At 31.5% G+C, this 63,270-nt stretch overlaps 8 protein-coding genes and 2 pseudogenes across 9 annotated transcripts; 6 read left to right on the forward strand and 4 right to left on the reverse strand.

The window, feature by feature from the left end:
* Positions 1 to 24,374: 24,374 nt before the first annotated feature.
* Positions 24,375 to 26,143, reverse strand: LOC126553198 (piggyBac transposable element-derived protein 3-like). Its single transcript, XM_050208359.1, has 4 exons — positions 25,870 to 26,143; positions 24,935 to 25,317; positions 24,729 to 24,880; positions 24,375 to 24,651 (listed from the first exon to the last, which is right to left on the reverse strand). Exons 1-4 carry the CDS (start codon positions 26,141 to 26,143, stop codon positions 24,375 to 24,377), a joined length of 1,086 nt encoding a protein of 361 aa, XP_050064316.1.
* Positions 26,144 to 27,115: 972 nt separating this feature from the next.
* Positions 27,116 to 28,314, forward strand: LOC126553205 (uncharacterized; annotated as a pseudogene).
* A 2,219-nt stretch (positions 28,315 to 30,533) lies between these two features.
* On the forward strand, positions 30,534 to 31,835 carry LOC126553199 (putative nuclease HARBI1). The gene is made up of 3 exons (XM_050208361.1): positions 30,534 to 30,703; positions 30,845 to 31,006; positions 31,124 to 31,835. The coding sequence occupies exons 1-3, from the start codon at positions 30,534 to 30,536 to the stop codon at positions 31,833 to 31,835; spliced, it is 1,044 nt and encodes a 347-aa protein (XP_050064318.1).
* A 2,178-nt stretch (positions 31,836 to 34,013) lies between these two features.
* LOC126553200 (uncharacterized) lies at positions 34,014 to 35,881 on the reverse strand (annotated as a pseudogene).
* Positions 35,882 to 40,271: 4,390 nt separating this feature from the next.
* LOC126553201 (uncharacterized) lies at positions 40,272 to 43,467 on the forward strand. The gene is made up of 3 exons (XM_050208362.1): positions 40,272 to 40,772; positions 41,057 to 41,504; positions 41,654 to 43,467. The coding sequence occupies exons 1-3, from the start codon at positions 40,272 to 40,274 to the stop codon at positions 43,465 to 43,467; spliced, it is 2,763 nt and encodes a 920-aa protein (XP_050064319.1).
* A 298-nt stretch (positions 43,468 to 43,765) lies between these two features.
* On the forward strand, positions 43,766 to 45,379 carry LOC126553206 (uncharacterized). Its single transcript, XM_050208366.1, has 3 exons — positions 43,766 to 44,038; positions 44,136 to 44,287; positions 44,357 to 45,379. Exons 1-3 carry the CDS (start codon positions 43,790 to 43,792, stop codon positions 44,394 to 44,396), a joined length of 441 nt encoding a protein of 146 aa, XP_050064323.1. The 5' UTR covers positions 43,766 to 43,789; the 3' UTR covers positions 44,397 to 45,379.
* On the forward strand, positions 45,002 to 45,460 carry LOC126553202 (piggyBac transposable element-derived protein 4-like). Its single transcript, XM_050208363.1, has one exon. The coding sequence runs from the start codon at positions 45,002 to 45,004 to the stop codon at positions 45,458 to 45,460; it is 459 nt and encodes a 152-aa protein (XP_050064320.1).
* A 528-nt stretch (positions 45,461 to 45,988) lies between these two features.
* Positions 45,989 to 49,382, reverse strand: LOC114121250 (E3 SUMO-protein ligase ZBED1-like). 2 transcript variants are annotated; one of them, XM_027983493.2, is made up of 2 exons: positions 48,677 to 49,382; positions 45,989 to 47,825 (listed from the first exon to the last, which is right to left on the reverse strand). In XM_027983493.2, the coding sequence occupies exons 1-2, from the start codon at positions 48,913 to 48,915 to the stop codon at positions 46,136 to 46,138; spliced, it is 1,929 nt and encodes a 642-aa protein (XP_027839294.2). In that variant the 5' UTR covers positions 48,916 to 49,382; the 3' UTR covers positions 45,989 to 46,135. The 2 variants fall into 2 exon arrangements, with proteins under 2 accessions (XP_027839294.2, XP_027839296.2); XM_027983495.2 differs by having other exon boundaries at positions 45,991 to 47,813.
* A 4,421-nt stretch (positions 49,383 to 53,803) lies between these two features.
* LOC114132162 (zinc finger MYM-type protein 1-like) lies at positions 53,804 to 55,312 on the forward strand. Its single transcript, XM_050208364.1, has one exon. The coding sequence runs from the start codon at positions 53,804 to 53,806 to the stop codon at positions 55,310 to 55,312; it is 1,509 nt and encodes a 502-aa protein (XP_050064321.1).
* Positions 55,313 to 62,117: 6,805 nt separating this feature from the next.
* LOC126553204 (uncharacterized) lies at positions 62,118 to 63,169 on the reverse strand (the record flags this gene model as incomplete). The annotated part of the gene is made up of 1 exon (XM_050208365.1): positions 62,118 to 63,169. A coding segment is annotated over one exon (1,052 nt), but the record flags the coding sequence as incomplete, so codon positions are not given.
* Between the last annotated feature and the right edge of the window lie 101 nt (positions 63,170 to 63,270).

The following is a 63,270-nucleotide window of genomic DNA, read 5'->3' on the forward strand; positions in this document are numbered from 1 at the left end:
ATTTCTCCGGTTCCCGGTCTATTCCTCCACCGTCCACGACGTGACCTAGGAATTTGATCTGTGCCACCCCGAATGTACATTTTTTGGGTTGGAAAGTTAGACCGTAAGACTGGAGTCGCTCCAAGACTCTCTGCAAGTGGTTTAGATGTTGATCGGGACTCTCGGAGTATACCACAATATCATCCAAATAAACCAGCACAAATTTACTAACTAACCCACGGAAGACTTTGCTTACAAAGCTACAGAAAGTGGCGGGGGCGTTTTTAAGTCCAAAAGGCATTACCCTAAACTGGAATAATCCTTTTTGGGTCCTAAACGCCGTCAGTGGACGTGTCTCTGCGGAGAGACCCACTTGCAAATATCCTGATTTCAAATCCATAGTGCTGTAAATCTTCGCTCCGCCCATTCCTCGGACCATGTCATGGAGGTCCGGCATTGAGTGAGCATCCGACTCCGTTTGCATGTTGAGTCGGCGATAGTCCACACAGAACCTGCGTGAGCCATCCTTTTTCTTAACAAGTACTACCGGTGCAGCCCATTAAGATAAGCTTGGTTCAACAAACCCCTGTTTCTCTATGTCTCTCACCATTTCGGCAATTAACTCGTTTTTCTCTCGGGAGTACCCGTAAGTGTTCAGAGCCACCGGATTTGGATCCTTGAGACGGATCTGGTGCTCTATCACCCGAGTTCTGCCTACCTCTCCGGAGAAAACCTCCGGATATTGGCATAGGACTTCTTTGACCCGTATACCGTACTCTCCTTCGGGTAAACCTGCGGTCGTTAAGTCCACTCTTACGGTGACCGGAGTTACTGGATTTCTCCAACTCACGGAAACACGTCTTTCTTTCCCCAGGTGGATTATGCAACCCTTATAGTCCCAAGCCACTTGTTGCTCCATGAGGAAATCATGGCCCAGGAAGACATCTCCAATGAGGTCGTCGAACACTGCTGCCCTGAAGCTTACCTCCAGATCCACTATCCGGGCCCGAAATTCCGAGAACTCCGTAATTTCTCGGGTCTGACAGTCCGCCATCCAAACAATCTCCTGTTTTTCGGTAAAACTTTGACCAAACTTCTTTGCAACCCACGGTTTGATATAAGTCCTCGCCTCCTGGGAGTCCAGTAGCGCTATTACTGCCCCGAGTGCAAACTCAAGTTCTATGGCCTGGATCGGAACATCCGATACCTTAGTTTTTCTTGTGGACACCGTTGCAATGTCTGGTGATCCGCAGATCCAAAAAGCGTTGCCGCAACTCAAACTTTGAGTCCATATCTGAGTCTCTTCTTTTGAAAATTGTCCGTGGATAAGTAAGTATTTCTTAGGGAAAATCTTCGGATGTGACCGGACAAATTAACAACTGCTGTGTTAACTCATCTTGTTCCACATCACTCGAAGTACTGTCCGGGACATTTTCCTCGGAAAATTCACACACCACAGTGAGATCTTCACTTTTGTCCTGAAAATTTTCGATTCTACTCGATTTTCCATACTTCTTGTCCGGGTGGTTAGACCACTTCTCCGTTGATTTGCCATTTGCCCGACTCATTGCCACGAATTGTGGTTCCTTTTCCGGAACATCGCTTTCAATAAATTTTCTCGGGTGGCTACGGCGTTTTCTCCGGTGTTTTTCCGGAGGCTCGGCGGTTTTCATCGGACAACCCTTCACTCCAGACGTCCACTTCGGGTAATCGAAGTTTTCCTCCGGAAGATTTCCGTTCTTACCGGTTTTCTCCGGTCCAGAACTCTTTTGGTCCGATTTCTTCGGGTTCTTTCTCGAGTCTCCGGTCCGTGACGCTCCCAAGTTCCATTTCTTCGGGTCAGTTTTGGTATTTTGTGATTCCTGTACCAGAACGTTACCAACTGCCAAAGTAGAACTTCGTTGCTTACCACTCTTCGGACGACTCGTGACTTTTCCGCTAGTTACTTCCTGGCCGGCCGGGAGTCGGCGGTCCCGCCGGTCGTTTTGGCGTTTCCCGACTCTGACTTCCTCTTTGGACATGCCGCATGCCAGTGGTCATGACTACAACATACTCTGCATCCTGCACCCGAAGATAGTCGTTACTTCGGATTAGGCACTTGGAATTTCTCTGCACTCTCAGCTTTTCTTTTATCCAACTATTTTAATTTTGGTGGTCCGCTCGTGCTCACTCCCGCCCTATCCGATATTATGGCTTTGCTGCCATCCAGAACATGTGCAAACGCTCGTAATTCGCTGAACGATTTCAGTCGCTGTATGCGTGCATGAATTCTAAATTCATCACGCATGAGTCCAACCACTGTCATTACCACCGCTTCTTCGGTCAGACCAAGGTTTAACCTTCAATATAACTGGTACTTGTGAAGGACATACCCTCCCAGTGTCTAGGCCATGGTCTGAGCGGTACTTGATAGTTCCGATTGTAGGCTCGACTGTAATTCGTCCCTGTTGAATTTTTCCAAAAGCTCATACTTGAACTCTTGCTATGGCAAGTCCAACGCCTTCATGGTTCCCCACCATGTACCTACCTGTGCCTTTAGCTGAGGGGTCAACAGGGTCACCCATCGAGCTATGTGGATACCAGTTTCTTCAAGTATTGCTTCGGCCTGAAGAAAAACCCGCACCGGGTCTTCCTCCCTCTTGCCAGCAAACTCTGGTATCGACGCACTTGCCATATTCAACTCATTTTGAGGAATGAGCAGGCTGTCCGCTAAGTGAACACGTTTTCCACCGGAGAGGTTAACCAATATTTTAATTTTGTTCATATTATATTTATCTCTATATATAATATTAATATTGAAGTGTAGGTGCTCTATGTAGTCACGCTCGTCGTTCACTCACTCTAGACTTTTCTCGACTGACCCCCGACCACCGACCGGCACGTCGCAACGGTCCGTCCGGGGCCTTCGGAATGTGCTGACCCAGCCATTTCGGTCATGTAGCCCATAGAACCGAAATGGTCACACACTCTTTTACCATGAGTCAACACATTTGCGAGTTTATATGTAAGCCTCCAGTACATACTATATATACATACATACATACACAGTACATACATACATACATACATGCACACTACATACTCACCCATATACAACAATATTTATATTATACCTATTGTATTATCTGTTGTTGTATTATATGTATGAATATTTTATAAGAGATGTTAGTACGTAAGAAATAAGTTAAGAAAAACTATAGATAATAAGTAAAACAGTAAAATTACTAAAATTCAATAAGTTAAGCAATAGTTAATTATTCACACAAATAGGTTAAAATAACAATTGTGCAATTCAGTGCCAGTAAACTTTATATTACAGTTAGCATAGTAAGCAAGATATAATAATAAGAAATGTAAATAAATTTGTTTAATAATTTACTAATCGGGTTAAAATAACAATTACACAATAATCATAGTGTCTATAATTGTAAATTTAACGTAGTAATAGAAAAATGTAGAACAATCGATAGTAATTCGATTGTAAGTGTATTATATAAGTGAGATGGCTAGGACAGCAAAGGGAGTCAGTGGTGGTGATCGTGTGACTCGATCACCACCGGACGTCGTGTTCAAACTTCAAATAAAGTATTTTGCGTTATTTTGTGTTTAACTTTATTTTGGTATACGTCCGAGTAATCGGCGTATACGACACTATATAAAATATGTTTTTATTTATCTATTATAATTTGTTCAATGGCAATAAAGCAAGCCAATGTTTTATGGAAATAATTTCAAATAAAACGTTTTTATTGATTAGACACTTACATTTATTTAATTCATATAATTTACACAACCATATAATAGTTTAGGAGGAGGTACATTCTTACAATAAATATAACACGTGCTTTTATAGTTTATAATATCAAAAATAAATTTAGGCGGTGGGGGGAGGTATGCTGCAAATAAAAAATAGTTATTGTTACTATATATTATAGCTGAAATAAATATAAATTTCCTAGAAAAGTAACTATAATTTTAGTTGATATATAAAAAAAAAAATAGTAGATATTCCTATAATTTAAATATATTATAGTCAAAACAAACAAATATTTTAGTTGGCCCTACCAATTATGATAACAGATTTAACTATTTATTTTAGTAGAAATGGCTGTTATTTTGTGGATAGTTTTGTAATTTAACTATAATACACATTGCTATTTCAACTATAATTGTTTAACTTGTTTTACTAAATCGTATTAGTAAAGTGTAATTTTTTATAGTTGAAATAAATATAATTATGGTTGACTTAACTAAATATTTTTTTCCATGCATTGGCACAGTAGGTGTCCACATCGTCCGTCCAGGCCGGAAAACGGTAGGGGAGTCGACGGGGACTAGTCCCCCCCATCGACTAACCACCTTCCCCTCACCCATCAACACACATATTCGGTAGTACACACGGAAAAAATAATCGTAATCGAAAAGTGCGTAGTATGGAGTTTCTACACACGGAACAGCCTACTACGAAATTTTTTTCCGTCACAACACCTATCGACACCCGTTCACAGACCCTCAACCTACACCACCCCACCATCGATCACACTCACCTCACCGGTGACATGTGTTTACAATAACAACCGGCTCATGGGGTAGTCGCAGGTGTAGGGACAAAGACAACAGAGACACGGGTGTTCACCTACACAGGTGACGGGGAAGTGAACACATACCACGCATGCCCCCGCATTAGGTCAGTCTACGCACGTAAAAACACAGGCGGGCACAGAGGCCGTCAGTGTGATCATGGCGGTTAACACCGACGATCAAACAGCTCCTGTCGCGGTTCAGAACCAATTGCTCCGCTCGGCCAATGGTAATACGACTAATAAAGGTACACGAACACGCCCGGACAGAATTCCGACCCCAGCGGTCTAACTCGAATTTCCGTCAGGCTTCGTAACAGCCCTATTAGACTCGCAGGCGCAAAAATCGTACGTAAACCCGATAATAGCCCGTAAATACAGCAAATCAACCCCCCCACGGACCACCGAACAAAGTCCGAATGGCGGACGGTCACACTGCAACCGCCAGTGGCACCACCTCATTCGAAGATAGAATAGTTGTACTCGAGATACAATTCGAATTAACTGTTCTAGAAAATTTGTATTGCGACGCGTTACTAGGACACGACTTCCTTGTCAACAATGAAGTCTCTTGGGATTACGCTGCGTGTACAATACATATGGGTAGGCAAATTCGTACGTCGGCATACTGGAAAGGGAAGGTTCAACCACCCGCCACTAGCCACTAGATATGTCACAATTAGAATTTGGAAATTCGTGCGAAACTCACCAAAATATTAAATAAATATGCGGTAGTATTCAGTGAAAAAGTAGGACGTACCAAATTAATTGAACACGAATTTTTGCTCAAAGACCCATCAACTATCGTGCTAAAGCCATACACTTATCCACAGCAAAAACAAATTGCAATCGACGATATGGTGCGCGATATGGAAACCCAGGGCCTCGTAGAACCAAGCACCTCACCGTGGGCCGCACCAGTAGTATTGGCAAAGAAAAAAGACGGAACATTTCGTCTCTGTGTCGACTACAGGCGGCTTAACGACGTAACGGAATCCGACACGTACCCCATAGATCTTAATAAAATGATTAGGCAGATGCGGAGCGCGAACATTTTCAGCATTTTCGACCTGAGGTCGGGGTACTGGCATGTGCCACTACACGAAAATGCGCGAAAATACATGGCTTTCCGAACACGTAAAGGTCTATTTCAGTTCAGAGTCCTCCCTTTCGGTCTGAAAAATAGTCCTATGACTTTCGTGAGACTCATGAACGAGGTCATGAGGGGTTACCAGGATGATTTCGTACAAGTTTACCTAGACGATATTGTAGTATTTTCAAGGGACGAGTACGAACACCAAGCTCACTTAGACAAAGTTCTCGAGCATCTCAAGAGATTCGAACTAACGTGAAACACAAAAAAGTGTAAAATCGGTCTTCGCGAAATTGCATTTTTAGGGCAAATTGTAGATTTGGAGCGCATAGCAAAACAACCGGAAAAGTTGATATGCATTGACAAATTTCTGGTACCAAAAAGGGTTAGGAACGTACTTAAATTTTTGGGCGTGTGCAATTCGTAGAAAATTACGTGGATACCATAGCACCACTCACTAATTTATTAAAAAAGGGGGTACGGTGGAAGTGGACAGGTGTAGAACAACGCGCGTTCGAATCAATAAAAAACGCGCTAGTAACATCCCGAAATTGTCACCACCCGATTATAGCAAACCGTTTTTTCTGCAAATCGATGCAAGCGAAATAGGAGCCGGTGCGGTACTTTTCCAACGGGGTGACTGACCGTTGGAAAGGCGCATAGTGTCCTACGCAAGCAAAAAGTTTAGCGAAACTAAAAAAAGTACGCCGTGGTTGAACGTGAGTGCCTAGCAATAATCTGGTCGACAGACCAATTTCGTCCATGTCTAGAGACCCGACGTTACGAACTCCTAACCGACAATTCAGCACTAACATGGTTACACAGGGCTAAAGACAGAAATTCAAAATTAACACGTTGGTCACTACAACTAGCTAATTTAGATTTCAGTACGGCACACGTCCCGGGAATACAAAACGAAGCTCCCGATTTGTTCTCCCGCGATCCGGTACTAGGCCCAACCATAGACGAAGACCGAATCGAGGAAAAATTGGTAGGGGCACCAACAACGCCAACAACCGACATTGACCTTGAGTCCGATCGTATCTTCTCCATGGGAAATAACCACGATAGTGATAATACGTCCCTCATCGTGACAACGCTCGAAAAGTGGCAGTCCGAGGACGCTGCAATTCGCGACGTAATCGCCAGTCAACAGTGGGACAACCCAACGCGGAACGCTAGGAACGCAAAAGCGGGGTCCGGAAATTATATTTTCTCCGACGGCCTCTTACGCGTAACAGTAGGGCCCCACACACCCGTGTAGTAATGCGGCATATTACACTACTATTTAATTACATCATTCCTGTTACCCTGAGCTGATATTAGTTGTTTAGATTTAGAATACTGAATATTAATATATTATATTTAATAATAGATAATTAGATAATTAGATTACGAACATGGTTTTAATAATCGTTTATATAGATTTTTAGGATTAAAATTATGTATTTAAATAATTGGTCATAGTAAACATGAAATAGAAACTTATAGTCGAATTTCCTGTTTACCATGATACGTACGTATATTTTGGGGACTACGCCCAAATAGCTTAATATAAAAGGGGTTGTGGTATTATAAAGAATTAGACATAGTTAAGCCTCAATCACGCATAGACCGATAACGTTGTTCTATACTTAACAACACATCGGGCTAGCTTTTATTATATACATTGTCTCAGTGAATAAATAACTTTTAATTCAAACGAGTTGTTTATTAACTTCAAACTTCCTACACTCTCTGAAGAAGACATACGACAAAGTGGACTTCGTCGTTAAATCGTGCTGAGCCATCTTCACCAAGACCGGCTCACTACACCCGTCGTGATACCGAAAACCAAAATACAGCACGTAATTTGGAGGTGTCACGATCATGTCTTGTCCAATCACCCGGGTTGGAAAGAGACGTACCGGGCGGGTCGACAACGGTACTCTTGGAAAGGTCAAAAGAACGAAGTCAGGTCATATGTCGGTGCGTGCCACGTTTGCGCGTGCATGAAACCACTTAAGTCGCGTCCAAACGATCCGATACAACCTAGAACTCCCCGACAACCGTGGGAAGTTATCAGTATTGATTTGATGGGACCATACCCACATTCCAGTAAGGGAAAATCATACATACTGGTAGCAACCGACTGTTTTAGTAGGTTGACCGAGGCTTACCCCCTAGGAACAGCAACCTCTAAAACAATGATCAAAACACTAGAACGCGAGTTCTTCTCACGTTTCGGTTACCCTCACGTGTGTCTCAGCGATAACGGCCCTCAATTCGTATCGAACGAAATGTTAAACGCGTTAGAACGTTGGGGAACACAGGGTTGGACAACTCCGATTTACCATCCGAGGGCTAATCCAGTCGAACGCCGAAATCAAGATTTGAAAAAAGGGTTGCGTGCCCAGCTGGTTGTCGGCAACCACAAATCTTGAGACACAAAACTACCCGCAATTCTATTTTCAATACGGAACAGGTGTAACGAACAGACATGCTACCTACCCGCGGTCCTCGTTCTCGGCAGGGAATGTAAGAGACCCGGAGATTGGGTGCTGTCAAGTTCAACACCGGTCAGTATCGGAAAATCGTAGGAAGAGAGGGTAGTGCGGGAGCAACAAGTTTTGGGCAAAAAGGTAGGGGTACAACCGAGCGCGAACACCGGGACACCGGTGAAGATCGGCAAGGGTGATGTAGTATACTACAAAGTACACCATCTATCAAAGGCGCACAAAGATTTCCACACCGGATTCATACCAAAGTGGTGGGGACCGGTAAAGTTGGAGAGGCAGGTCGGGAAAGGTGTTTTCCTCACCGACCAGCAACCACCACGGAAAATACATGTGTCCTTCCTAAAACGCGCACCTCATAACGAAATTGCCAAATAACAAAATACACGTTAAACATTTTTTTTTCTGTTATAAAAATGTATAGATTAACACGTTTAGTATAACCACTCAAAAAAAAAAATATATATATATATATGTGTGTTGTACCTAGCCGCCGTTTTACAGATTCCTCAGAGTATGAGTGATGAGTATGAGTGGCTGACAATCCACGGGTCCATGGCAGCCGGTAGCAGATCTGATCCGTCGGTTGGGGCTGATCGACGAGGGCGATGCACCGCAGACGGCAGCGCAGGTGGCGAGAATGTCCACCGCACAGCTGCTACAAGACCCGGTGCGGTCGGCGATCTACCGCCGAGGTTGGGAGGACAGGGCGGCCAGCATCCAGAGGACGCTACATCAACCTCCACAGCCAACCTTCGACCACAACGGACTCCACCACCAGCCCAGTCACAAAGGCCGAGCCCCCGACACTCGCCGGCAAGACGGCCGCAAATCAGGCGGTCGCTGGTACGACGAGTCGACCGAGCTTCGCGATACCAAGAGCGCCGGCTTCGGCGCCCAAGGTGTCCGGAGCGACCCCTCCCCCACTGGTGACAACGAAGACGGAAGCACAGCAGGCGAGGAACCGTAAGAAGTTCCAACAGCTGAGGGAGAAGAGGAGGGCCAGGGAGCTTTATCCACGAGTATATAATATATTAAATTCATTATCTTTGCACCTGCAGTTTTATAGCTATCTATGTGTGTATTGTACATACTATTATTCTCTAAATCTTAGTTATCTCAGGCTAATAGGCAACACGCTATGCAAGATACCTATGCATATTAGGCCCGTTTTACATGGACGCGTATCATACGTGACGTATCGTACGCGCGCGTTTTTACTTTTTAGTTTACATTGATTAATAGTTCATATATATGTGCCATTCCGAAGGTCGTGCGTTTTGCTCACCGAAATGGCGCGTATGAACATAATCAATGTAAACTAAAAACGCGCGCATACCTATTATGATACGTCACGTATACTCTATGGATCATACATTATACCACGGTCTTAGATTAATATAATAATTTATATAATAATATATAATATATATTGATATATTCAATGTAAATAATACCTAAAGCTCACAGCAATAATAATTATAGTATAATAGTATATAGCTATAAATAACAAAAAAACAACTGTACAATTGTCCCTGATCAGGGTCGGACTGGCCCGGACCGCAGGACCGCAATCGCGGACTGGGCCCCTGGCTAGTTGGGCCCACAGACTTAATTTTCATATTTTAAAATTAAATATAATGCCTTTGTTTTAGTAACTGTATTCAAACATTTTTTAAGGTTTCTTATTGATTTTATATTCATAAAGTAAATTAATATTAGGTCTCGATAAGGTTAAGTAAAGTGTTTTTATTATGAATATATATATAATGATATTAAAAATAATATAATTTAATACATTGTTTACCAATTTGAGTCTAGGATTCATTCGCAACAGATGAACGGCCAAATATTTCATTAACTGCAGATAGGTTTAAAATTAAAACTTTTAATTATACACCTATCTACTTGATATTTGTGCAAATAGCTTAGATTAACGACTTATAAGTAATTCAAAATTACTTAGTGATTGCATTTGTTTAGGTCCAAAAAATTTTAGTTCTTTATAAAAAGTGAAGTACCTGCAAACGCATTACGAGAATTTTCACTTCTAACAACTATTGATAGACTAGGTAGCATATGAAATACAACAATTCGCTTTACAGTTTAATTCTATTACTAAAACATGAAAATTACATAAGCTTTTATTGATATTAGATTTATTGAGCATTTGTCATTTTCTAGATAATATTCTTACCTTTAAATTTGATCATAGGTAAATTTACTCTAATATTAAAGCTAACGTTTTACAAATTATGTTTTGCTGAATGCAAATTTGTTATGATATAGGCATGTTAATAAGACAGAGACAACACATGTGGGTTTGGCGTCCTCTTATAAATACAAAAATTAATAAGTTAAAAGTAGAGCTAACAATTTTTAGTATAATCTAAGGGCCCCTTAATCAGATTGCAGACTGGGCCTTTAGACGCCAGTCCGACCCTGTCCCTGATAAGAATATATAAGATTTTTAGAATTTATAAATTTAATGATAATAGATATTAAAAAATATTATTAATTACCCTAACCTATCATAATTCATAATAATAATCACGAACGATAATAATAAATAATGTTAAGTTTAGATTAATCTGGCTTAGAGCATGTTTAGTATTTGGCATTTGCATTTGACTATACTTTGTGTTTTGATGTTTATTCTCCGAATTTGAGTACCTAGCCTAATTGTTTATTATTTATGTTGCATCTGTGACATTATACATGCAGGTATAATAAAAAAATATTGAATAGCAGTAATTATACCTACCTAATCAGCTAAGATGAGTAATTCCACAAAAAAACGGCGTTTATTAGAAGAACTTAATGAGATTGAAGACATTTATAATGTTAATTATGTCAGTACTCAGAAATTACATGTTCCACTAGAAAAAAATATCAATGTAGTTAATCCACCAATTGGTCAATATAAATCTTCTTATGATGGACCTAAAAATACTGTATTTGATGAAATGGCATCAGATCAAGTTAATGAAAAGTGTAGTACTAGTGATTGTAAGTATAGTTATTAAAAAAAGTGTTTTTATTTACCATATTTAATCTTTTTATTATTATATAAGGTAATTTTAATTTTAAAAATACTGGTGAAGAAAATACAGATGGAATAGTATCTGACCACAATGAATATGTATATTCCTGGGAAACATCATCTTCAAGTGACAGCTACGATATGAATGTGAAAGTAAATGATCCACCATTACATTCAATTAATGATCAACTCGCTAATTGGGCAGTTGATCATAATGTAAGTCATTCAGCTGTCAATGATTTATTAAATGTTTTAAAAACACATAATTGTTTCAATAATGTTTTACCAAAAGACTCCAGAACACTTTTACAAACATCAATATCATCCAAAAAGATAATAATTAAAAATGTAAATCCTGGGAGTTATTACCACTTTAGTATTGAATCTGGTATTCGTCACTTTTATTCTAATAATGATGACAGTAATAATATAAAACTTGTGTTTGGAATTGATGGGCTACCAATTAGTCAAAGTTCTGGAAGTTGTTTTTGGCCCATACTGTGCTATATAAGACTCAATAAAGATATTGTATTTCCAGTTGGAATAAATTGGGGCTATAAATAACCAATTGATAGCAATGAGTATTTGTAAGACTTCTATGAAGAAATGAAAATGCTCCTCCAAAACGGTATAGATTTAGAAATAGAAGAAAAAAATGTACATAAAACTGTAATTTTAGATGCCATTATATGTGATGCTCCGGCGAAATCATTTTTTTAAAAATAAAAGGGCATTCCAGCTTTTTTTCTTGCACCAGGTGTGAAAACTCAGGAATATACAAGAAAATTAGACTTTGTTTTCCTGAAATTGGTGCGACAAAGAGGACACATGAATCATTTGTGAATAAAATGCAAGAAAAACATAATTTAATAAATACTGAAATGTCTGTATTAACCAATTTACCAAATATAGATATAATGAAAGTATTTTGTTTGGATTATATGCATATTTGTAATTTAGGAATAACCCGAAAACTTCTTCATTTGTGGTTAGGTAAAGGTCCAAAAACTGTAAGAATTAAAAGTAATCAAGTAAAAAAATTAAATACTGATAATTTAAGCTTAAAAAATTGTGTGACAAGTGACTTTCCAAGAAAACCAAGAACCTTAGAAGAAATAAACCACTGGAAAGCAACTGAGTTTCGACAATTTTTACCATATACAGGTCCAGTGGTATCAAAATCTATTTTAAATGAAAAAAATTACTTTAATTTTCTTTGTATTCATATTTCTTTTACAATATTGCTTTCACCAAATTTAAGTAAAATGTTAAATTATTGTGATCAGCTTTTAAAATTCTTTATCAATGATTTTTGTGCCATATATAGTACAGAATAGGCATCGCATAACATCCATGCTTTACAACACATAACAGAAGATTACCATAACTTTGGCCCTCTAGACAACGCTAGTGCATACCCATTTGAAAATCATATGAAAATATTGAAAAAAGCAGTTAAGAAAGGATCTCAGCCTTTACAGCAAGCTGTCAAGAGATACAAAGAGAAATTTCAATATGATAAATCATACTCAGCTACAACTATTAAACTTGATATTTGTTTAAAAAAACAACATCAAAATGGACCATTGTGCAAACATTTAGTTGGCACACAATATGAAATTTTAATTATTAGGAATTTTAAAATTAACATTCATTCAAAGTCTGATAGTTTTATAATAACAAAGAATGAAGAAATTATAAAAGTTCTTAATATACGTTTAACAAAAACTGGTCATAATGTAATTGTTGGTAAATCGTTTTTAAATAAAATTCCATTTTATGAAAAACCAGTAAGTAGCTCAATACTTTCAATATATGTGGTTGATAACCTTTCTGTTTGAGCCGGGAACGGACAATAATAGGCCGTGTGCCCGGTTATCAAAATACTTCGCGCTTAACAAGTATTATACTAACACACCGACCGACCTTTGTAAATTTGTGTTAATTGTATATAGCTCAACTAGAATTGGTTGGGTTCGCCGCGCAAATGCTAGTGAGCTATGTAGTGCAGTGGTGTGTAAGTGTGTGTATATGTCTGTGTGTGTACTTAAATCTAAGACGAATAGGTAACTCTATAGTAAATAATGGTAACTCAAATTCAAATATGGTATAAAATATGATATAATAATAAAATAAACAAATTACGGCCCTTTTGGCCCAACAAGTAGAAAATGTATATAATAAACCAAAATGCCGCTTCGGCAAATCCAGGTATCAAGGGTGTATATAACAATGAAAAAAAGCGCAGATATATAAAAAAAAAATCACACTAAAAGGTATAAAAAACAAACGTGACAACCATATGGTCCTTATGACCGAATAGAACAAAATATTAGTATACAGGTATATGATAAATAATAAAGGGTAGTTAAGGCCCTTCTGGCTCAATAACACAATATTATAATATATAAAGGCAGCTATTAGAGCTGAAAGCTCGGGTAATTGATATAAAAAATATATATATAGCCCTTTTGGCTCAACAAAATAGATGTTACAATACTTAATAATATAATAATAATAAATAATATAACAATAAAAATAAATAACTCACGGCTGGTCGGTGCACTGCTGGCCAGCTGCTACCTAGACCTATATACACTAAATAAAACTCACACTCAATAAATATAATATAATTACAATGAAATTAATGACTAGTAATGTAGTACACGTATATAATATAAAGTAAAATATATGGCGATTACGCGTATATAAATTCACGCAACAAATGCAAAAGATATAATAATATGACAAAAAATAATTATAAGTTAATAACAAAACTAGCAATTCGTGCATAACATAGAATATATTATTCGCGACGGTCTAGCTCACGACGACGGACGGAGACAGACAAGAAAAATTGCGGCGGCCGTGTTGAGCTGCACGCACCGGCGAGGCGGCGGCAGTAGATAACGCGCCGATACTATAGTCCGGCTCACGAAAAGTGAACGTTCAAGGTCGATGGGTGGTGTCCAAATGTTGTTGAATCCAGGGGTTCTCCGTTTTGTACTATGTACCTATCGCTGGCCGTCTCATGATCCATGATTCGTTTAACACGAACGGGTTTAGTAATCACTTGTTGAAAACGGCCACGGGGATCGCTGATATCAACGTTCACTTTTCGTGAGCTGGACTGTAGATTCGCATAATATTATATAATTCACAAGACACAAAATATAATTAAAACAAAAATAACTATAAAAATAACGGCTGGTGCGCGCGAGTGATTGTGTGTGTGTGTGTGTGTGTGTGTGTGTGTGTGTGTGTGTGTATGTCGATCGGCGGCAGCGGCGCAAACACTTTCTGTGGATAATAAATATTACAATGTCAATGAAATTAAATGTAAATGCATGGTTCTTACAATTAACAATAAAATAATTACATTTCCAGTTCTTCATACATCATTAAATCAATAGTTACACTTAATACAAATGTATATATATATATATATATATTGTGTCTGATATTAAAATGGTGTTTTACATAATAAAGTGTTTTTATAAAAATTGTTTTGTTTACTTTTTTAAATAAACAGCATAACAGGGCAGTAGGTTTAATTTTAATTCAAGAACATTTTATTAACATTTATTTTATTAAAGCGGATGCCAGTACATATCAATGATAATTAAAATTATTAAAATTTATAAAGCAACAAAGTGGCGGTTTTGAGTGTGAGGCGGCGTCTCACATAAAATGTTATAGTAAATAGTACTCAAAGAGAATACTTTTTGGCTCACCGGTTGTACAGATTTCGCTATTTTTTTTTTTAAATTCTTTACAAAGTTTAATAGTATAAATTATGAATTATTTAAATTATTTATTATTATTATGTGTTTATTATCAAAATAGTGTTGAACAGATAAGAAAAGCACGAAATAATTATTACGCTACGTCGCTACAAACTCCAGTATATCACCCTGCGGTAATGTTCCAATAACGTATTTACGTCAAAGAGGCATCGTTTAACATCGCCTCTAAGTTTGTACTTGTGTACATAAATTTACACACACGCGCGTATGTAGTATGTACGTTAAATAAGTAGAATTGCGCATGCGCAATGATAATCGTGAGTCTCGATTTTCATCACCTCTGTGTACTAAAAATAGAATTAGTGGTAATTTTGTCAGCCCGCAGCATTGCTGTCACGTGGGTTGGGTACGCTACGCGGGGTCGACTTGTGTCTTGTTTACTTTTCTGTCATATGACATAAAGTGTCATGGCATCATAAACATTATGTGCAGGTTACTGCAAATTACTTGTTAAATACCATGATTAACTATTGTTACTTATAACCTATAATACGTCGATTGTAATTCGTGTACTCACTACTCCGGGTAGTCTACTCGCATTGTTAAAATAAAATTGTTAATTGTTGTAAAAGTGCGTGTTGTCTGTAATTTGAAATTGAATGCATTTAATTTTATTAACCGTTGAATGGTACATTTAATTTTGCATACAATTATATTGAATATGACGTGGTCGGTAATTCATTTCTTGAAGGACAATGCTGTAGATGTAGTGCCTAGCTCATGGTTTAAAGATAATACATGTGCTTGGCCTAAGACCCATGTGAAACAGTATATTAAAAACGAATGTATACCAAATACTAGAGACTAGAGAGTTCGTCTGGTTTAAAGCTAGGTCATTGTCTACAAATAATGGTAAGTCTATATTTTTTTTACAAAATAACAACTAAAATGTATTCTAATTCTAATAATATTATTATAACTCTGCTGCTATTAAACTGCCTACTAAATCATCCGAAATCATCTTTATAATACTTAAAATACACCTATAATTGTAATGTTGTGTAGGTACATTTTAAAATCATTTCTTATTGCTCAAACTAAATGCAAGATAGCATTAACTACTTCAGATTTGTCATCAACTGAAGATGACAATTCAAAAACTAAAAAAATGGGGAAAAAATAAAACATAAAAAAACATCAGAATCTGTTAATAATCGTTATAACAAAGAAACTGAATATGGCGCTGACAAATCAAGTAAGATTACCTATATTTTATATTATAACTTATAGTATAAATACCTACTTTAACAATTTATTTTATGTTAAGCAAAAATATTTTATTGTTAATAGTAGTTAACAATAATTAATTTACGTTAATAAAATGAATTATTTTAATTTTATTTTTTTAGACATAGAATCTGATAGCGATGTTGACAATATTTATGATTTACCGGTTTATGATTCTGGTATGTATAAATATATTTATAATTATAATATTATACCTACCTAGAATTAATTTACTAAACTGTTTAAAATCTTTATTATACAGATGATAATAATTCTACTACAAATAAAATTAATTCTCCGTGTAAGAAATGTAAGTTTTCAATGATTAATTAATAGAAAATACAGTAAATTATATTTAATTTATGTTCTCTATATTCATTTCTAATGATTTATTTTTTTTAACAGCTTGTGATGATATTATTCCCATTACCCCATCAAAAAATATTCGCACATTTGTCAAATCGCCATCAAAAACTCCAGTTTTAAAATCTAGTATGTATCTATCTATATATTACTATTTTACTATAATCATGTTTTTGTGGAATATAATATTATAATATAACTGTGAAATATTATAATTACCTACTTGAATAATTTTATTAATATAGTTGCCTAAACATGTTTAATTGTTATATTTTTGTTTACAGTTGATAATTCCTGCAGCATTATGAAAAATATGTCATCTAATAGAAAAAATAAACATGTTGAACAAACACTTTCTCCTATTCATTTGGCAAGAGCAGAAAATAACAAAAAAAGAAATTTGTCTGAATCTCCTAGAAAATTCTATCCATCTCCTGAATCTCGTCAACCATGTATGTATATTGTATACCTATTAATTTGTTCTTTAAACACTATTTTCTATTTTATGAAAAAATAAAAATGTTTGTGTTTTAGATTATACTCAAATAAAACCTGAGAAAAAAATTAAATCCTCACCTCTAATAAAGACGACTAAATACCATTGTTAGTAGGTATATCATAATACATATAATTTTAAGACTAATGTATAACACGCTAATATAGTCTTAAAAATGTTATACTTATTGAATTTTCTTAATTATGTTGCACTATTTGATAATAAACAAAAAACGCCTCCAAAACCAAATAAATCAAAAAATTCTTCTGGTATGTAAAAATAATTACCTAAATATACCTTCTATGATGTTATATTTTTAAATATTTTAAATATGATATTACTCATAGGAACTCATTTTACACAATCTTTTAGTATTAAAACACAGCATTAAAAACATAAATGAAAAATTGACATTGGTTATTGAAAGACAGTTTACACATAATTATAATGTTGAAAAATCTAACGATCTTACATTGGACTATTCCAATTTGAACTACTTATTACCAATTGATGAAGAAGACACATTAAACAACATAGAAGAGCAGTTAGCTACAGATAAAAAATACTATACATCATTGGTAAGTAATTTCGTTGAACACAATTTTGTATAAAATATATTTTAAAAAATATAGACTATTTTTTAAATTAAATTAATGGTTTTTGAAACAATAATTCAAGTACGATTATTTTGACTAAGTCAATCACAAATTTAGTTTGATGTTTACAAAATGTATAACAACTATAATATATATTATTCATATTTTCATCATACATTCATGCCTAGTTTTAAATATGATAAATAATTTGTACCTATATGTAATTAAATACTTGTTAAATAAAATCTGTACCACCGAAGTCAAATTATGTAAGTCACAAAAAGCACATTTTACAGGAGAGAAAAAACAAAAAATATTTTTTGCAATGGACTTAATTGTATATATACTATATAGGTACTGCAAAATATTATTTTGTATTACTTTTCTTATGTGTCACACTGGACATACATTTCTATACTCCTATCATAGTTTAGGACTTAAGTTAGGTAGTATATACTTCTTACTATTGTAGTAAACCGACATAGTCACTTTACTAGCGCATAATCGTTTTACTATTTATGATAGTTTAACACGTAGTACTATAATTTATTGGCTTGTTATTTATGCATGTAGAAATATGGAATAGATGAACCAGTTTACAATTCTACGAAATTAATAGTAAACCAATTATCCGTGTAAAGTAATAGTACAACAGTAAATCACAATTTTGACAAGTTACTATCCCAATATAATTTCGGCTTCCTTGATCCACTTCCATTCTTTACCGTGCAATCGTCCAGCGGAGATTTAGTATATATACAGGTCTCTACACGCTGTACGATTAGAATTAGTTTACTATCCCAGATCACCGGACTTGGCTTAGTCGTTGGGCCGCGCTTTAATATCGCCGCTTTCTAAGTCCATTCCCAGTATTATCTTCAGGCTTAGATACAGGTTGTTGGGCCGCGCCCTAACATCGCCGCGACGCCGCTTGTACACTAAATCTAGATCCCAGTTTTAAATTAACTATTTCTCGGGCAGAGTCATTTATACTCTGTCCTCAAATTTATTTAATAGTATTAAATAATAAGTACAATTATATTTTTCTTAACATAATAAACGATACATTATACTAAATTGTTGTGTTCTACTCATTACTTATCCGACCTCCATCTACTGACGTATGACCGACAAGCGTCCAGAGAATATTTATATATAATTGTGTGACAAGTGCAGAACCTACCGCACCTGGGGTCACTGCCAGTTCACTACACTATCTATGAATTTATTGTTAATTGGAATTACGTTAAAATATCATTAAAAAAATCACAAAAAGGATTAAAGAACTATAACACAATATTTGAAAAAATGGACTTGCGTTAGGTACTTATTTAACTTGTGTGGTACAAAAATATATATACCTATAGCTTTTATTATTATTAAATAATTTTAAAGGTTATTTAAATAAAAAAAAAAATACTGATGAATAAAATGTCTCAACTTAGAATGAAGCTAGTTAATATTTTATATTTTAATTCAGCTTTAAACTTGAGTTTTTGAAATTTATATCCCTAATAATATATACCATTAAATGCAATGATTAATTTTTGTTTTTATTAATATTATTTGTTATTTTTGTCTAGGTGCTGTTAAATCAATAAAACGCTTAAATAATGAATCATCGACTGATGAAATTGAAAAATACATTAAGTACCATCTCATCCAAGCGCCATTCAACATTGAAAAAAAAGAAAAAAGAAATGTTTTAGTTGATTAATATCTTTTAGAATTGTAATTATATTATTTACATGATATATATATATATATATAAGGTTTTTTAAACCTTTAAGTATATATATTTATTTCATATTGAGTTTCATTTCATTTCACATTTGTACAATGTTAAATTAACATTAATTTAGTTGATGTCCAATTGATTGGCAATACTTATTCAGGGTTAAACCTTAACTTGTCTACATTGATTTAATGTTTTTTTAATACTTGCATGCTATGTGGATATTAACTAATGACATTTAAAAAAAAACATAAGGTTTTAATGGTTTTATTGTTTTTTACGTATTATACCACATAAAATGTATAATACGTTACGTATAATACGTTAACGCGTATAAAACTTTTATACACAAATTTGCCCAACCCTGCTAATGACTAATGAGTAATGACCAATCAGTAAACATATTAATATTTTGTTATATTTATTTACAATAATAAACTATGGACGACCGGCTGTCACCACCGCTGCCGATAATAAGTTATTATGCTATAATAACAATGCGCGACGCCTTTATGTTCATGTGGATAATAATAGATTTTCCTACATTATAAAAAGTTTTAAGAAAATAGGAATATAAATAGAGTATAATGCTAGTTGCTTTGAAATAAGTACTTAAGTCTAAAATACTAAAATGTTATCAATTTAGTATTAATACTGGTTATTTATAATTTGTTCATTGAAAGCTAAAAATAGCTTAATAATAATTAGTAAATATTATTATCTAAAAACAAAAATTAAATATAAAATGAACATCGGAATATTCGGAATTCGGTCACTCATCCTTCGTCAGTCGTATGTATTTTATGTTGTGCTCATTGCTTATGATATTATTCCAATACGCGGAGTTAATTAAATTGCGCATTTACAATTTAAATAATTATGAAGAAACAACAAACTTTAAACAGTATTAACTAATACACTTAGAAAACGAAATTCTGATGATGCCGATGATGGTTCCATTATTTCTACACCTCCAAAAATAAGACACGTGGATGGTTTGGAAATTTCCGAGGAAATTGCTGAACGTCCAATACAACATCTAAATGATATTGGTTTATTTATAAATTGTGATTTAAAAGATGCTGATAAAAATCTTGTAAGTAAATTATTATATTTATTTATTTTTTATACATTTTTATATGAATAAATAAGTAGTATTATTACTTTTAATTATTTATGGGGGTTTTTTTTTTTGTTAATTAACTAATACAGATTTTAACTAATGTATAGGTCCGGCAGAATCATATAAATTCCCATTAATTGAAAAAAATAAAATTAGAAATCTTAGATTTCAAAATTGGTGGTTACAATTACATAAGTGGTTAGCATATTCAGAAGTTAAACGGGGTGGTTTTTGTAAAGTATGTGTGGTTTTTTCAAAAATTGGTGGACTTAGTGGTCAAAAGCTGTGTGTACTTGTTGTGAAACCAATGGGCAGCTTTTAAAAAGCTTTAGAAGTAAGTATTAAGATGTATTTTTCACATACCTATTTTTAAAATACAACAAAATAATTATATTATTCTTCATCTTTATAATTATAAGACTTTAAACAATCATGCTAATCATGAATATCACAAATTAGCAATACTAAAAGCTGATAGATTTTTGAACATTTGTATGCAAAAGGAACCAGAGATTATAAATAGCTTAAATGAAGAAAGGCAAGTTTGAAATTGAAATAATAATACTTAATTTAAATATATGATTGAAAATGTATGTTATTTAGGAATAAACAAGTAATTGAAAATCAAAAACGCTTAACTTGTATTATTGAATGTATAATGTAATGTGGTTGCCAAGAATTTGCGTTAAGAGACCATCGAGATTTTGGTTCAATTTCATTTGATGGTTAGTTGAATTGTAATAAATATGACTTTATTTCAGCTTCCTATAAGTGTATGCTTTGTAACGAGAAATCGTTATGTCATACACGATAATGATATGACTACCACTACCCGTGGCTTACGGCCGTACTAAGAACTACGCTGCGCTCTTCCCCACGTTACCTTACGCGCGCAACAGATAGCGCTATCGCGCTAGTACATTTACTCAACTGGCGTGGACGTCATTTTTACCATAGTTAAAGGCCGTCCACCGACCAATAGTCATTGGAAACATCGTCAGAGTCTACTAGCAAATGCTTAACACATATCCACGGTATCAGGAGTTGCAGATAAATAAACGGAACACAACAAAACATCGTATTGAATTCCTGAACAACTGCCGCCGGAAAAGCCACGTGACTAGGCATAAATACGGCTCGTCGATCACCGAATAATAAGTTCTTTTCCCTTCCGATTAACTAGTTATAGTATGACGGAGATGGTACAGAGGAGTACAATATATTTGTACTAACGCCCTGTATCGTGGTCTCCGAAATACTATAACTACTAATCAACACCGTGAGTTATTGTCCGCCGACCAGGACCCAGCTCAACAGCGATCCAGTCACCGACACGCCGACGCTGTCGATAATCCCCGACCTCCTACCGTCCTATCTTTGTATACGGACTACGGTAGTACCGTAGTAGTATACCTATACAAAGATAGACGTGTTTTCCCTTCCGCACTCCCACTGGTAATATTGTGTACGGACTACGGCAGTACCGTAGTAGTATACCTACACAATATTATCCAGACCAACTATTCACATCATCTTATCGCACCACTTGGACACCGTGAGTTGACTATTATATACCTGTTTTATTGTATCACATGTTATTTGTATTGATCATTTTTATTATACGCTCGAAGGAGCGACAAAATATGCAATAAAATGTTGTAATTCATAAATAAATGTTACCACTATTATGTTTTATTAAAATAAAGTACACGTAATTGACATATTAAAGAAAATAAATAGTATAAGTCATTTTCGTTACAGCTTATATAAAAATCATTTGTTATAAAATAAGAGTGTTTGAAGATATAAATTATTTAATTACAGAACAATGTAATGTGAATGAAGGAAACTTCCATGAAATATTAAAATATAAAGCTAAAGATATAGATTACATGAACAACTTTCTTTTATCGGACTATCGAAACAAATATACAAGTCCTTTTATATAAAATGAAATATAAACTATTGTGGAGATATAATTTTAGAAAAATTTGTGAAAGAAATTAATGAATCAGGCTATTTCAGTGTATTAGGTGATGAAACTACGGATGTATCTGTTAAGGAGCAACTTACTATTTGTGTTAGATACTTAGTTGGTACTGGAAAAGATATAAATATTCATGAGAGTTTTTTGAAATTTACTGAAATTACTAGTTTAACAGGAAAAGATTTAGCTTCATCAATATTAAATGGTAATTTATAATACAACATTACAATAAGTATTTATTCTTATTTCTTCTAAACATAATTTTATCAATATTGTTGTAGGTCTCAACTCGTGTGGAATCAATTGTGATAATATTTGTGGACAGGGATATGATGGAGCATCTAATATGTCTGGGCACATAGAAGGAGTTCAAACCATAATTAGAGCACAATACCCCAAAGCCTTATATGTCCATTGTGTGGCACACACTTTAAATTTAGCTGTATCTTCTGCTTGCAATATCCAACCAATTAGAAACTACTTAGGGACAATTCAAAAAATGTATTGTTTTTTCAATTTTCCTAAACGTCAGAATGTAATTTTAACAGCAATTGATGAAAGTGATTTGGAACCAAAAATCAAAATTTTAAAACGTTTATGTGCCACACGGTGGGTCCAACGATACGATGCAATAAATGATTTTGTAGAACTATTTTCATATGTAGTCATCTCGTTAGAAACTATAACTGAGTGGTCTGATTCATCTTCTGCTAACTTATTGTTGAAGTTGATGGATTCCACATTTTTAATATCTTTACAAGTCATAAAAGTAAATATATCTGATAATATGTGTTTAGTATTAGTTATACCTATAAATTGCCATAATGATATTAAATACATTTATGTAATTATTATTATTATTTTTCATTTAAATCTATTAAAGTATTTATTTTTATTTTAGGTTTTATTCTCATATGGACAACCGACAACCTTTTTGTAAACAACTTCAACAAATAGAAATTATCTTTTATCTAAACACCGCTATCTAAATTTACTTTACCTTACCCGATCTTCGAGTATGTGCGTAATATAGAAGCATTTTCCAGGACGTGTATAAATATCGATAAGTTCATGTGTTATAGCTATGTAATGCCTATTATTATTTCTATTACAATATGTATTTTTAATTAACTATTACATATTCTAACTATTTTACCCTCGTGTTACCTACTACTTGCGGTTTTTTAGTATTTTATTCTAAGTAAATAATTATGATTATACAGTTATACCTATAAGCTATGAGATAACATAGGTACACGATAAAATAGAAAGGAAAGTATTTTATACATATTTCCTTTGTTTTCGAAAATTGTCAGGTTAAATATTAATTCATAAGCATTTAGTAATAAGTAGTAATTATTAACTAATATTTTATATTGCATACCGAGTTATAATTATTGAGTTCGTATCTATTTACTAAGTATTTAGTATGAACTATAATGGACTATTATCCTTATTCCTTAGTAGTTAAAAGAGAATAACTCCGGAAATTTTCGTTCAAATTTCGATTGCAATACGTCAAAATTTTCAGAAAAATTAGCTGATTCACATTTTGCTTTAAAACATGTATGGTCTCGTTTGAAAAACCAAAGTTAGTATCGCCACAGAATACTCCTTAAATGTTGTGAAAAATCTAAGTACTTTAAAATATTGTCTTTAATTACATTTAAAAATTCCAAAAATCAGAATTTGAATATATGCATAATTTAAGCATAAAAATGGGGTGAGCATGCTTAAAAAATCACCCTGTACATTTAATAGTATTATTATTATATTTAAAAAAAATGTAAGTTTAAAAAAAATGTATTACGTAGTTATTGAAACATGAACAATAAATATTTGAAACTTTTTTTACTTTTCATGGAATTCTTGAAAACAATCTGGATGTAGAAAAACATTGCACTTTATACATAAATAAATTGTTTGTGATTGACAATTGCGACATCTTCTTCTTACATTTTTTCGAATAATGAGATGACCAATATCGTACTTTCTTATAGCTGTAGGTAGAGCATTTTTCGAAGGTTGACCCAAATTTGTGTTGGTAATGGATACTGCAGACTCATTGATAGTTACTTCATTTGATTTATCAGATGATGATTTTAACAAACTCAAAACAAGTTTTGATCTGTAGTTAAATTGTGAACTTTTTTCACCATTTACCAAATTATAAAACTTCCATGAATTGACCACTGCACTGTTTACTGCGTTGCTAAAAAATGGCCACCACCATTTTTCCCTTTGACTCTAATCCTGTAATTTTCTATAGCATTATCATGCAGATTAACGCCACCCATGTTTTTATTGTAATCCTGAATTACGTTGGGTTGCTGGACATTGACAGTTTTTTTTCTTTTCTATTATAACGTTTTGTTTACTAATGGATTAATTGTAACAAAGTTAGTCAATACCGTCACAACTGAATTGTCATTCCAACGAACTGCGCAAATTTCATTTTTTATTTTAAAAGCAAAGTCAAATATTCCTTTACATTCTTTTCCCAACAGTTTGACAGATTTTAATTTACAATTACCAATGCGATTTTCTCTCACAGTGCCTGTCGCAAAGAATCCTTTTTCTTTTAGCATAGCCGTTAGAGAATAACTAGTAAAAAAAATGTCGAAAAATACTTTATGCAAGTTTGGATTTTCAACAGACTCCAAAAGATTGAATACAACTTCTGAGCCTAATGGCGAACCTTCTATTCGTTTGGTACCTACTAGCACCACCATAAGGTGAAAACTGAAATAAGTAACCATTTTACAAGAATGCCGACCAAAGTATGGGACCATTTCTTCGTTTAATGACAAATTATGAGCAAAAATACCAAACTTTTTTTTTTAAAACAAATTTTTGATGCAATAAATCGAAAAAAGGACGCAACTTAGAAAATTTATCTAAGGAGTCGAGATTATGATTATCAGCTAAATGCAAAATTTTTTTATTAAACGAAATTTATTTCTCGACATTGTATTTTTTACTAAAGTTACTTCTTTATCTTCGTTTTACTCCAGTAGCAGTCCATTTGAGGCAAAGTATGGTATCCTGTTAGTATCATAATACCTAGGACTTTTAAAAGTTCAGTCTTTTCAATAAAAAAATCGTGTCTATCTTTCGCGTATTTCATACTGAAATCAATAATTAATTGCAAGACTGTGTCATCGAAAAATAAAGAAAAACATTTGAGTGGATCAATTCCTTTATAAGTTTCAATTAGGTTTTTTATATTTTCTTTTTCAACATTTTCGGGAAATGATGAATATACTAGATTTGCTTTAGATTTCCATATTGGCGTATCATTTTGTTTTATATTACCTATTTTTTTTTTTTTTTTTTTTTTTTTTACTAGGATTTTCTGGCGGTTGTGAGTCTACATTTGAAGTTCCAGCTATTTCAAAATTATGATTTAAAATTTCAAATGTATCACATATGTCACTACTGAGTACATTTGTATCGTCATTTATTACAATTGCATTATCGTCTACATTTTCTTCATCAGTGAGACAATCAACATCTGGGAGAATTATAATGATATTAGTGGGTTCATCATCACTCACGTCTACATTATCTAAAAACTCCAGTATCTCTTCCGATGTTTTTACCCTTTTGAACTCACTCATTTCTATAATAATAAATACTAAAATGTAAATAAACATACCTTACAATGAATAATTAAAAAAAAATAAAACTTACTTAGGGCCGTTCTTACAATGTCCGGTTAAGTGTCGGTTAGTGTTAAGGCGCGTTTCCGCTATACACGTATGCGTGTACGTGCATTTAATGACAAAAAATTTTGGCTTCGAACGGTCTTCAATAAGTTAGAACTGGTTACTTTAGTAACTATGGTTATATTATACACGGTTTTTGATAATTATTGATAACGATGTACAAAGGATATCTCGCCTTTTTTCTTATTGTGATTAATTTGATTTGTATTTTGTGCTAATATTTTATTCTTATATTTTACAAAGTTTTGTTGCATACTACATATTTGTTTTTATTTTATCGTAAACTGCTTAAATTGTTAAATTTTAAAATATAATGGAAAATCAAGAACTTCAATGGTATAATTATTTTAATGAGATTCATCAAAGAAAAGTGTTACTTGTATATTTAGCCATTTCACACACAAAAAAAAGAAAGATCAGAGGTAATATAATTTTTTATTTATACACCTATGTATTGTTCTTTAATGTTAAGTTATGATTTACTAGATAAAAATCCAAATGGCATGTTCAACCATTTTTAACAGAAAGAAGAGTACACGGACATTATCATAGTTTAACTTGTGGACTTCATCTGACAAATTTTGAACAACACCGAAACTTTATTAGAATGTCTGCCAATACATTTGAGGAGTTGGTGTGCCTAGTCGGACCCAAAATAAAGTGTTTCCCAAGTCGACCTGATATAATATCAGTTGGAGAAATCCTAACTGCAACTTTGCGGTAATATAACATAATAATAATTCATTACTTTCTATTTATTTAGTTTATTAAGTATAGTAGTTTGTGATTATTATAATAATATAACCTGTATATAGGTATCTTGCATCTGGTGAATCGATGATGTCGATTACATATGGTTTTCGTATAGGAAAAGCTACTGTATCAAAATTAATTTTACAATGTTGTAAAGTTTTAGGGGATACATTAAATCAAAAAGTATGTTGTGTTCTGGTTATACTATGTACATGATCATTATATATAGTGAATTACAGCCATTATTTTTATAACTTCCAATGATAGGTATTAGCTGTACCAGATACTGTTAAATAGGCACAATTAGCTGTTGATTTTGAGAACTTATGGCAAGTGCCAAATTGTATAGGCAGTATTGACGGTAAACATATTATACACCAGGTAATAATAATTATTAACTTTTTAAATAGTATATTTTATTTGAATAAATAAAAATTACATTTTTAATAATTGTATAGGCATTTACTAACAGTGGATCTAAACACTTTAACTACAAAGGGTCCCATAGTATTATACTGTTAGCAATGTGTGATGCCAGTTATAATTTTACATTAGTCGACATTGGTGCAGCTGGGAGATGCAGTGATGGTGGAGTTTTTTCAAACTCTGAAATGGGCAAGGGTTTCATGCATAATGATTTAAGTTTTCCGGCTGCCAAAGAAATACATAGAGACAGTGGTCCAATTCCATATTATGCTCTTGGTGATGAAGCGTTTCCATTACTTCCAAATCTTATGCTCCCTTACCCAGGAAGAAGTAAACGAAAACTACCATTAAAGGAATCCATTTTTAATATAGGTTTGTCTTATGAATTAAATAATTTTAAAATATTCTAATGATTGTAACCTAAACATTTTTTCTACATAGGCTTTCCAGAGGTAGGTGGACTATTGAAAACACTTTTGTATTAATGGCCTCTAAATGGCGGATTTTTAGAAAACCTATATTTGCTGGAGAAAAAACTGTAAATGCAATTACAAAAGCTGTAGTTGTACTGCATAATTTTATAAAACTATATGAAAACAATGCTGGTACTTATAAAAAATACTCAGTACTATTTGATTATTTTTTGACATGAATTTATCATCATAGGTGTACGAAATTATAGTGGAACTTTGGACACAGAACAAAGCAAATAACAGGAAATGGGAGCTTTAGGACCAGTCAATCGATTAGGAACTAATACATATACAGCAGATGCTAAAATAATACGAGACAAACTTAAAGATTATTTTTCAGCTGAAGGTGCGACTTCATTCCAATATGAAAAATTATTTAATTTATAACTATTTGAAACATTTATTATAAAATCATAAACATAAACATAAACATAAAAATTACAAAATTGAATTTGTAGAATTATTAAAAAACAAATAATAATGATACACTCTGGTAATACTTAAATAAAGCACAATTAATAAAATATTATAAAATAAAAACAGAACTACAAAATTGAATTTGTAGAATTATTAAAAAACAAATAATAATGATACAGTCTCTTTCTGGTAATACTTAAATATAGCACAATTAATAAAATAAAAACAAAAATACAAAGTTGAATTTGTTAAACTTCTCAGTACAATATAAATTATATAAAAAATAATAATAATAAATACCTAGTAGGTATAGACATTAAACAAAATGTTAAGTGTTCAGTCTTCCAAACTATTCATTACCTGGCAAATAAAATTTGATTGCAAAGTTAATTTTTTTTTTTTTTTTGAATGTCCTTCATCAGTGAGGCTAAATATTTACTGAAATGTAGGTCGCCGTTTTCTTCGGCAGAGTAATTGGTAGATGGAGTAACAGGTCTAGACTCACGTAATTCCCTCAAAATCGAATCTTCAAAAGTATCGTTCTTTGATCCTAAACACAAAAACACAAATATTAATCAGAACTACATAAAATAATAAAATAAGTTGACAATTTAAGATTTAAAATTTAAAATTCATTACATAAATTCATAGTTAGTAATTGTTATACATTTATCTGGCAGATGATGATCCCATAATGGATTACGTTCATATATTGCACTAATGAGATTTGTATAAAATTAATTATCATCGTCATCAATGTTTTCTGAGATGCTTGTATTGCTGTGTTCTTCTTGTTCAATTTCAGTCATAAAGCCAGATATTATACATGGTTTTGAAGATATTGTATTTGATGATTTACTTGCATCTTTGGTCTGAATTTTTTGGAATGTATATTTTTTAGGCTGAGTTAAAAAAATATAATATTAATTGGTATAAAATACTCTATTTAAATTGAAAAAATGCTAAACCGTCATTATATATATATTTATAATTTTAAGTTACTTTCTGAACATTTGTGATTTTTGTCATTCAAACCCATCAATGATTGCACTTTCTGCATAGAATTCCCTATAACATTCAACATTGCACTTAGTCAAATTCCTGGGATCAATAATATTGTTGATTATCGAGGTTTCATGAATTAACATATCAATTTTTCTAAGTCATATTTAATGCTAGATGACATGGAAATCCATTTCAAGATACCATTAAGATTAAGTATGAAAAGTTTTATTTTGCATTGTTTTGTATTGTATCATAAATGAAATTGTGTGTACCTAATGCCTATGTAGTATATTGTATTGAGTGGACAACAAAATAGTAATAATTGATTAAAATAAGTAAATATTTTAAGGTACTTACTAATATTTTAGACGATTCCATTGTGAATTGTGATTTATTTATTTATTGTGATCAAATACTGTAAATGATTTACATTTACATTTATTTTTTTATCATTTACAGTATTGGTTGTGACTCCACAGATTTATTTATATTTTATATTGATCTGATATTTAATAATAATGTACCGTGTACACGAAAAATGTTAAAATAAATCTAACAATACGGTAACATGGTTATTCGTGTGGTAAGAACGTATAAACTTTCTGGTATACCAAAAGCTCACCATATATACCAACCAATCACAGCAAAGTATTTTTATGCACGTACACGCGTACGTGTATAGTGGAAACGCGCCTTTATGTTTAACCGACAGTCGGTTCTTACCAACCCCGGTTAAGTGATATGTCTCCGTAAAGTGTCCGTAAACTAACTATTTTACGGTCGGATTTCTAACCGGCTGAATTCTGTCGGTAATCGTTCCGTTAAACCCCACCAATCTTCCGTTTATGTTTTTTTATCAATACAATTACAAACAATGATAATGTTGATCAATATTATCAATATTTATGTTATAAATTATAATATATTATTATAATATTATAATTAACCAAATTGTATATATCGTACATAGTATTTGTTATAAGTTTATAACATATCCGTGTTATTATTTTATTTTGTTTTTGTGCAATGCAGCTCTAACGAGTAACGATCCGCGAATTATGTGAAGTATTTTGTGTTGTATAATTATTATTTACTATTATTTATAATAGTATAATTTTTACTTTCTGGTGCTCATAATAATAGCCTGAACTGTTCATAATACGTTATTAATTACCGAAGATAGCGATTCATCCGATTTTGAAGAAAAAATGTCAGCGTTTAATGTATGTGTTCGTAAAATTAAAACACTTAACCCACGCATTGATTATTTTAACTTGTTGGATGAAAATGAATTTGTTAGACGATTTCGTTTAAAAAAATCAACTGTTGATAAAATTTTAAACGAAATAGTGGATCAACTAAAAAATTCAACTGACAGGTACGTTGACCAACCTATTTACTTCCCTAATCAAGATATTACTTTTTAACTGTACATTATTGTTGCATAAGTAGGTGTTAGCAAACAAGTTCTCATTTATCTCAATTGTATTTTACAATAAGTTATTATTTTTTTTTTCAGAAATAACTCTATTGATCCAATAACACAGTTGCTCGTCACATTAAGGTTTTATGCTACTGGGAACTTTTTAATCACAGTTGGTGACTTTGGTGGTATTAGTGTAGCATCTGCTGGAAAAATTGTTAAACGAGTCAGTTATGCACTAGCTTTTTTAAGTAGAAGGTAAGTTATGTTAAATATAGGTAACACTAGCAAAATTTTAGGCTTTAGCAACACCTGCTATAACAGTCTGGCCATAACTATGGTAATAATATGTATATTTACCATTTGTTTCTATAGGTATATCAGATTACCAGAAACGCCTGAAGAGAAAATAGAGCTGAAGGTACAATTTTATGGTTTGGCTCGGTTTCCAAAAGTTATAGGGGCAATAGATTGCACCTACATAAAATTACAGTCTCCATCAAGAGAGTATGGTGAACTATACCGTAATAGAAAAGGATATTTTTTGCTTAACGTCCAAGCATTGGTCAATGCCAATCTAGAATTTATGGATGTAGTTGTTTGTTGGCCAGGTTCAGCACACGATAGCAATATTTTTGCAAATAGTAGGCTAAAGACACGAATGGAGCTTCCAGAGTTCTCCGACTGCATAATTCTGAGAGACTCAGGCTATGCACTTTCACATTATTTGCTAACTCTTTTAGCACGTCCGATCACAAATGCAGAAAGGTTATATAATGAGTCACAAATTAGGTCTCGTAATGTGGTAGAGCACTCATTTGGAGTCTGGAAACGCAGGTTTCCAGTACTGTTTTTTGGACTTTGTTTAAAAATGGAGACAACGATGGCAGTTATTCAGGCATGTGCAATATTGCATAATATTGCACGATTACAAAGAGATCCACAACCACCAGATGACATTGAGAATATTAAACAAGTATTAAGTGCTGAAATATTAGAAATAGAAGCAGCAACACAACCCCAAATTAACAGTCCAGCACAAGTTTTAAGAACTGCACTTATAATAGAACATTTTTCTGTTTTGTGATGTATATTATTCTGTAATTTTGTTATATACCTAATATGGAGAAAATGTAAAAAAATAAAATATAATAACACTGTATAATTAACATTGTTCATTTATTAATATAAATTACAATACTTTACAATATCTATCACTTTACACTTCCATATTTTATTCATTATTAACATTATTTCTACTTCTTCTTTTATTCTTTTGATCCTGCATAATTTACACAAATGCAGTATTAAATAAAAGATAACTATTAACATAATAATCCTTAGGTACCAGAAACAAGGATATTTTACACATTGTTTAATGAGATATATATATATATATATACATAGATCAAGATAATACAATAATAAACAATACTTAACCATAATATTTACAAATATGCATATTATGATATAATTTTATTAATTTAAAGCCCAAAATACAGTTATGGATTAAATGAGTTACAGAGTAGAAAATAAAAATAAAAGAAAATCATTAAGTTAGGGTTTTTAGATGAGTTTTTGGTGTTAATAAGTATTTCATTTTATGGTATTTAACAAGTAGGTACAGTTTTACTTAACATTATTTGTTGAAGCCAAATAGTATCGGCATAATATTTTAATACGTATTAAATCGTATATACGCGCGCTCCGGTTACGAGCCGCCGCCGATTGAACCACACACACACACACTCACGCACACGTAATTATTGTTATCTGTTTATTTATTTATTTTTGTATGTTTAATTGTCGCGTGAATTATATAACTAGTATTACGTAAATTACGACGACGTATTATCCGTCGCCGTAATATTAGTCAGTCCAATTCCAGTGTGTGAGCAATAATCACAATAGTTTTTTTGTATTCTACGCGCGCCAAATCGCCGTAAAAATATTACATATTTGTGTGGGCCACATTTTCTCGCAATATTTATATTATTGTAACGGCGCGAATCGCCTTTCTTTTATTTTATTGTAACGGCGCGAATCGTCTTTATTTTATATTATTGTAACGGCGCGATCGCCTTTCTTTTTATTATTTTGTGCTGCGCTAATCGCCACGTATCATTGTAGTTATATTATAATTGTATATTCATATTGTCTTGCGCTAATCGCCTCATATTTTATTATATTTATTTTAGTGTTTGCAAGTGTTGTGTGAAATATTATTTATAGGTAGCGGCTGGCCAGCAGTACTCCACGAATTGTGAGTTATTGTTATTATTTGAATTATTATTCACCGTTGAATTATTATACAATATAGTTTATTTGTTAGCTGTATAATATTATATTTTTATTGGTTGTGCCGAGCCGGCAAATATTATATTATTATATTTTACGTCTTTTTTATTTGTTGGGCCAAAAGGGCCGTAATTTATTATTGATAATTGTTTTATTAGGTATATTATACATATATTTTTACCAGATCTCCGCTTCGTTACCAATTATTTATTATAGAGTTACCTTATTGCTTAGTATTAAGTTTTACACACACACAATAATACACACCTACACACACCACCACACACACTAGCACTCTTTGGTCTTGCTCGGCGACCCCGTCCACTTCCTTAGAGTCGCTATACACGTATACACATTTACACAGGTCGGTCGGTGTGTGCGTGCGCTACGAAGTAGTCGGTGTCCGGTGCGCGCGTATTACAGCCTTACGCTCCCGGCCCAAACATTATTAACTTGATATAATATGAAAATACAATGTAATATAGTACATATTACATAACAATATTAATATACAATATAATAATTAGGAGTCAAAGGTTCGTTCACTTTTTTAATAATATATTATACAAGATGTCTAGATTATATTAATAATAATATTGGTTTTAATGAAAAAGTATTCACGGTAATTCAAATATCCCAAAATACCAAAAATCATTATTGGTACCAAAGTGTGTTATTATTTATATCCTGTGGATAAACTGTGTTCAAGTAGTTAATAAAAGTGTTTGATTATTAATAAAAATTAAAGCTGTCCCCCCCTGGATTTTCATCTGCGGGCGCTCTTGATTAGAGATATAAATATATATATCCCTCCTTGAACTTATTAAAAGGTGGAGAGTCAAACACTTGCTAAGGTCACTATAGTGAATGCAAAATAGCTAAGTTTGAGACAAAGACAACACATGTAGGTGTGTAAGAGCATTTTTTAAATGCTAATAAATTTTTAATTCATATTAAAATATAAATTATATTTACTTTTCTTAAGGTCATTGATTTCAAGCCGTAATTTTTCAATCACCAGTTCATTTTTAATTTTCTGCAACATTTGCTTTTCTTTAGCTTGTAATTGCTCAGCATCATGTTTTTCTTGAGCTCTCCTATCTTCATTTCGGAAGTATATTTTTTGTTCCTTAATTAACTCTAGCTTTTCTGAAGAATACTTTTTTACACTTTCTCCAAGTGTAGTTTTTATATTTTTTTTTTTTGATGAAAGAGGTGTTAGCAACTCAGTACTTTTTTGTTGTGACAGTAGTTCAGGATTCCACTTGGTCCACAAAGGTTGAACTGGTAAATCTTTCACAGGTACTGCAACATTTGGCATATTCATTTCATCATCCGATCCCTAGTTAAAACGTGCAAAAATAAATAAATAATAAAATTGTAAAACAGCTACATTCTTATAAGGTTGTTCTAAATTAGATGTAATTTATTTTTATTGGTTTACTTATAAAATACTATAACATAAACTAACCACATGCACTTGTATATATTCCATGTTGTTACTCATGTCCAACTCCATTTCACCACCTAAATCTCTGACTACTACAAAATTATCCACATCATCAATGTTTCCTATCATTAATTAATGGTTTCCCTTAAATAAACTCCAATTTTATTAGAATATAATTAGTGTACAAAAAACTAGATAATATAACATATTATTTAGATATTGTAACAAAAAACATATAGAGGTTACCTGGTTTATCGCCGTCAAAAGGATTGTGTAACCCTACAGCTGACACCCCTAAAACTCCAAGCATCATATGATGCATAGCTGAGGGCTCGACAGAGCAACATGTACTTGCTCCACCTCCTGCTTGAAAGATATTTTTCTTTTTATCCGACTCAATTTTTTTGGTTTTTCTTTTTAAATTTTCATATTTATCTATCAGATTTTGTAACTATTTTATAATAAAAAATTAAAAAAATTAAAAAAACAAAAATAATAATAAATTTAAATTGTATTCATGGTATAACACTAGTAATTACATACTACATAATTGTCAATAATACATAGATCAGACCATTTTTGAATGATATTTTTATGTCTAAATGGACACATAGTGAAGTCCAATCAACATCCAGTAGAGTAAGATTTTACTTACTTTGTCCATTAGAACAAATAATGTAAAAATGTTTAGTTTTAGGAGAAATGGTATAAAGTAGTTTAATGTTTTTATATTGTTGTTTAACATTTTTTCAATGGAATATATACTAATATAATGTAGTACTTAAGTATCTAGTTTATTTGTTAGCTTTTATGCATAGGAAATGTGAAACATAATTAAGTTTAAATTATCTATATATTTATTATATTTATAAAAACTAAATTATATGCTTTTATTAATTATGATTTCAAAGCCTTAGCACTACACAATACACTCAATAAGCATTTCATTCTTAATTAGACCATAATTTGTATTAATATACCTATAGTTTACAATTTATTATTTTTACCTTAAGAACCTTAAGAATAAAGGTACCTACCTAAATATTTTGAAAATGTAATCATAATTTTTTGCAATAAATATTTTAACCTTGTTTTTAATGGAGGGAAGTGGAGTGGACACACAGTGGTTATTCACTAAAAAAATGGCCTGTAATGTATAATATAATTAATTAATTCCTACTTACGTCTCTAACATTGCCTATTGAGGCAATAAACTGTTTCTGGATTTGACTCCATGCCGCGGTTTTGGCTTCCCAAACATCGTGATCAGATTTTTTGGATTCCAAAACGCTCGCGTGCTTAACAGCCAACGCCACCAACGTTTTCTCTTCGCCGGGAGAAAAATTAGTACAACCCGGTCGTTTAGATGTCATAGTTTTCGGCATTTTTAAAATAAGAAAAGGAGTAACCGCCAACAGAAGACAGAAATAACAAAGAATACAAATTTTATTACCTTGTTATTTACGTTAAAATATAAAATTAATAAAATAAATAAAATTGATAATCATATTGTGATAACACAAAAATTCGATGTTTACGCATGCGCAGGACAGTTAAATTCAATTATTAGTGGTGGTTTTGGGAATCACTTACGGTAAAACTGGGCGTTAGTTATACATTGCTTAACCAGAGGTGGTAAGAACAGATTTCGATAACCGGGACATAACCGAAAATATTGCCGTTAAGTTACCGACACTTTAACCAACACTTAACCGGACATTGTGAAAACTCTCACTGGGGGGGCGACACTGTCGTTGTCACCAACGGTGTGATATTCGTCTCCCGGGAGAGTAATCAGTTGTAGTTTTTTTTTTGTGTGTGACCTACGCCTTAGCGAGTTGCGTAGGCCTTCACGTCTTCATATACAATGTTAAGTGCGTATTATTCAATATAAAATCTAGAGAGACTAACTAGTGTATTTATTTCTCCTGACAGTTTACAATTGTAAGAATGGCCCTTAGGCAGACTTATAGCGATTGACCAAACCAATTATTGTAGAAACAAAACAGGTATAGAAAATAGAATTACAAAAATAAGTTGCAATGAACAAACAGATTTCCGAACAAACGCGATAACGTCGTCAACTAAATCGTGTCTATAATCTCAATTACTCGGTATTAGATATTGGTATATTTATAAATTCCTAGAAATATTATTCGTTTATATTTTACAGTCTGATCTAATACAAACGACAAGAGGTGACCATCAGTGTAAATATGCTCTGCAAAAACTCTGGTGTAATATTAACATACTGCGATGAAGTTATTACATGAATGGAGATATTGAACTTATTCCTATTATGCCTATGTGTACGAACTTGTGGGTGTTGAAGTGAATAGTATTGCTGGTGGTATCGATGGCACATATATTTAAATCTTCTTGTATAAATCCATGTTGTCTGCTATTGAACCAGCCATTATAACATTCTTTATAATAAAAATGAAAATAATATATATATATGTGTGAGTGTGTTTCATTGGACATAACTTAGAAATTAGTCGGGGTTAACAATACAAGTGGATTTCTATGTATGTCTTTCTCATGGAAGTACACATGTTTCATAATTATTCTTGTTGAATAACATAACATTAATATTTATTAGAGTTATCGATATAAAAGGATTTACACATATATGCACACGTGTCGGGACATAATACACATAGGAGGTGGGGTCATTTCTTCCAAATTCATATTTAGTGATAACAGCATTTTTTATTCATTGTGGCCAACTTAGATAAATAAAAATCCCACTAATCCTATTTCAATAGTGATACCAACAACAAAAATATTTAATTTAATATTATTTGCATTATAATCATAATATATTTGATTTTTGATTTTGGATTTTTTAATGGGGAGGGCTAAACACTTTTAACTTTAGTTATTGTACATCAAAAATTAATAAACACTTTTAATAATCCTATTTTTAATTCAAATATTCTATTATAAAACTAATAACAAGAAATATATTAGTCAAATTTGTAAGACAATTTCCATATTTAAATTTACATATTTCAAAACAATATAAAAAATACAGCCAATGGAGGAGGCTATAGCCCCTTTAGCCCCTCCTTGGCTACTTCACTGATACATAATATTTAAAATAAAAAAGGGCGGTGAAGTGGGTACCGTTCTACAAAATAATATGCAAATATTCATGATTTTTACGAATTTTTTTCAATATTTGAATTTCAAAGTTCAAACCCTAATAATACAATTTGTGCCTATGTATATTTTCAAGTATCTACGACTTATATTTTTTTTATATAATACTTTAATTTTAAATTCAAACGCCAACATTACTCCTATAATGACACTTAGAGTTTTCTCTGTAGCTATTTTAAGGAAATCTTATGGAAAACATAGTGTTGAATATTTTAACCTTAGATATAAGTACAAAAAATACAATGAATTTTCAACTACAAAAGTACTTTGATTTTTAATTTTTTTTTTTTTTTTTAACTACAATATAAACAAGTAATAACTTATAAGAAACCTTGTATTGAATTTTTGAGCAACCAAAAATATATAATAGTTTAATATGTATGGTTTAACACCAATTAAGATTACACTGTCCCAATTACTATTGAGTATTTTCAACATAAAGTTGTATACCTGTTCATAATTTTTACCTCCAATTAGTAGGACACAATGTGGGACTTTTTTCTCTATAAATGTTCTAATCATATATGTATTGTGATGGGAATTTTTAGGACCTACTATTATTATATGTATAGATTTAACACCAATTAAGATTACACTACCCCAATTACTGTTGAGTATGTTCAATAATCATCACAAAGTTGTATACCAGTGACCAGTCCATACTTTCCATATTTTTTCATACCCAGTACCTTTTTATAATTTTATTATTAATTTTTTTTTGAAAAAAAAAATGGAAAGTTGCAACGAAGATGTGTTGAATGACCACACATATGCAAATATTGGTCAAATTGCAGTAGATCAACAGTTAGTCGATCATAATTATTATATACCAAGTAAATGAATTACACTTTTTATTTCCAAATACTAAAAATGTAATTTAATTAATTAGTATTTTTATATAATATATTATAACAGATCAATGTTTTTACAATACAGTAAATAATTATTTGTATGTTTGTATAGAATGAGTGCCTTTATTGTTTATATATATTATATTTTAATTTTTTCGTCGAAGTTAGTTCTGATTCTGAGTTGGATGACTGTAAGTATCAAATAAAATTGTACTTACCACAATATACTTTAAATATATAATATATTTTAGCAATTGAAGAAAATGATGAAATGACGATAATGAAGAATCAATAATTGATTACGAGGCCGGTAATTTGTATTTTCTTTTTTTTATATAAATAATTATTATTTATTTAGTCACTGAGATATAGTTTTAATTAATTTTTTTATTTTAGAAAACTTACAACGTAATCGAACATATAGGATTATACCAGGCGTTCACAACAAATCAAGTGTATACACATACATAGACAATTTATATTATAAATATTATAAAAAAGTGTTGTAAAAATAAAATGTTAGTATATTAAACTGTTACTTAATATTTTTTATGTTTTAATAGTAAAAAAAAAAAATAAAAATACTAATAAAAAATATACTTTCATTATGTTCATAAGGTACTTGATTTGTGAAAAGCAAAGGAACAAAAAGTGGAGCAATATTGTCCAGCTACAGCTATTATTAATATAGAAACTGAAGGAAATTATTTAGACCTTCAGCCTGGAGGACACAACCATGGAGCAGTTCAATTAGACATGGATATGCCATTCTTGAGACAAGCAGTAGGAAAAGATCAACCGCAATAGGCGCCATGTCTCTGCCAATTAGACGAATCTACAATAAGAATCATTAGGTAATAAACTTATAGAATAGTCACTATTAGAAGATAAATTACCTTATACTGTACCTTATAATGTCCTCTTCATAATTTTTAGTCATCCTCGAGGAAGTTGGTCATATACTTTCCAACAAGCACAGTTGAGATGCAAAAAAATGCGGAACCGTCGAAGACCAAAAATTCCCGAAACAATTCAGGAATTGGTCAATTTTTTAAATATGCCAGAGCACGCAGAATATTCTACAACAATTCAAGAACCACCATCAACATTTTTTCAACAGGCATTAATATTAGAAGGAGTATTTGTAGGAGTCATTTTTGCCAATACTGAATTCATACGTCGGTTCATCAATGAACTCCTAACCGTCAAGTCTGCAGGATGTGATGGCACATTTAAGACAGTTCCAAAATCACCAAAACATCTAAAAAAGGGATCATTTATAAGTTACAACAATGAATGAAATAAAATTCTTATATATAAAAATGAATCGCAAAATGTGTTGATATTCGCATAACTAAACAACCCCTGGACCGATTTGGCTGATTTTTTTCTTCAACTGTTCGGAATTGCCAGGAGAAGGTTCTTACGGACGAAAAATTTGAAAAAGTTATCAGGTTTGAGAAATATGACGAGATGGTGATGAAATTACAGAGGCGCCATCTGTCCAGCAAATAGTAAACTAAATTATTTTTGGTAGTCAATGGCAACCATTTAATAAAATAAATAATTTATTTAAAATGTTATAGCAAGGTTTTGATTTGAACCCGATACCGTCAAAATATAAAAAATAATTAAAACTAAATATTTTTGTGTTGCCATGGAAATATTATAGATAATATTTATTCAATTTAATTGTTTGAATAAAATATAATAAAAAATTCCTGGGAAGACCTTAAAAACATAATAATTTATATTTGATATGCCTCCTATACGACGGAGCAATCTAGGTAGAATAACCCGAAATGCTACCAACCAAGCTAATTACCGATCTAACCAAAGTCCTCAAGAACGTGACGACCGAAATGAACGTGAAAGAATTCGGATATCACAAACGCGTGAAGCGCGAACGCGAAATTCAACTAATAATAGCGCAAGTTTGAATCGAGCTGCTTTCAGTTACGATGTGTCAATTGACTACAGTAACTACCAATGTGTTGTTATTGGTTCTATGAACTCGGTTTGCTCACACTGTAAGGCATTAAAATACAAAAACGAAGCCAATGGATTGTGTTGCGCAAATGGTAAAGTGAAATTGATACCATTGGATCCTCCACCAGAACCATTGTACTCATTGGTTTCAGGAATAGGAAAAGATTCTATACACTTTTTGACAAATATCCAACAATATAACAATTGCTTACAAATGACTTCATTTGGGGCAACAAATGTAGTTCGGGAAAATTTTATGCCAACTTTCAAGGTATGTATTATAGCAGTTACTCATAATTATTAGCGAACAAAATTTTCTGTCACCAAAGTTAAGATGTGTCACTAATCTTCAATTTCTTAATCATTACGAAATATATCACTTAGTCATCATATTATATGGTGTTTCAGTTTCAGTGACACTTTTATTATATTTTATATTTGATAGATATTAGTTAAAACTAAATATATACTTTTTAAGATCAAATATTATTTAAGTTTGATCACCGACAATCCATTAATTTATAACACACCATAATATTTTTTTTTTATTTACAGGTACAAGGGCAAATATATCACAGAGCAGGTTCACTGTTACCAGTGTCAGATAGCGACAACAAATTCCTGCAAATTTATTTTATTGGCAATTCACCACAAGAAATTTATCTGCGTTGTGCACATAACAATTTAGTAAAGAGGTCTATTGTAGAACAATTACAAACTTTATTTCATCAACACAATCAATTGATTATATTGTTTAAAACTGCCCTGGATCTGATGCCATCCGATAATCACAAAATTGTAATCAGAGCTGATAAAACACCTGCAGGTCAACATACAAGACGTTTTAATGCACCAACTATTGATGAAGTTGCTATCGTTGTAGTTGGAGAAAACTTGGAATCCCGTGATATTGTTTTACGTCGTCGGAATGATCAATTACAACGTTTAAAGGAAACACACCGCTCATATGATGCACTGCAATATCCCATTATATTTTGGCAAGGTGAAATGGCTACGATTTCTCAATAAAAATGATAAATCCCATTGCAGGTAACTAAAATATTAGTTTAGCTATGGCGATAATATCTCAGTCATTATATTATGTATTTTAATTTTATATTTGAATGTTATTAAAACAAAATCTATTTACAGGTTCTGAAACCAACAAAAAAGTCAGTTCAATGAACTATTATTCATACCGCCTAATGATTCGGGAAAATGAAGATAATCACATATTGAAATGTCGGCGATTATATCACAAATATGTTGTTGACATGTATGTTAAAATTGAAACGGAGAGATTAACATTCATCAGGTTGAATCAAACCAAACTCCGATCTGAAGAGTATATTCACCTTCGAGATGCGATTAATACTGATGGAAATGCACAGAATGTCGGTCGGATGACTATTCTTCCAGCAACATACATCGGAAGCCCTCGGCAGGTTAGGTATGCTCAAGATGCCATGTCGTATGTTCGTCACTATGGTACAGCAGATTTGTTCATCACATTTACATGCAATCCGCAATGGATAGAAATCAATCAGGAGTTATTCTCTGGGCAATCACCCATTGATCGTCATGATATTACAGCCAGAGTCTTTAGACAAAAGTTGAAATCTTTAATGGATTTCATCGTAAAACATAATGTGTTTGGCGAGACACGCTGCTGGATGTATTCTGTGGAGTGGCAGAAACGAGGATTGCCACATGCACACATTTTGATTTGGTTGGTTGAAAATATAAGGCCAAATGAAGTTGGTGCAGTGATATCAGCTGAAATCCCTAATGTACAAGTAGATCCTGGATTGCATGAGGTAGTTATCAAAAACATGACACATGGTCCCTGTGGAACTCTTAATCAAAATTCACCGTGTATGATGGATGGTAAATGTTCAAAACGATATCCACGGACATTAATATCGGAAACAATTACTGGTAATGACGGTTATCCATTGTATCGTCGCAGATCGACAGCAGACAATGGAAAATCAACAATTGTCAAATTAAATCAACAAGATATTGAAATAGATAATCGTTGGATTGTTCCATATTCACCCATTTTATCAAAGACATTCAAAGCACACATCAACGTTGAATCTTGCCATTCAGTGAAATCTATTAAATACATTTGCAAATATGTAACCAAAGGGAGTGATATGGCTGTGATTGGAATTGGTGCAGAGAATTCCAATGATGAAGTTACCCAATACCAAATGGGCCGCTATGTCAGTAGTAATGAAGCAGTTTGGCGAATATTTTCTTTTCCTATTCATGAGAGACACCCTTCTGTTGTTCACTTAGCTGTGCATTTAGAAAATGGACAAAGAGTGTATTTTACAGCACAGAACGCAGTACAAAGAGCTGCTCAGCCACCATCTACTACATTAACCAGTTTTTTTGAGACATGCCAAAACGATGATTTCGCACAAACATTGCTATATTCTGAAATGCCAAAATATTATACCTGGAATCAATCCTCAAGGAGATTTATACGACGGAAACAAGGAAAACCAGTTCCAGGATATACAGATGTATATTCCACCGATGCGATTGGCCGGATTTATTCAGTACATCCAAGCAATGATGAATGTTTTTACTTACGACTGCTATTAGTCAATGTACGTGGCCCAACATCATTCCAACAGTTACGAACTGTTGATGGTGAATTGTGTGTATCCTACAGAGAAGCCTGTCAACGTTTGCAATTGCTTGAAAATGACGCTCATTGGGATCAAACTCTCAATGATGCTGTAATATCATCACACGCTCATCAAATACGAACATTGTTTTCTATAATCATATCTACATGCTTCCCATCAAACCCAATTGATTTGTGGATCAAGTACAAAGATTATATGTGTGATGATATTTTGTATCAAATACAGAATAGAATGGGAAATCCAAATATACAAATCAGTGAAGAAATTTACAATGAAGCATTGATTTCAATTGAGGACATGTGAATAAAAAATAATTAAATAAAACTATAACTACTTACTTTTAAATCATTATATATGTTTTATTTAATTATTTTTTATTCACAACGCCCTATCACCAGGGTGACGGTTCTGTTCAGGAGAATTTTTTAAAATACGTAGGCACAAAAACTGTCACATAACAAATCTTTCGTCGTGAATTCGACGTAATATTAGCACTATCAATAAGATTAAATTAAAAATTAACACACGGCATACGAAAATGCAAAAAAAGAAAGTAACACACGGGAAACGCCGTGTCGGGTCAGCTAGTAAACATATATAATTGAGCTAGAATAGTTTTGTATAAATGTATAAATTCAATTTGTACATAATTATAATTTCATTATGTATCCATTTTTTTTTTATCATAGATACAGAATTAGATAACTATCAAAATAATACAGCACATATTTTACCATGTAGTACAGCATCTTCTAAACAGCAAAGAATTCTTCCTTCAAAACAATGTAGACCAGTATCAAAAGAACAAATAAATCCGAAATGGAAAAAGCGTGGAGTGTTTGTACCTAAGGTTCACCATTTTGATACATCTAAGGTATAATAATAATTTTATAAATAATAAATAAATAAGTACATAACTGTATGTAATTCAAAACATATTAGTATTCTACAGTTTTTGATTAATTTTTTAGAGTGGAATTCAAAAAGCAGAATTTGAGCTATCAGAAGAGTCAACTGTGTTAGACTTTTTTGAAGCTTTTGTGTCGCCCAATTTATTGGGAGAAATAAGTTTTGAAACTAACCAGTATTGCCACAAATATAATATTCAAACACCATATTCCAGGTATAAACTAAATAATAATGAAATAAACCATTTTATATTTGTATATTTTTTTTTATAAAATGTTTTTAGAGTTACTCGTTGGACAGACACCCAATTTGAAGAACTATAATATGTGTTTTGGCTTTGACTATGCTAATGGCACGGAATAAAAAATTGGAAATATCTGATTATTGGTCCACTGATCCACTTCTATATCAACCCATTTTTGGTCAGCATATTAGTCGTGACCGTTATTTGTTGTTACTTAGAATGCTCCACTTTAGCAACAACGATGAGCAAATACCTGGAGATCGACTTTCTAAGATTCGAATGCCATTACAAGATATAACTAAAAATTTTAAAGATGCCATGATACCATTTGAAAATCTAGCAATAGATGAAAGTCTTGTTCTGTGGAAGGGTCGTCTTTCATTTAAACAATTTATTAAAACAAAGCGACACCGATTTGGAATAAAAAATTTTTGTTATTTGTGATGTAGAAACTGATTTCATTCTAAATATTCTAATATATACTGGAAGCACAACAGAATATAAAAAAACAGACCCAAGCCTCGGTATATCTGGGGCTATGGTAAATACATTGATGAAGCCATACTTGAAAAAAGGTCACAAGCTATTCATTGATAATTGGTATACTTCACCTTCATTAGCCATGTTTCTTTACAAAAAAAAAAAACAAATGTTACTGGAACTATTAGGAAAAATCGTAAAGGAATGCCTAAACTAACATCGAAACTTGAAGTTGGTCAAACAGAAAGTCAACACACAACAACTATGCTAGCTACAAGGTGGAAAGATAGAAGAGATGTTTACATGTTGACAACACAATTTGAAAATAAAATGATTGCTATTGGTAAAAAAGATCATCATGGAAACCAAGTAAATAAACCTCTATCTGTGTTGAAATATAATGAAAATATGGGTGCTATAGACAAAACAGATATGTTGTTGAGCTCAATTGAATGTGTGAGAAAAACCATAAAATGGTATAAGAAACTGTTTTTCCACCTGGTAGATCTATCCTTACTAAATGCATATAGTTCATACAATACTGTTACTGGAAAACATTTACCATTGGCAAGCTATCAGTTTCAACTAGAGGTCTCTATTTCACGTGTATTTAAAAACACGGATACCCGTGTTTTTAACAAAATGGTGTTAAAGCCCGTGTAATTAAAATACACGTGTACACGTGTATTTAGAGTCCATGTACCCGTGTACCCGTGTATTATAGAATCCGTGTTCTCGTAGCCCGTGTTTTTAATGTCCGTCTACCCTGATCCAAAGAAGATCCAAAAGGGGGAGCCCAGAAGTTCGTGCCTACATTACCCCCCCCCCCCATTTTATCATACAAATATTTAAGTTAGACATTTATATACCATTTATTTTTAAAGTCAAAAATTTGAAGATAATTTTCTTTTTTATGAACCTGAAAATTGTTATACATAAATATTTAAAAAAAAAAAAGAAAAACATAAATGGAATTATCTTAAGACATTTTGTATAATATATTATGATTATAGGAACACCCCGTATATAATATGATAATTAAAGTATTATATTTAACATTTAATACTTAATAGTTTAATACAAACATATTATTATAATATACGAGTATAATACGACAAAACAATAACAATATTCTTTTTAATTATAACAAAATATGAACAATGAACATTTTCTTCAAATGCAAATTACAAAACAATAACAAAAATAATTTTTTAAACTATAAATACAATAATTGAGAATAAATTTCAGAGGTTTTTTATCAGTAAATAATACATTTACAAAGAAAAAAGTCACAAGATAACTGTCAAAAAAAAATACTTACCTATTTTATTGAAAGTGTTATAACATAAGTTGACGATTTTGATATAAAAATACTAACATATTGACATTTTCTGGTGCCAAACTGTTTCTTTTGGGTGTAACCACATTCCCGGCAGTTGAAAAACATCTTTCTGAGCTTACCGATGTGGCTGGTATTGACAAAAATTTCTTTGCTGCCTTTGCTACTAGAGGATATTTTTTTTCATGTGACTTCCACCATTCAAATGGATCGAAATCGTACCTCAGTTGTGGTTCTGCAAGGTAACATTGGAATTGCGTCGAAACATCATTGACTTCATGAACTTCATCGCCGTATAAAAATTCAAGTGCTCCTTTCTTTGTTTGGATAGGAACTTCATTATCCACTCTATTTTCCGAAGTATTCGTTTCGACCAGTAAATTTTGTACTTTGCAACGGATATTTTCTCTTACTTCGATTTCCTCATGTTCCAAATCTTTATATCTTGGGTCTAAAAATGATGATACTTGTCTTGCAGATATGATGTTTGTCAAATTATTAAGCTTAAAACGTTCTATTAGTTGTGAGACCACTGTCTGTTTAAAATTGACAACAACTTCACTATCAAATGTATTAATTTTCAAATGTTTTTCAATCACTTTTGAAATTAGAGGTCTAACCATTGATACCGGTGAATGAGTTTCGCCACAAAAAACTGTTGTTACAACTTGTAATGGTTTTAACAAAGCTACTAAAGTTTCCATTTTTGTCCAGTCACATTCTGAAATTTCCAACTTTTTTGCAATTGCAACATTAGTTATACTGCGGTCAGCTAAGACGTTGGTTACAGCACATCTATTTGTATAAAGACGATCTAACATCATATAAACAGAATCCCATCTTGTTTTACAACTTTGTATGAGACTTAGTTGGTTTAATCCCAGCTGCTCTTGCATTTTTGTTAAAGCATGTTTAGCCAAATTAGAATGTTTAAAATGACCTACCATTTTACTACCTAACTGAATAACTGTATCAATGCCATCTTGTTGTAATCCATTATTGACAGCGAGTTGAATACTATGAGCAGCGCAGGTTAAATCATATGTTTCGGATACATTCGTCAGTGAATTTACAGCATTTATTATATTTCTTGCGTTATCTGTAACGACAGCCATAATTTTTGTTTCAATTTCCCATTTATCAAATGTATTTTTTAATTGGTGAGCAAGGTTTACGGCACTATGAGATTCCTCCATTTCATGTGTAGTAAGTGTATACGACTTTGGGCACCATTGATTATCAATTATATGAGCACTAACTGTAATATAGCTTTGTTGAGATATCGATGACCAACAGTCAGATGTACAAGCTATACTTATCGAATCTCTCAAGTTTTTTTGAATTATTTCTTTTACTGATGATTTTAATGCTTTCAATCTTGATTTTATTGCTCCTTCCTTGCAAATTTTGTAGTTAGGTTCGACAACTGTCATAAACTGTTTAAATCCTTCACTTGAACAAAAAGATAGGGGCATTTGATTCAAGGCTATCATTTTTGCTAATGCTTGATGTATCTGCTCTGTTTTATCGGAGTTGCAAATTCGATCGTCTTCCTGATTCTTATAAGTTCGTCGTCGTTTTCTAGGTATTGGTGCACCAATTTCCGAACTTTGTACTTCTGAAGAACTGGAAGTCATAGTTGAACTGGTTAAGGTATCGGCATTATCCAGCTCACGACTAGAAGCAACCCTTTATTATTGAAAAATATAAAAAAAGTACCTATTTTTAATTTGTCCACACCTTGTTTTGTTAAAGTTTATCTCGCATTTTTAATATTTGACATGAAGTTTTGAAATATTAATAGAGTAGAACCTCGATTATTTAAACTAATTAGGACCACACCGAGTTAGGGTTGGTGCAGAAAGTTCAAATAATAGAAATTGTTTAATAAATATTATGCAAAGGACCACCGCGACCGGGCCAGTAAATAAACTAGGCTCTTTTCCTGATTACGAATATAAGATTGTTATTAAATATTGTACACTTAATGATTTATTTAATTTTTTTAACGATTTTAGATTCATATTCGATTTTAGATACGAAGTATTCGTACAAATCATTTTTAGTATCAGTCGTAAATACAAAAGTAATGGTATTACGAACAAGAAATTTTCAAAAAACGTTAACCGTACTAATGTACAGACTTGACGAAAGTTTCAAACAAATTTAACTATTTTTAAGCTAAAAGTAGAACTTCCAAAATGTTAGAAATTCCATGTTTTCTCAAAGTTATTTTCGAATAAATTTTAAACTTTTTCAGTAAAAACTTTTAAAAATTTAATATAATCTTAAAATTTGTATTATAATTTGTACTAATTTCTATTACCTAGTATTAGAATATCAATCTATTAGTTCTGAAAAAATTTCAAAAATCGTTCTTCAGATTTATTTTTATACGCGTTTAAACATTAATTTTATCGGACACTGTTATTTTCACGAAAAATGGAGATTTTTTCTAATTAAAACCTTACACAATTTTAAATTCTTTAAGTAGTTTAAATGTTAATATGTATATTAATTATTAAGTACATAGTACATACCTTCGTGTTACAGTGGTGAGTGGTTTTATACCATGTATAGTTTTCAAATGTCTACCCAAAGATCCTGTTGTTCCGCCAATACAACAAAATTCATTATTTTCATTTTCCGTACACAAATCACAATAAGCTTTATCGCCTTGACGTTTAGCGTACATCCACACCCAACTCTTACATTTATTACTCATTTTATAAATTAATGAAACAATTACAATAAATACATACGTGAACAAAAATTTCATATAATTTTGTACAACACACAAATGAAATAAATGAAATAAAAGTCACTCAAAATAATGTGCTATTTATATTTTATACGACACGTACGTTACATAGGTACGGTACGGTTTTACTGCGATTAAACAACAGCCGATTGCCCGTCGTCGACTGTCGAGGACCGCTGTATCAGACGTATCTTATCTGACATTACATTATATAACACTATATACAGATAATCTTACAATATTTCCAAATTATAAATACAAAATAATATTTATTTTAAGTTTATAAAAACTACAGACCTTAAACACTCGGGTAATTTTAATACACGGGTAGATACAATTTTAATACACGTGTATCTTAATACACGTGTACACGAACTTCAAAACACGTGTAATTAAATACACGGGTATTCATACATTTTACTTTTTAAAGTACGGACTACGTGTACACGTGTATATCAATACACGTACCAGACCGAGAGCCCTAGTTTCAACTAATCCGGGAAATACTAACAAAATATTCAAAGAAAAGTGCTTTGAACAAAACAGGTGGTCCGCGCAGTAGTGATACTGTGATACCTATGCGATTGACAGATATACATTTTCCATCCACTGTACCACCAACATCTAAGAAGACAAATTCTCAAAGACGGTGTTATGTATGCCAAAAATTAAAAAAGAAAAGAAAAGACACAACATTCATGTGTAAAGAATGCGATATTGGGTTATGTCCAGCTCTTTGCTTTGAAATATATCATACTAATAATAAGATTTGAATTTTTTACTATATAATTTATTTTTAAATACACATTATTTTGTTACTATTATACTGAATTAACTGATTACTATCTAATTATTAATAAACAGTTAAAAATATCATTTGTAGGTACGTTGCATTTTAATTATTTCAATGTCATAACATACAACGGTTCCTACGCTAGGTTTCCTAGATTGGTTACCCCTTGTCGTATAAACTTTAAACTTATAATTCAAATCAATATATATATTATTTTTTTTGACTTCAACATATGGTTCAATTTAACTAAATTGATCATTTAGGAACATATATATATATATATATATAGGCAATAATACAAAATAATAATAATATTATCAATAAGAATAATATATAAGTGCTGATGTGTTTACTGTAACGTGCCACGTACAATCAGTTGAATGATGTCGTATCGGAAAGGTTGTTGTAAAATAAATGAAGACTCTTGAAATTATTCTAAGTGTTTTTTATTTAAAATTTTTTTAAGTCCAATTAATTAATTTAATTAAGCTTGTGAAAAATATTCAAAGTCCAAATGACAAAACTATTGATCTGAGTGACGTGAAGGTGCTTGCTCTAACTCTGGTGGATCACGTCTGAAATGTGCCTAATCTGGGCCCCCCTTATATATCGTCCAGGGACTCCCGCGGTACCTTTAGATCCCTGATGGTCTCCTGCACGTGCATCCGCTTCTGCCCACGCATTGCGTCATCCACGCGATACCGTGCGTGATTAATATGACTATCATATTCTACCGGGTGGTAATTGTGACAGGCGTACATGCGTTGATCTGCTTTTGATTTATTAAATTATAGTGTTATAATTATGTTCTCACGTCGCTCCGCCGTTATGTATTACTAGGCTCATTTATAGAAATGTTTGTTATACCGACAACGTTAGGGGTTACCACCAGCCATGGTATATTGTAATTTATACATAGGTATCAGAGCACGTTGCACCTCCCCACGAAAAAAAAGGTTTATGTCTCAAAGACAGAAATCTTTCAAAGTTTAGTACAAAATGGTTAAGTTACAAATTATTACAATATTATAGTGTTTACAATGTTTGATTACAAGTTATTGAAGTAAGACATACATTACAATTTTCTGTATGCTTTTACATTTAAAATATTTTCATTATATAATATGAATATATGATGTATATGTTATATATACAGTTCGATTAGATATGGTTTGATTACAATATAATGGTTAAATAGTTTGATTAAATGTTTGGTTATAATATAATTCAATGTTTTAAATATGTTGGTTAGTTTTCTCATAATTTATAATTGTGATTACAATAAAATATGGTGTTAGTAAATAATATAATATAATGATTATAATAGATTTGATAATTCCAATAAAAGATGTGGTTAGTATAATATGTTGTTTACAATAGTTTCTTATATGGTAAATTAATTATTACAAATAATATTTTTACTTATTATAATATGTTAGTAATATAAAATTTATATGGTTCCCCACACATTTTTTTTTCCATAGTAACTTATTCATATAGTACATTTTCTTAAATCTAAGTGTATATATATATTATCATTCCAGTTTTGTATGTTATTTTTTTTTTTTACTTTCCTTTTACTCAATCAAGATTCGCTGCCCATGGAATGACTTACTAATTATTTGAAGTACGTCATCCACATTGACAACAACCTTAATTGATTAATACGTTTACTTGATCAACCTTTACTCATTGGGGATGTCATGGAATCCACCCTATCGATCAGGTGTCAAATATTATTTCGATAGATGTTTCGTACAGTTCCAACTACTTTGTTCTACTTGCAGGGCCGTATTTAGGGGGGGGGGGGCAATGGGGACATTTGCCCCGGGCGGCCAAATATTGATCTATTTAGGGGGGCGACCGGGCACCACTGTATCTCGATGTAATATTGTATAAATAAATTTTTTTTTTTTTAAAGAATTTGTATTATAATACGGCCATAATTGTATGGCGTATTGGCGTCTGATAATTTTATTTGTCAACACACATATTATAGATAATAAAATAGATGTCTAGATATCTAACTCGTGATAACAATTGAAGTTTAATAAAGGCACAGTCCGCACAGAACAATTATAATAAAGGGTCATAATAATCATCGTACGATTATTAATATTATTTTAACATAACCACGGTTGTAAATAGACAACAATGACATAACCACAGTTATTATCATCTATCACGGTCTTAGAAGATAAGAGCGGACAACTTAAAATGTTCCGTTTATTTGTGCGAAAACGTTGTGGTCCATCTATATTCTATGCATTATTGCATTATGTATTGACGCAATTTTTTTTTGGAAATTATTACTTATTAATGTTAAAAACCCACGTTTTAGTTGTTTTATAGAACCATGTAAGTATTTATTATTAATATATTCATAAAATAGCATTAGTTATTTTATTGAGTTGCATGAAACTAGAAAAAATTATTAAAATAATATCTACCTATTATGGAACATTAAAAAAAGGGTACATAATATTTATGCTTGCTAGTTGCTATACACAATACATTACAAAAGCACTAGCATGCTTATGCGTTATAACCTGCAATGCAAATTGTATAAATTAGAATAAAAATAACTTATGTATATAAATAAGTGGCGTTAAATCATGAATTAATTTATTATGATAAACATTTAACAGTTCATTGCCAGTTAGTTATTGCTTTGCTTACTAGTTACTAGCTGCTTTTGAATAATGGATGGCAAAAAAGGTTAAGTGGAGCTGCTTACCGCAAAAAAGCTAAAGAAAAATTTTCAAAATATGCATCTGTAATTTCAAAAACTGCAAATTTACAATCTTATTTTCATAAAGGTTGGTAAATTAAATTTCAAAAAAACTTGTTTTATTTATTATTCACTATGAATTTCAGTTGATTTATTTGCTGTCAATACTATTGCTGTTAAAAATGATAATATTGTAATTGATGATTGTGTAAATCCTGACACTGCTAATGAAATTGATGTTGATAACACAAAATCCTCATCACAAAAAGGTTTAATATTTTTCTTCCTCATAAATTCAATTTTAACTTAATGAAATAAATTAGAAATATAAATTAATTGTTTTCAATCTGATGCAAATTTAGAAATTATTTATTATTAATTTTATTTATGTATTACTTAGGTATTACTAATTTAATATTTTTATATTGAATGTCTTATTTTAGAAAAAAAGAAAGATGATAATATTGTAATCGATGATTGTGTAAATCCTGACGCTGCTAATGAAATCGATGTTGATAACACAAAATCCTCATCACAAAAAGGTTTAATATTTTTCTTCCTCATAAATTCAATTTTAACTTAATGAAATAAATTAGAAATATAAATTAATTTTTTTCAATCCGATGCAAATTTAGAAATTATTTATTATTTAATTTTATTTATGTTATTACTTAGGTATTATTAATTTAATATTTTTAAATTGAATGTTTTATTTTAGCTGATTTATTTAATACACATTGTACTGAAATTGAAACATTGATTGAGTCTCCTAAAACTGAAGAAGTAAAATATTTGAACAGCTTAAATTCTTCGATTAGACTCACAACATTTGGATTTAAAAAAAGTTATTGTTAGTATAAAATGTAATATACATTTATCCAATCTAATATTTATCTATTTTACTTTTAATAACTTTTATACATAACTATAAAATTAATTTTTAATATTAATTATGGGTAGGTAGTTATTTTAGATACATAAAAAAATATAATTACATTTTTTTTAGGGAGGATCCAGCTTTATGGAATATTAATGATTCATTGAAAGACTATATTTCAATTGATGGGGTTTCTCAAGACTTATCAGAAACAATTTTTTTGAAATCAAAGAGAACATACACTGTAAATAATAGAGGCACAAGCAAAACGATAAACAGATATTTTAGTAAGAAATACCTAGAGTCCACTATAATTAATGGAGAGATCATAAAAAGAAAATTTTTTTTATATTCAATAAGTAAAGGCTGTATTTATTGTTACCCGTGTGCTTTATTTGGCAGTAAATCTTCTTTTGCCACTTGTGGCTTTTTAAACTGGAAAAAAGCTGAAGAAAAATTATCTAGCCATGAAAATTCCCACAAACATCGGACAAATATTTCAACAATGAAACAAAGAAGTGTAATTCTAGAAAGAATCGATCAACAACTGGTACATCAAATGGAATTTGAAAATAATTATTGGAAGAATATTCTTAAGCGTGTAGTTGCTGTGGTTAAGGCGTTATCATCAAGAGGTTTGTCTTTCAGAGGTGACACAAATCAGATAGGTTGTTCAAATAATGTTAATTTTTTGATGGCAATTGAACTGATTGCTGAATTTGATGTGGTTCTTTCAGAACATATTAAAAAATATGGCAACCCCGGAAAAGGCAATACATCATATTTGTCATTCCATACGTATGAGCAATTCATTTTATTAATGGCAGAAGATGTAGTAAATAATATTATTCAAGAAGTCAACAAAGCACGCTATTTCTCAATTTCTATTGATTCTACCCCAGAAATTTCACATACTGACCAACTTTCATTTATAATTCGTTATGTAAACGAACATGGTCAACCAGTTGAACGCTTTTTATGTTTTATTAATAACATTGGACATAAATCTCAAGAAATGATGGAAGCAGTTATTCATATATTCAAAAAGTACAATTTAAACACAAATTACTTAAGAGGCCAGTCTTATGATAATGCATCGAATATGTCTGGTATCTACACTGGCTTACAGGCAAGAATTAAATCAATTAATTCACTTGCTGATTTTGTACCATGCTCAGCACATTCGCTTAATTTAGTTGGAAAAAATGCAGCAAGTTGCTGCCATGATGCAAATGAATTTTTTAGACTTCTACAAAACCTTTATTCATTTTCCACTATTACTACACGCCGTTGGAAAATTCTTAATGTGTCACTCAAAAGTCTTTCCGAAACTAGGTGGTCAGCAAGAGACGATGCGTGTAAGTCGCTAAACAAAAATTGGTGTTTGGTTTTAAGGGCATTAACTACAATATCTGAAGATAAAAGTGTAAATGTTTCAACTTGCTGCGAAGCAAAAGGTATTTTGAAAAGTATAAAAACCTTAAAAACATCTTTTATGTCAATATTTTGGGGAGACATATTAGAACGGTTTAATTCATGTAGTAAGAAACTACAATCAATTCAAATTGATTTGGGTATTGTAGTAGAAATTTACCAGTCATTGATAGGTTTTGTTCATGATATTAGGTGTGATGACATGTTTAATGATTACAAAGCTCGAGCAATTGAAAAATGTGGCATTTCAAGTTTAAATACAAAACCTAATCGTAAAAAAAAACGTAAGAGGTTTTTTGATGAAGGCAACAGTGAAGAAAATGTCATTGAAGATGAATTTGAAAATTTTAAAGTAAATACTTATTTTATGATATTAGACCAGATTAAATCTGATTTAGAAAAAAGGAAAATTGCCTATGACAATTTAACTTCAAAGTATAATTTTTTTTATCACATGTCAGAATTAACACCTGCTGAAGTTAAAAAAAATTCTGATTCATTGCAAAATATATACAAAAACGATTTAGGATCCTCATTCTCTATAGAATGTGTGCATTTCCAAAGTCATATAAAAGTTTAAAAAAACAAAAATGTTGTTTTCCTAAAACAATTTTAGAAATGAGTAGTTATTTAAGAAACAACAACCTTGTAGAAGTCTATCCATACATTGATATTGCATTGAGAATGATACTTTGTACTCCAGCTACAAATTGTTCAGCTGAACGATCTTTCTCTACACTAAAGAGAGTTAAAAGTTATTTAAGATCAACAATGAAAGAAGAAAGACTGAATGCATTAGCTATTCTCAACATAGAATCGGAAATAACAAGAGAATTAGACTACAAAGATATTATTGAAGAGTTTGCCAATAAACAGTCTAGAAAAAAATTATAATTATTGTATCTACCTACCATTTATATTCAGTTTTGTAAATTTTTTGTTTTGCAATGTATAATATGTTGTTAAACCTAGATTTTAGTAATAGTAATAAAAACATGACAGATTGAAAAATTAAAGCTTACGTAGTTACGTAATACAGAATTATAACTAAAAAAAAGTTATTGAGAAAAATCAAAATAGTGAATTTTTTTTTGGAGGGGGGAGGGGGCGTTAAAATATGGTTGACCCAGGGCGCAAAAATTGTAAATACGGCCCTGCCTACTTGATCAATTCATTATAGACATTTATTTATCTACTGTAATTCAATATATCCCGTGGATTCTGTATTATTTCGAGGTAATAATTTAATTCATAACAGTATGGTTCACCAAATTCTCTGTCTATTGCTATATCAGACAAAAATATTTTGGCTGCCTCAATCATTTCCAATATAGTTTCGTCCTCGTAGGGTACGATTATATTTTCATTAGCAGTGACTATATGAAAATCAAAACAAGCTGTGTAATTATGCCATTCTCCCCGTGTTGGATTAATATGAAATTGCGTCTCTATGTTAAACGATATTGCCGAAGCTAATTGCTCCAATCTATCCATTATTGTTTATTATTTATTTCGTAAAGTTGATTTGTAATTTATAGAATTATGAATTTCTGAAAAAGAAATTTTACGTTCGTATTTTTGATTATTACTGTAACCGTTGTTTTTGTTTTATTGTTATTTTTATTGCTATTGTTTATATTATATTTTTTTAAAAGTGCTTTACTGGATTCTCATATCTCTGTTTTAGTATTACATAATCAAATACACATTTGGTATACTTGACATCCATTCTCGGATCATGCGCATACGTATTATGGTGTTTCTTTTTACATATTACATCATGGGTCTCTACTAAATTAAGTAGCCTTCCTGTTTTATTATATGTCCCGATATCTACTTCAAAAATTATTATGGTAATGGTCTAAATCTAATCTTTTTAAAATGTTTTTATCTGAATGTCCGTTCCATACTACTATTACGTTCTCTTTATTACCTCTACTTATATAACTGTCGATGTATCCCCTTGTCAAATTATTCTTCGTTGAACTCAAACTCTGTTTTAATTGGTCCAAACAAGCATCTCTCAAATCGGTCTTAACCCTGAAAACTCTCTTGATTTCTCTCACTGCTACCTGAAGCTCCGTCTCACCCATAGGTCGAGCTTCTTCATTAAGTGGTAACAAAAGAGGTCGCCCTTCCAGTTTCCTAATCTTAAAGCGGTCTAAGCTATTTGATATAGCCCCGGAGATAACAACCATGCTTGTTTTGTTCACCATTGAAAATTCGAAATCCGTAATTACGAACTTATGTGTCTCTTTTCTGTATAATTAAACATTTTTGTGTTAGTGATTATATTTTATACTTATTATTTATATATATTACTATATTTATTATTTATACATTTATTAATTATTCATATATTGTTAATAATTTATATTATTATTACTAAGTTATATTATATTATTACTCTTAATATTTATTATATTTATAATATTTATACATTTTTATTTTTCCTTTAATAAGGGCGGCATATTATTTATGGCTAGTCTATCTGGTGTGTTACCTAGTGGCTTTTCCTTAGCCTTATTTTCTTTTGCTGGTGACGTCACATAGACGACTTCTCTCTCTTTATTCGTTATATCGTTATTCGTAGTTCTTGTTCGATGGCCTATTGCCCTCATAGTGGTCAGTTTACATTTATAACTTATGTAAATAAACGCCAAAAGAAACAAGGATAATATTAACAATGCTATTATTGCGTACATCATTAATGAATTGGTATTACTTTGCACTTCTACTCCGGATTGTTTAAGTATTTCCTCGTCTATCATTTTTTCTACATCGTCTAGTGAGTGGGCCATTTCATGTACGTTATCGAGTTTGCGTGAGTCGAACTTATGTCTATACTTTTCTATTTTTATGTCCTTGATACTGTTATTGATCTTATACGATATACTCCCTACTCCGATCTTAGGTATGAAATTTGTGAAATACTTTGTTTTTATTTCCCTAGTCGGATTTAGCTCTACATTCCTGATTTAATTTAATCATCCCTTGATTTTAATTTTTTCTATATATGGTTCTTGTATTCCCTGACAAGTAATTGTTAATGTATCTTTTCTTGTTGTGTATATCCATGTGTTGGCATACTTAAGTTTGTGGAATATATATTTAGAAATAATTATTACTCCTGATTCACAATTTTGCGGTAACTGGTCTGGATTTTTAAATAAAGAAATTTCACGTGGTTGTTCTTTCGATTCGTGTTGTATTGGTTGGAATTCTGGGCAAATAGTAAATGTTTCTGTTTCAATACAGTGTAGTAGTTCTGTTTCGGTAAATGTTGTAAATTGTCAACGATTTTTAGTTATTCCTACATATTAGTATTCGGGTTTTAATACTATACTGTGTGTTTTATTATCCACTCGATCAATGTCTACAGGATGTGGTATAGGTATGATTTTAAATAAAGTTAGTTGTGTTTCCATTATTAACGGTATTTTTATCAGAAATACTATCTGACTACCACGATAAAATACTGCAATTTTAGTTATTTTCGTAAATTCGTGTATTTCACTTGGAAATGTTCCCATTGGTAAGTTCAGGTTGAGTGGTAGGTTTAATTTTACTTCTACTAAATTGCGCTGCAAGTTCTCGCTGTGTTACTAAGCTTGGATGTAAAACACCTGTCCTAGCCGCAGTTATTATGTCGCTTTAAGTTTGGGTTTCGTAAGAGTATTGTGTCATTAACGCTGTAAATATACTAAAAATTCTATTTGATAATAATAAGGTTTCTAAAGTATACGTATTGTTTATTAGAGCTTTTATGTTTGTTTCTAGACTTAGTTGTTTTTGTTTTAATTCGATATATAATCTGTTTAGTTCTGTTGAAGCACTATTTATTCCTACTATTGAAGATTTGACTACAGTGGTCTGGTCTTTTATAACATGTATCATGCGTTCGTTGGTATCTTCGACTTTATTTATGTGTCGTAATGTTTCCTCTGCACACTCCTCATCACAAACTCCGAATAAAGTTTTCATTGCCGAACCTATTATATTTACTAACCCTCTTTTCATTCTAGCGCTACGTAGGGTTGTATGTTCCCCTGGTGACAAATATATACCAATGGATTCGTACATTTGTTTTCGTTGGACGGATATTTCATTAAAAGTTGTTTTTAACACATTGTCGTATTTGGAACACATCTCATGATCGGTCATATTTCCCTTACAATGCTCGTCCATGTTTTTAATTTCGAATTCTAATTGATAATGTCTTAAATCATAGTCGCTTAACGGTATATAAGTTACGAGCTCTCAATGAGCTCCTATTATTCTGATTTCACCTTGGTTTTCATAAAATATACTTGTTTCATTTTTAAATTCTTCTATGGTGTATGGCGACTGTCCTTGCAGCATCATTATACACAAAACCCTATATAATAATAAGCTAATTAGGCATGTATTTACCTTAATTAATTTAATAGGTCATTTTACGTTACTATTATTTTATTACTTAAACATAAATTAACTTATTAATTCTAACTAATACTATTTATTTCCTTATCGCAATTACTTTTACAACTATTTTGTTTATGTTTCTTATTATTTCTTTTTTTTTTTTATATACTAGTTTCTCTCATCATGTTTAACTTTGTTCCTTGTTCGTGTATTAAGTTCACTTCATATCTGTATCTGTATCTGTTCACACATCTAGAATTATAGTGTATACTAATAATTAGTAGTACAATGGTCATTATTAGAATGCTTATTCCTACACATATTATAAAATTATCTTAAATTTAGGATTTTCTAGATTTGTTACGAATTGTGTGTTAGTGTTATTAATAATTATTTTACTAGTTATATTTGTTCTATCCTCTATTCCTTCTGTGGTATCTAACGTGATATCGCCATAGTCAAACTCATTCACTACATTTGTTACATTTGTGGGTTCTACCGTTGTTAAGTTTGCTTTAATTATTTGCGATATTATTTCGTAATTGGTATTATTTGTACTATTGTTATAGGTACTCGAAATTATTCAGTGTAGTTAAGTTAAAGTCATGTTCATTTGTCATGATAGGTTTTATTGTAGTTGAAATTGTCTGCGATGTTGGATTAGTTATGTTGGTTTTATGTAGTAATTTTGAGTGCATGACACTTAGGTAGTCTGCCAATTATTTAAATCTTTGTCTACGTAGTGTCTCAAATATTCGGCTAAAGTTCTATGTGATCTTTCCAAGCTACCGTTAGTTTGCGGATGATAAGGACTCGTATTTATTTTATTAATCTTTAGTAATTTACACACTTCTTAAATTCTTGAAAATCTTACTAAAAAAGTCTGTACCTTGATCAGTTAATATAGTCTCATGTATACCGTGCACACATACGAAATTCACTACAAACGCCTGGGCAATAGTGTTTGCCGTATGATCTGGTAACGGAACACCTAATGAATATTTCGTTAGATCGTCCTGCATAGTCAATATATATGTATTTCCTATTGCAGTAGGTATTAGAGGTCCTACTACATCCATAAATATTTTTTCAAACGGTCTAGAACTTGTCGTAGTTATAATCATCGGACTACGGTGATGTCTATTAGTTGTTTTATTCGTTTGACACGACGGACAGTTTTTTATATATTCCCTTACTTCTTGTTTTAACCCTGGCCAGCTGAATTGTCGTTTAATTTTCTTAACCGTTCTATTTAACCCAGCATGACCCCCTAGTAATGAGTCATGAAATTGCTTGAAAATAATTAATTTTTCCTCATTAGTGTATTCTAATCTAGTACAGATAGAGTTCTAAAATTTCATGAAATTAATTTTTTTGAAATATTTCATGAAAGTTTCATGAAATATTTCATTTATATGAAAAATAAAAAGATAGATTAAAAGATATTAATGATTATGTACATTTTATATTTATAACTGATAACCAAATTCACTATTATAGTTATCCTTACCTAGGTATGTTATTTAACCTTTACATAGTATTGCTATTGCCTTTTATAGATTCAAGTATAACACAAATATAAAATTTATAAATTTTTAAAATATTAAATATAATTTATTTTATCATTTTAAATTAAAATCATTAAAGAACAACCAAATCATATTCAAACAAAAATAAATTATTATTTTATTTATGTGGATAAAAGATAATAGTTCATTTTATACTTTTAACTTTATACTTTAAAGTTAAAATTTAAATAACAAAACATAATAGTTAATTAATAATTAATAATTAACACATAATAATAAAATAAAAATTAAGCAACATTAATTATTAAATAACAAAATTAAAAATAATTAATACTTTCCTTAAACTTGTAATAAAGCTTTAAAACTATAAAAATAAAAAATATATTTATACACCTCTTTTTTGCTATAGTTCCTGTTAAAAATTGATATTTTTTCAATTTAAAATTGTATTTTTATTTGTGATGATATTTCATTAAGAAAATCATCTCTTGACTCTTCATCATTTGAATCTATATCTGTTTCCATATCACTAATTAAGTTTTCTTCTTGTGTTTCATGATCAACATTTTCATAATTTGGAATGGGGCTGTTAGCAGATAAATCATTTGTTTTATCTGGTTTGTCAAACTTATTTTGTTTCAATACCTATAATTTATGAACAGTTTAAAATAATAATGTGGTCAATTAATTTGAGTTATACAAAAAAATAATTATTACAATTTATGTTATATTAATATATTATATAATAAATTACCTTTAGATTGTGTTTTATAAAAACAAGTTTGCTCGCTCTTTCATTTGTAAGCCGTTTTCTTTTAAGGGAATGTACATCTTTGTAGGAACTAAATGTTCTTTCAACAGCAGCTGAAGTGGCAGGTAAAGACAAAATTTTAATTGCTATCTTCGAAACTTCTGTTTCTGAACAAAATGCATTCCACCAGTTTAATCCATTTGTATCGTTGATCGCTGCCCATAGATATTCTTTAGAAAATGGCCCAGTCTTGTTTTTAAAATTACCTATATCAGCAATAACTTGTCTAGCATCAACTTCTAAACAGTCTAACTTCTTAGATAATTGATAAATGAACTCCACTGCATCACTATGTTCTTCAGGATTTAAGCATTTACCAAAATATTTTGGATCAAGTAGATGAGCTGCATTATGTATACTAGAAATACAAAATTCTTTTCTGATTTTTAGTGTTTTCATAATAATTTTTTCTCCAGTCTTCAAATATATACAGTTGTGTAAAAGAGGTTTCAAGTTCTTTGAATATAAATGGTACACTACTTAGTTTAGGAAGATCACTTTTTATTATTTTAATCCATTTAGCGAGTGGACTTACAAGCTGATGAAAATTATAAATTTTATCCCAAAAATCTGCACTACTGATTAATTTCTTAACTTCTGGTTTTAAATCTTTTTCAATAGTCTCGTCAATACTCATAGACCTAATTATTTGCTTGTTTACTGGTAATGAATTTAAAAAAAACAACTACTGAAGCCCATCTTGTAACAACTGGTAAAGTAAGGGCGGTAGAGTTTTTAATATTTTTTCTCTTTTGTAGAAACAATGCATTTGTTATATGTCCTCTTTTGATATTATTAACAATAGATTTTCCTTCATTAATGACATCATTAAATAATTTTAAATTCATTATATCATTTACTAACAAATTGAGTCCATGTGCAACACATCCATAAGCAGTTATAAGAGGATATTTATCAGTAATCAATTGCCAAACTTTTTTCATATTTTTTGCATTATCTGTAACTATTCCAAAAACTTTAGTTTGTCCAATTTCTTCAATAACATTTATTATTTCTTCAGCCATTTTCTCACCTGTGTGTCGATCAGTACCAGTTGAAATTGACTTAAAAAATATCGGATTAGGAGTTGTTACTACAAAATTTACAATACTCTCATTTCGCAAATTTGTCCAGCCATCACACATTATACCAAGCACTGAAGCATTCAAAATATTATTATTAGTACATTCTTTTACTCTTTTATATTCATCATCAAGTAATCTATGAGATATTATGTATGTAGAAGGTGGGCAATAAGCAGGCCGAATTTTTTTAAAAAACTCTTTCCAATATGCATTTTCTACCAAATTTAATGGTGAAGATGATGCATAAATTGAACGAGCCAAGAGTATATCTATATTTTTTTGTTCATTTTCATTAATTTTGTCACAAAAATTCATAATGTTACTTGATACTGGCTTATTTTTTATTGGATTTATAGAAAAATTAGAAAGCGCAGAACTACTTTCGGTGGTAAGTGAATCGATGACATTATCTAATTGTATTGTTGTATTTAGTGTCGAAGTATTTAAAATTTCTTGATTTTCTCTGAAAGATGGTCTTAAGAAAACATCATATGGAGGGGTTGATGTCAATGATGATTCAGCTGAAATATCATTTGACAATGATAGTGATGGACAATCTTCAACAACTTCATCACTATAACCAGCTTCAGCACTATTTACTTCGTTTGCTACAGAGTTAAAATATACAACTATAATATTAGTATTCAAGCATTAAATAGATATATGCTTAAACGGATTGGTATCTTATAGTAAAATTAAAAAAATATAT

The sequence above is a fragment of the Aphis gossypii genome, unplaced genomic scaffold, assembly GCF_020184175.1.
Source record: "Aphis gossypii isolate Hap1 unplaced genomic scaffold, ASM2018417v2 Contig00096, whole genome shotgun sequence".
NCBI classification, from domain to species: domain Eukaryota; kingdom Metazoa; phylum Arthropoda; class Insecta; order Hemiptera; family Aphididae; genus Aphis; species Aphis gossypii.

Excerpts from the sequence above, each read along its gene's own strand:
- LOC126553198 (XM_050208359.1), bottom strand. The coding sequence starts at position 26,143 with ATGAGTGAGTTCAAAAGGGTAAAAACATCGGAAGAGATACTGGAGTTT. Across the intron at positions 24,881-24,934 it reads ATGACAATTCAGTTGTGACG|AAAAGAAAAAAAACTGTCAA; the intron begins GTATTGACTAAC and ends ACGTTATAATAG. Across the intron at positions 24,652-24,728 it reads GGCCATTTTTTAGCAACGCA|ATCAAAACTTGTTTTGAGTT; the intron begins GTAAACAGTGCA and ends ATTTAACTACAG.
- LOC126553199 (XM_050208361.1), top strand. The coding sequence starts at position 30,534 with ATGTCAGCGTTTAATGTATGTGTTCGTAAAATTAAAACACTTAACCCA. Across the intron at positions 30,704-30,844 it reads CTAAAAAATTCAACTGACAG|AAATAACTCTATTGATCCAA; the intron begins GTACGTTGACCA and ends TTTTTTTTTCAG. Across the intron at positions 31,007-31,123 it reads CTAGCTTTTTTAAGTAGAAG|GTATATCAGATTACCAGAAA; the intron begins GTAAGTTATGTT and ends TTGTTTCTATAG.
- LOC126553201 (XM_050208362.1), top strand. The coding sequence starts at position 40,272 with ATGCCTCCTATACGACGGAGCAATCTAGGTAGAATAACCCGAAATGCT. Across the intron at positions 40,773-41,056 it reads ATTTTATGCCAACTTTCAAG|GTACAAGGGCAAATATATCA; the intron begins GTATGTATTATA and ends TTTTATTTACAG. Across the intron at positions 41,505-41,653 it reads TCCCATTATATTTTGGCAAG|GTTCTGAAACCAACAAAAAA; the intron begins GTGAAATGGCTA and ends ATCTATTTACAG.
- LOC126553206 (XM_050208366.1), top strand. The coding sequence starts at position 43,790 with ATGTATAAATTCAATTTGTACATAATTATAATTTCATTATGTATCCAT. Across the intron at positions 44,039-44,135 it reads ACCATTTTGATACATCTAAG|AGTGGAATTCAAAAAGCAGA; the intron begins GTATAATAATAA and ends TTAATTTTTTAG. Across the intron at positions 44,288-44,356 it reads ATTCAAACACCATATTCCAG|AGTTACTCGTTGGACAGACA; the intron begins GTATAAACTAAA and ends AAATGTTTTTAG.
- LOC126553202 (XM_050208363.1), top strand. The coding sequence starts at position 45,002 with ATGCCTAAACTAACATCGAAACTTGAAGTTGGTCAAACAGAAAGTCAA.
- LOC114121250 (XM_027983493.2), bottom strand. The coding sequence starts at position 48,915 with ATGAAATTTTTGTTCACGTATGTATTTATTGTAATTGTTTCATTAATT. Across the intron at positions 47,826-48,676 it reads CTCACCACTGTAACACGAAG|GGTTGCTTCTAGTCGTGAGC; the intron begins GTATGTACTATG and ends TCAATAATAAAG.
- LOC114132162 (XM_050208364.1), top strand. The coding sequence starts at position 53,804 with ATGAAACAAAGAAGTGTAATTCTAGAAAGAATCGATCAACAACTGGTA.